The sequence below is a fragment of the Mus caroli genome, unplaced genomic scaffold, assembly GCF_978045245.1.
Source record: "Mus caroli unplaced genomic scaffold, Mus_caroli_1 scaffold_5, whole genome shotgun sequence".
NCBI classification, from domain to species: Eukaryota; Metazoa; Chordata; class Mammalia; order Rodentia; family Muridae; genus Mus; species Mus caroli.
Genome location: NW_028227260.1, coordinates 136,654,108 through 136,726,196, shown reverse-complemented (window position 1 = coordinate 136,726,196; position 72,089 = coordinate 136,654,108). Strand labels below are relative to the sequence as shown.

Here is a 72,089-nt window from a genome sequence, read left to right as displayed (position 1 = left end):
GTAATTTCAACTACTCAGAAGGTTGTAGCAGGAGTAAACTACTTCATGTTTAACCTTTATTACATAATCAAATATTTAAACAAGATCAAAACTTTCCTAGAATTATCAGGTTTAGAACATAACACACACACACACACACACAAGAATTAAAAAAAAATAACTGATAAGAAAAAACTGAAATCAATACTAAATGGAATCCAAACCAAAATATTACATGTTTGTTTAACAAAAAAAATTACAAGGAATCAAATTTTTAAAATTCATGCCTAGGATTCAGAAGTGAACTCAGAAAGATCATAGGATATAGGTTAATAAAAACGAATCACATTTTTATTTCTAACAATATGGTAAAACAAAATTTAAAATACAGTATCATTTTCAATTATTCAAACCTGGAAATAAACTACATTTCCTTGATCAGTCCTTCACTGATCGAGCCATTGCCAAAGACTCCTACATCATGATTACATGAATGTAATATGAAATTACATTCTCTATCATCACCTGATTTCTTGAAAGAAAATACTTTTTGTTTGCTGCTGTCATCCCAGAACCTAGAGTAGTGTCTAGCACATAGTCATGATAAATAGAAGGTGGTTGAATAGATGAATTTAAGAATGTAATTGATTTTCAATAAATAGAATTCACTATCTCTACTTTGCCTGTAATTCACTTAAGTAATGAACAAAAACTTGCATATTTAAAGGAACTAACACCATTTTAAGCACACATAGATAACCTAAAGTAATAGTAGTTAGCTTATACTTGCAAATTGAAGTGTTTTGAGGAGAATTTCACTGAGAATATATCAATAAAACAATGAATATGTGTCTTCAACTCAGGGCGCAATATGAACCCATTGGTTGAATTACACTTGTTAGCCATTTGAACCCAGCACATAGTGTCTGGTTCCAAATTAAAAGTATAGGATTGAAACCTTGTTATTTAGGTGCATATAAAAGATACCAGAGCACTAGAGGCATTCTCATTGCCAGAAACTGATTCTCTTTCTATGGGTCAGCAAACATGTCTCCTCTCAACTATGTATAATGCTGAAGGGAGCCACATCAATCAGAGGAGTTTTTCAAAGCCTGTGAAGATTTCCCAATATTATGGTCATTTTTATACACTCTACTGATTCTCATGGCCAAAGTCATGACTTATAATAGGTAATTTATTATGTTAGTTAATATAGGTTGGCACTTTACTGCCACACCCTTCTCCACTTAGAAGATGTGCTGTTGGGTCTAGAAAAGATAAATCATGTCTCAATATATACTGCGAAGTAGAAAGAAGGAAATTTACATTGTACATTAAGTCAGCTGCTGGTTGTTCTTGAAAATAAATCAAATCCAGCTAGTTGCCTCAAGAAATTCTTAGTGTGTTCTATTGATCAAATTTGAGGTAAAACTCCCAAATACTTAGAACCTTTTTTGAGGAAAAAACTGGAAGTAACTTTCTAATTATCAGTTTATGTTTTCACTGGCAGAATGGTATATTTTCAATAGACTGTTCACATTAATGTAATGAATGGAGAAGTTGACAGTAAATACTGAATGGGGGGGGCTGAATCTCAGATGATAAAGAAAAGAGAAACAGGATTATATTAGAAGTGCTAGTTACCTTAATACACCATAAGCCAGCACTATTTTAAATATATAGCATCTTCAGTATTGGTCAAGGATCACCAGGACCTAGGGATCAATCCAAGACCTTTTCTCTTCAATTCTTCAGGAGTGAAACTTAAGGGCTCCTTTTATAATTGATCTCTGTTGAGTTTGCATTGCTCAGTCACATTTGCTAAACACTGGGCTACATTTCTATAGTTCATTCTCTTCTCTAGTTCTGATTCTCTAGTATAAAAAGTCACTGATTTATCATATATTCCCTAGATTCCCTAGTGAATCTCTGGCAATTTTTTTTATGATAGAGTAGCATTTATGCACCCGACTTCAACTCAGAAATCTCTCTTACTACGTGCCCTTGATTATTATAAAGCTCAAGACACACTTCGTAGAAGAGAGAGAAGTCCCAAGTAAGTCTCCCCATATAGAAGAGACTTTGGTAAGTAGCTGAAGCAGTGAACTGCTCAAGGATGGCTCCAAAAAGCAGGAGTCAGGCAAATCCAGTGATCCTCTCAAGACTCACTGAGTTCAGACTTTACAGAAAAGCATTTTATCCAATCTCCTGTTTTCTTCACATAGACAACATGAAAATGCCTGACATTAGACCAGATAAAAAAGAGGCTGGGGAAATGGCTGTGTGCATTTAAAAAATACTATCTCTTCAGATCCTCAGCATCCATCAAAAAGCCAATTGTGCTACCAAAGTGACTGGCAGAGACAGGGGGATTATTGGGGTGTTGTGATTTGCAGACAAGTTCCAGGTTCAGTGAAACACCTGTTACAGGAAGACAGCCATGCTACTCCTTTGCGGTACACATGGTATACTCTATGTGAACACATGGGTGCACACATAAACAAAGACATGCATCTACAATATATCCAAATGTGTGCCTGTACACACACACACACACACACACACACACACACACAAACACACACACACAATGCTGGATGCCGAAACCTAGGATCTAAATATAAAGGTTGACTATCACACTGGAAAAAAAATAAGAATTATACATAAAGCTGAATTTCAGATAATGAATAATTTTCGTTTAAATATACCCTCAGATAATACAAGGGACAATTTTTTTAAGTACTAAAATGCATATTTTCTAAACTTGACAAAATTATCTCACTGAATGACCAAAAGAATGAAGGAAGAAGTGGCTCTAATTTGTCCATGCAGTAATCTTACCATTGGGCCTAAAAAAGGAAAATTAAAACAATGGATAAATAAAGGCCTTCAGGCATGGGGTTGCAGCAGACACTGAAGGAACAGCCAAGCAATAACTGACCCCACATGAGTCCCATCCCATGGGCAAGCACCAATCCATGACACTATTAATTAAATTCTGTTGTGCTTGTGTACAGGAGTCTATCCTGGCTATCCTCTGAAAGGCTCCACCCAGCAAATCACTCAGACAGATACAGACACCCACAGCCAAACGATGGTGGAGAAAGCTTGTGGACTCTTATGGTAGAATAGGAGGAAGGATTGAAAGCCCTCAAAAGGATAGGAACTTCACAGGAAGAATAACAGTCAACTGACCTGGGTAATTGCTGCTTTCAGAGTCTGAAACACCAATCAAAGAACATACATGGGATGTATCTAGAACCCTCTGCACATGTGTAGCAGATGTGCAGCTTGGTCTTCATGTGGGTCACGAACAACTGAAGCAGTCGCTATCCTAAAAGCTGTTGCCTGTCTGTGGGATATGTTCTTCTAGCTGGGCTGCCTTGTCTGGCCTCAGGAGGGTCAGAAGCACCTAGATGTGCAGAGACTTTAAGTGCAAGGGTAGGGTGATACCCAGGAGGGGCCCACCTGCTCAGAGGAAAAGGGGAGGGGAAATGAGGAAGAATTGTGGGTGGGGGTGACCAGGAGGGGGCAGTGAGCCATATATAAAACGAATAAGTTTTAAAAATTTTAAAAAGAATGCTTGACTTCAGTTTCTTCATCTGTGAAATAAAAGAACTAAATTTGAAACATTCATCTTAGAGTATGGCATTTTTTTTTGTACTTTTGGCAAATGATCTATCCATACTTCCCAGACATGTTCAAGATGTTTGTGTCTTGTACTATATGTCTCAGTGTGGATGCTGTCTATTCTTGCATCCCTGATGGCTTCTCCAGGTTTGGTAGTATTATGGCACTGGATGCCTCACAGCACCTATCTCTGCCACTCTGGATTTAGGTGTCTGAACATGACTCTCTTATGACTGGCAAGAGAGATGTTTGCCTGTCCCTTGAATATTTCTTATGGTAATAGGGAGAAAAAAACTATGCATAATACCAGTAACACTTTAAAGTAAGATATGAATTGAGACCTTTCTTCATCAAATTTTCAGGGTATATGTGGCCTAAGAAAGGACCACACAAAAATATTTGAGCCTTTTTTTTTCTTTATAAGTGTTAACTATTGCAGTTTCTTTGTTCTTTTTTTTTTTTTAATAAAAACACCCTAGCCTTGTGATGGATTATTAGACTGTGCTCTTTTTCTCTCACCTTTGTTCTAAAACAGGTTTTAGCTGAATTTTCTTATTATCATCTGGGTGTGAAAATTACATATCAGTCCCCATCCTATTAGGAAGCTAAGTTAATGAGGAAAGAAAGGTGTCACGTTGTCTGGACTCATTATCACTCCATCCTTAGAGAAAAGGATCCTAGATCTATCATTCTTGGTCTCATGTTCATTTGCATTTCCTTCACTAAAACAATTTAATAATAAACAATCTAATAAGCCACAAAATTCACAATTCCAGGATAGACTAATTGATTTTTCCTATAGTTCTGATGAAACTGGGAGAGCTTTTCTTCAAATAGGATAGATTTCATTGTCAAGTCTTCATTGTAGGCAGAGTGCTCCATGCTGTCAGCCAGCTCCTCCACTCGACATGAAGAGCTCTGTTCCCTAACTTCTTCCTATTAATTAATCACTATCTTTATACATGTAATAAATATCATGACTGCCAACTAAAAGACAAGAATTTTAGTCCTAAAATACAGGGGTTTTCCCCACTGAAAACCAATTCAGACAGCATAAATATCAGCCTCACTGTGATGTTTTGCCATATAAATAACAGAAATTGCCTTAACTGGTTATTTTCACTCACTGGTATTTTTTTAAGGCTGAGAAACTAAAACCTTTTGACAAGAATCTATGGCAAGATTGTATGCAAAATGTCATAATTGTAAGCATCTGTTAATTACCATCTTATCTACATTTGTCATGAATTACAGTTGTTCAGCTCAAATGAGGATATTTTATATATCTAAGAGGGGGCAAATTTTACTGATCATCTCAAGTTTGACAAGATGTAAGATGCTTTCATTTTATTATATTTTTGATATATCTCATTTTTATTAGTTCTTTAGAAATTTCATACATTTATAATCCTATTCACCCCATGCCCTCACTTCTCCCAGTCCCATTGCCCCTCTCCTACCCACTCAAATTTGTGTCCACCTTAAAAAAAAATAACCCAGCAAGTTTAGTTGGTTCTGCCAATATGTGGCCTTCCACTGGAGTGCGGAACCCCTTCCTGGAGTATTCCTGGTCTGGGAATTTTTTCCTAGAGATAAATGCAGATAAGATGTTGCTAGGATACAAAAGGTAATTACATGATGGGGAGCTGTGTGCATGAAATTGGTTCTTCCCTTCTTGTGGTTTATTTTTCTTAACTCAGCTCTATCCTGCCTATGCTCCATGGCTTTTTCTCACCACCATCTCCTTTCTTGTTAGTGTTTCAAAACAGTTGTCACTCCTATTGTTAAAATGGCAAGTTCACTGGCCACATTTTTATCAAATGAATTATTTCCTGTAGCCTGAAATTAGACAGACAAAAATCAGTCTTCACAAAAATTACTTTTTTAAAAATTTTATTGAGGATAAGTAAAGAAATTAAAGTATTTCCTCTTTTTAAAAAAAAGTCTTTTCCAGTGTCTGACAAAGAAGTGGATGCTCACAGACATCCATTGGACTGAGCAGAGGGTCCCAAATGAAGAAGCTAGAGAAAGGACCAAAGGAGCTGAAGGGGTTTGCAGCTCCATAGGAGGAACAACAATATGAACTAATCAGTACTCCCAGAGATCCCAGGGACTAAACCACCAACCAAAGAACACACATGGTGGGACTCATGGCTCTAGCTGCATATGTAGCAGAGGATGGCCTAGTCAGTCATCAATGAGAGGAGAGGCCCTTGGTCCTGTGAAGGTTCTATGCCCCAGTATAGGGGAATGCCAGGGCCAGGAAGCAGGAGTGGGTGGGTTGGTGAGCAGGAGGAGTATGGAGGCGATAGGGGGTTTTCGGAGGGGAAACCAGGAAAGTGGATATAACATTTGAAATGTAAATAAAGAAAATATCTAATTAAAAATCAACCCTTTTGCTCCAAGTATCTGTATTGTTTTGTCTAGGTGGCCTTCTTTACAGCAGCGAACTAACATAGCAGCAACTTCCTCTTCTTAAAGATCATTTGCTCATGCAGCCTACTTTTTTATAAGGAGAATTTACAAATTTGGAATATTTACTGGGTAATTATGTAATTGTGTGCATTTTTTTATATGTTGACAGACAGTAACATGAGATCAGCCAGTCATGGGAATGTGTATGCTAAAAGAACATGATGTACTTGTATAGAAATGTAATAATGAAACCCACTATTTTGGACAATGAATATACACTAATTAAAATTTTATAAAAAGTAATTTAAAAGGTATGCATTTATCATGTACAGTGTGTTTTGAAATGTATATATATTGTAGGAGGGTTAAATCAAGCTAATTAATTATATTAAGTACATGTTTTTCTCTATGTGGTAAAATATATTCTTTTAGCAAATTTGAATGTAATATATCATAATTAACTATAGTCATTAAAATATGAAAAATCCTTGAATGCATTCCTTCTATTGAGTCAAAACTAGATTCTGTCTATTTTTTCTATAATATATATATATATATATATATATATATATATATATATATATATTTAGTATGTGTGTGTTTCTGTGTCTGTACAAGGCCACAAGGACGTGTGTGTGTGTGTGTGTGTGTGTGTGTGTATAGACATGTGCAAATGTGTGCATATCAGTAGAAGCCTAAGGTCGATATAGGAACTACTTTGGATGGATCTTCCATCTTATTTATAGAAGCAGAGTCTTTCAATCAAATCTAGAAGTCATGGATGGGTATATATTTGTCTTGCTAGCAAACCTGATTCAGAAATCCATCATTTTCATATTTGGATGATAGAAATATACATACTAAATATGATGCTATGAACACCTGAAATTTATTTTTATTAGATATTTTCTCCAATTACATTTCAAATGGTATCACAAAAATCCCCTATACACTCCCCCCGCCCAGCTCCCCTATCCATTCACTCCCACTTCTTGGCCCTGGCATTCCCCTGTACTGGGGAAAGTAAAGTTTGCTAAACCAAAGGGCCTCCCTTCCCAATAATGGCCAACTAGGCCATCTTCTGCTACATATGCAACTAGAGACACGAGCTCTGGGAGTACAGATTAGTTGATATTGTTGTTCTACCTGTATGGTTGCAGACCCCTTCAGCTCCTTGGGTATTTTCTCTAGCTATTCCACTGGGGATCTTGTGTTCCACCCTATAGATGACTGTGAGCATCCACTTCTGTATTTGCCAGGCACTGATTTTAGTAGGATTGTGTCCAGCTTCTCTCCATTTATTTTGATGTTGACTACTGGTTTGCTGTATATTGCTTTTATTATGTTTAGGTATGGGCCTCAAATTCCTGATCTTTCCATGACTTTTATCATAAAGGGATGTTGGATTTTGTCAAATGCTTTCTCAGCATCTAATAAGATGATCATGTGATTTTTGTCTTTGAGTTTGTTTATATAGTGGATTACATTGATGGATTTCCATATATTAAACCATGCCTGCATCCTGGGATGAAGCCTGCTTGGTCATCATGAATGATCCTTTTGATGTGCTCTTGGATTCAGTTTGTGAGAATTTTATTGAGTATTTTTGCATTGATATTCATAAGGGAAATTGGTCTGAAGTTCTCTTTGTTGGTTGGATCTTTGTGTGGTTTAGGTATCAGAGTAATTGTGGCTTCATAGAATGAATTGGGTAGCGTACCTTCTGTTTCTATTTTGTGGAATAGTTTGAGAAGAATTGGAATTAGCTCTTTGAAGGTCTGATAGAACTAAACCCATCTGGTCCTAGGCTTTTTTTGGTTGGGAGACTATTAATGACTGCTTCTATTTCTTTAGGGGAAATGGGATTGTTAAGATCATTAATCTGATCCTGATTTAACTTTGGCACCTGGTATCTGTCTAGGAAGTTGTCTATTTTCTCCAGGTTTTCCACTTTTGTTGAGTATAGCCTTTTGTAGTAGGATCTGATGACGTTTTGGATTTCCTCAGGATCTCTTGTTATGTCTCCTTTTTCATTTCTAATTTTGTTAATTAGGATACTGTCCCTGTGCCGTCTAGTTAGTCTGGGTAAGGTGTTATCTATCTTGTTGATTTTTCTCAAAGAACCACCTCCTGGTTTGGTTGATTCTTTGAATATCTCTTTTTGTTTCAACTTAGTTGATTTCAGCCCTAAGTTTGATTATTTCCTGCCTTCTACTCCTCTTGGGTAAATTTGCTTCCTTACATTCTAGAGCTTTTCGGTGTGCTGTCACACTGCTAGTGTATGCTCTTTCTAGTTTCATTTTTTAAGCACTCAGGGCTATGATTTTTCCTTTTAAGACTGCTTTCATTGTGTTCCACAAGTTTTGGAATATTGTGGCTTCATTTTCATTAAACTCTAAAAAGTCTTTAATTTCTTTCTGTATTTCTGCCTTGACCAAGGTATAATTGAGCAGACTGTTGTTCAGTTTCCATGTGAATGTTGGCTTTCTATTATTTATGCTGTTATTAAAGATCAGCCTTAGTCTATGGTGATCTGATAGGATGCATGGGATAATTTCAATATTTTTTTATCTGTTGAGGCCTGTTTTGTGACCAATTCTATGGTCAATTTTGGAGGAGGTACCATGAGGTGCTGAGAAGAAGTTATATCCTTTTGTTTTAGAATAAAATGTTCTGTAGATATCTGTTAAATCCATTTGTTTCATAACTTCTGTTATTGTCCATGTGTCTCTGTTTAGTTTCTGTTTCCAGGATCTGTCAATTGGTGAGAGAGGGGTGTTAAAGTCTCCCACTATTATTGTGTGAGATACAATGTGTGCTTTGAGCTTTATTAAAGTTTCTTTAATGCATGTGGCTTCCCTTGCATTTGGAGCATAGATATTTAGAATTGAGAGTTTATCTTGGTAGATTTTACCTTTGATGAGTATGAAGTACCCCTCCTTGCTTTTTTTAAATAAGGTTGGGTTAGAGGTAATTTTTTATTTGATATTAAAATGGCTACTCAAGCTTGTTTCTCCGGACCATTTGCTTGGAAAATTGTTTTCCAGCCTTTTACTCTGAGGTAGTGTCTGTTTTTATCCCTGAGGTGGGTTTCCTGTAACCAGCAAAATGTTGGGTCCTGTTTGTGTAGCCAGTCTGTTAGTCTATGTCTTTTTATTGGGAAATTACTCCATTGATGCTAAGAGAAATCAAAGAAAAGTAATTGTTGCTTCCTGTCATTTTTGTTGTTAAAGTTGCGAATTAGTTCTTGTGGATGACTTCCTATAGTTTTGTTAAAGGATTCCTTTCTTGCTTTTTCTAGGGTGTAGTTTCCATCTTTGTGTTGGTGTTTTCCCTTTATTATCCTTTGAAAGGCTGGATTCGTGGAAAGATATTGTGTGAATTTGGTTTTGTCATGGAATACTTTGGTTTATTTTATCTATGGTAATTGAGAGTTTTGCTGGGTATAGTAGCCTGGGATGGCATTTGTGTTCTCTTAGGGTCTGTACAACATCTGTCTAGGATCTTATAGCTTTCATAGTCTCTGGTGAGAAGTCTGGAGTAATTCCAATAGGCCTGTCTTTATAAGTTACTTAACCTTTTCCCCTTACTCCTTTAATATTCTGTCTTTATTTAGTGCATTTGTTGTTCTGATTAGTATGCGTCGGGAGGAATTTCTTTTCTGGTCCAGTCTATTTGGAGTTCTGTAGGCTTCTTGTATGTTGATGGGCATCTCTTTCTTTAGGTATGGGAAGTTTTCTTCTATAATTTTGTTGAAGATATTTGCTGGTCCTTTAAGTTGAAAATCTTCCTTCTCATCTACTCCTATTATCCATAGGTTTGGTCTTCTCATTGTGTCCTGGATTTCATGGATGTTTTGAGTTAGGATCATTTTGCATTTTGCATTTTCTTGATTGTCCTGTCCATGTTCCCTATGGAATCTTCTTCACCTAAGATTCTCTCTTCCATCTCTTGTATTCTGTTCCTGATGCTCACATCTATATGGTTCCTGATTTCTTTCCCAGGGTTTCTATCTCCAGAGTTGTCTACCTTTGGGTTTTCTTCATTGTTTCTACTTCCATATTTAGATCTGGATGGTTTTGTTCACTTCCATCCCCTTTTTGGTTGTGTTTTCCTGTAATTCTTTAAGAGATTTTTGTGTTTCTTCTGTTTAGCATGGTTTGCCTGTATTTCTTTAAGGAGTTCTACCTCTTTAGCAGTGTTCTCTTGTAATTCCTTGAGGGGTTTTTGTGCTTCCTATTTAAGGTCTTCTACCTGTTTAGCAGTGTTTGCCTGTATTTCTTTAAGTGAGTTAATATTGCCCTTCTTAAAATCTTCTACCACCATCATGAGATATGATTTTAAATCCACATATTGCTTTTCGGGTGTGGTGGGGTATCCAGGACTCATTGTGGTGGGCGTACTTCTTTCTGATGATGCCCAGTGTTCTTGGTTTCTGTTAGTAAGATTCTTACATTTGCCTTTTACCATCTGGAAATCCAGAAATTCAGAGAATCCAGCTGTCTCTGGCTGAAGCTTGATCCTCCTCTGATTCAGTTAGCCTCTGTAGCACTCCTGAGAGTCGAACTCTCACCTGAGTTCCAGTGGTCAGAGCACTCTCTGCAGACAAGCTCTCCTCTTGCGGGGCAGGTGTCCAGCAGTCTGGAGCTCTGATCCACGTCCTGAGTCCTGGGGTCAGAGCCCTCCCTGTAGGCCGACTCTCTTCTGGTCAGGAAGGTGCCCGGCAGTTTGGGTCTCAGCTCAGCCTCCTGACTGAGGATGAAGGCCTGTCGGGACCCTGATCAAGAAGCTTTGTTGCTTCTATTGCCCATGTGCTCTTAGGTGATCAGGAGGTCCTGGGTGTGCTAGGGCTCCTGCGACGTGGGGAGTCCTCTGGTGCCCTAGACGCCTTTGGACGGATTCATGCAGATGATGGTGGGGCTGGCCCCAACCTGAAGGGATTCCAGCCTCTGCTCAGGAGGGGTTCCTTTGTCCCTGTTCCTGCTGTCACCGTACCCTCAGCAATTCCTTGGAGGTGATGTTGCTTTCCACTCACCCGTGATCCTGTGGTGATCCCAAGGTCCTGCTTCATGGAGAATACTCTGGAGCCCTTGTCAGCCTCCGCTGGGCTCAGAAGGAAGATGGCAGGGGTGGCTGAACACCTGAAATTTATATGAGATCCAGTGTACTGTTTTCTTGCTTATCTGATAAGTGCTTTAGTGGTTGAACCATCTCCTCAGATCTAAATTTGTGAACTTTTGACCAATATCTTCTGACTATGGTTAATGCCCTTGAATTACCTGCTCCTATAGGGTTAAACATTTTAGACTACAAACATTAAGATTGTATAGTATCTATTTTTTCTGTGCTCCTTATTGAATTCATGGTCTATTTTTTCTTTAATCACATGTGTGTGTTTGTGTGTGTGTGTGTGTGTGTTCCTAAATAAGTAAATACAATCTGCTTAATCTATATAGTGTTTTGTGCAAATGCATTCAGGACTGACCACTTGATATAGGCTAACACATGGGAGTACTTACCTGGGAAATACTATTTTTTCTGATCTCAGCATTCATGATTTGCCCATGGTTCTTTGTCTAGGATTGAAGTCCTTGAGAGTTCATCTTCTATGTTAGCATGTTTATTGGCATTGTCTTTTTTTGGTCTATTAGATTCATGAGAATGAATGGGTGTAATTTCTCTGACATTTCTAGAATGTCATTTCTAGAATCTCAAGTAAAGCTGCCTGTTCCTCTAGTTCCTATAATCATTCCACACCATCTTAATTCCTTTATTTTACACCTACACTAACCTTGGGCCTTATTTGTTTGGACTATATTATAACTGTGCCACTTACAGCTAGAAAACAAATGATCACTTGCTCTCTCTATCTTGGTCAGTTGTGATTTTCTGTAATGGTCTCTGCTGCAAAAAGAACTCAGTTATTGGAGTGAATAAGGGATGAGTATTTAGAATGTACTTAGAGATTAGGAAATTTAATAAAAGTATTCTCCTCCAAGATTGATGACATGACTAGACCCAAGGTACTGGCTAGGTTTCTAATACTAGATATGATTTCTTTCTTGTTGACTCTGCCCTAAGATCAAATGGAAAATTTGGTGGTCTGTTTTACCAGTACTGTACACTTTGTTTTATTCTGCAATGCTTGTTATTGCTCATAGGCATCAGAGCTGGGTAGGACTATTGGTTGTTTCCCTCTTTTGGAAGCCTGCATGGACGTTCTAGTACTGTGAAAATTAGTCTTGGAAGGAGGCTCTCAGGTCAGTTCTATCACAGGTCCTCTGTCTAAAGTGAATGGTACACTCAACAATAGGGACTTGTCTTACACCCTTGGAGGGGTGGCAATCAAGAGCAATAGCAGCATTAACCAACAACTCAGCCTTATGTTTCATTTTTTAGGGTTGTCTATGGTTCTTGAGGGGATCTAAGTCTTAGATATAGTAATAATACCAAAAAAAGAGTTAAAGAGCCAGTGACATGATTCTATACTTAAAAGACCCTAAATAATTTGCCATAAAATTCTTCAATCTAAAATGCTAATATATAAAATCAATATATAAAAATCAATATCTTTAATATATACCAACAATTATCTTACAAAGAAAGAAATTATGAACAACTTCCTATTGATAAAAACTCAGAAGAAATGTACAAAAATAAACTTACCAAAGAAATGATCAATTCTATAATACAAACTGGAAGACAATTAAAAGGGAAAAAAAAAAGAAACAAAATAATGAAAAGAACTTTAATTCTCCTGAATTGACAAAACAAAAATATCATGAAAATGGGTATATTACCAAAAGTAATGCACATATTTGGTACAATTCCCATTAAATTTATAATGTTCATCTTCACAGAACTAGAAAACTATCTAAGAATACACATTGAACCTCAAAAGACCACAAATGCACAAAGCTATCTTAATGAGTAGAATATAGGTAGAAATTTTATAATACCTAACCTAAAATTACAAAGCTGCTGGCATAAAAACAAATAGATATGCAAACAGAATACAGGACCTTCAAATAAATTAACAAAGATACAGCTACTTGGGGTATGTAGCACTTACCTTTTTGTCCTAGCACTCAGGAGGCAGAGGCAGGCAGATCTCCATGAGTTTGAGGCCAGGCTCTTCTACAGAGTCAGTTCCAAGACAGCCAGGGATACCAAGATAAACTCTGTGTCACCAAACTGAAGAGGAAGGAGGAGGAGGGGGAAGAGGAGGAGGAGAGGGAGGAGGAGGAAGAGGAAGAAACGGAGGAAGAGGAGGAAGAGGAGGTGAAAAAGAAAGGGAGGAAGGAAGGAAGGAAGGAAAAAAGGAAACTTCAAGGCATGTTTAATTACAATTAATATAAAACAGATAAGCCTCCTAGTTACTGATAAGCCTGTCAAAAACACATAACTTATTCAACAAAGGATTCTCCCAAAGCTGGATATACATCTGCAGAATGAAAATAAGTCCATTTCATTTACCCAATAGAAAAATCAACTTGAAGTAAGTTGAAGAAATAGAAAGCTATTTTAAAACATGAATTCTGAAACTGTTAGAAAAAAAAACAGAGATGGATATTGAATGAACTTCAAGATCTAGATATATGGAAGCATTTTTGAAGCAAACTCCAATAGCAAAAAATGGCCCTCAAGAAATATGAAATGAGAATATATAAAATTGAAAAGTTTTGCACAGAAAAATAAACTATTAACATAGCAAAGTTCCTACTAAATGGAAGAAAATATTTCCCAACTATGCTTCAGGCAGACGGATACTATATTAAATTTACAAATATATTTTAAGAAATTAAATACCCAAATCCCTAAACTGCTAATCAACAAGTTGTCTAATGAAATATTTGTCGCCTTGCACAGAGCCCAAGTCCAAGTGGATGAAGGACCCCAACATAAAACCAGATACACTGAATCTAATAGTAGAGAAAGTGAGAAAGCCTTGAACTCATTGGCTCAGGGGAAATTTCCTAAACAGAACTCTAATGGCTCATGCTCTAAGATCAAGAATTGATAAATGGGACCTCATGAAACTAGACACCTTCAGTAAGGCAAAGGACATAGCCAATAGGACAAATCAGTAACCTAAAAATTAGGAAAAAATCTTCAGTAACCTTACATCCAATAAAGGGCTAATATATGAAATATATAAAGAATTCAAGAAGCTAACTACCAAAATCCAAACAACCCAATCCAAAAAATTGGAGTACAGAACTAAACAGACAATTCACAACAGAGGAATCTCAAATGGCTGAGAAACACTTAAAGAAATGGTCAAAGTCCTTAGAGATCAAGGAATTCTAAATCAAAATGACCCTGAGATTCTACCTTACATCAATAAGAATGACTAAGATCAAAAACTCAGGCAACAGTACATGTTGGGGAGGATGTACAGAAAGAGGAACACTCATCCATTGTTGGTGGGATTGCAAACTGGTACAACCACTCTGGAAATCAATCTGGAGTTTCCTCAGAGAATTGGAATTAGATCTACCTAAAGACCCAGCAATACCGCTCTTGGGAGTATACCCAAAAGATGCCCTACCATGGCACAGGGGCATATGTTCCACTATGTTCATAGTGGCCTTATTTGTGATAGGCAGAAGCTGGAAACTACCCAGATGTCCCACGACACAAGAATGGATATAGAAACTGTGGTTCATTTATACATTGGAATACTACTCAGCTATTAATCCTGAGTTTTGCAGGCAAATGGATGGAACTAGAAATTATCATCCTGAGTGAGGTAACTTAGACCTAAAAGGACATTCATAGAATGGTATATACTCACTAATAAGTGGATATTAGACGAAAAAGTAGAGAATATCCAGTATACAATCCACAGAACTCAGGAAAGTAAACAAGCCAACAGCCTAAGTAAGGATGCCTCAATCCCACTTGGGAGGGAGGAGAAAGCAATCACAGGAGGTGGGAGGGAGAGATCTAGGTGGGAAGGGAGATGTGGAGGGAAAGAGGGGAAACATGATCAGGTATTGGGTGGGGTGGGAAGAACAAGACTGAAGCTCTGAGGGCCAACACAAAGAATAAAAACAGTCAACCTCGGGAGGGGGAACTCTAGAGTCAGAGACCTGGGAGGTAAGAAACTTTAAGAACCCAAAGGGAGGGATCTATGATGAAATGCCCAAGAGTGGGGAGAGGGAACTTGTAGAGTCCACCTTCAGTAGAAAGACAGGGCATCAAGTGGAGGGATGGGTTTGCCATCCCACAGTCAAACACTCTGAAGCAGAATTTTGCCTGTCTAAAAGAACTCCAGGGACAAAAATGGAGAAGAGACTGATAGAATGAAGGTCCAGTTGTAGCCCCAAATTGGGATCCAGCTCAGGCAGAGGAACTGTTACTGATGCTTTGGTGTGCTTACAAACAAGGGCCTAACATGGCCGCCCTCTGAGAGGCCCAACAAGCAGCTGAACGAATCAGATGCTGAAACTTAACACCCAACCAATGTACAGAAGCTGGGGACCCCTGTGGTTGAATTAGGGAAAACCTGGAAGAAGCTGAAGAGGGCAACCCTTTAGTAGGACCAGCAGTCTCAATTATCCTGGACCCCCAGCAACTCGCAGATCCTATGCCACCAACCAGGCAGCATACACTAGCTGATATGAGGCCCACAAAACATATACAGCAGAGGACTGCTTGGTCTGGACTCAGTCAGAGAAGATACACCTAACCCCCAAGAGACTTGGAGCCCCAGGGAGTGGGGAGGTCTTGTGGAGTGGGGGAGGACATCCTCTTAGAGATGAGGGAGGAGGTATGGGATGTAGAACTGTCAGAGGGTAGACTAGGAGGGGTATAAAGCCTAGACTGTTACAAAAATAATTAAAGAATAAATTTAAAAAAGAAAAAAGGAAGTAAAAAAATTCTCAAAAGAAGAAACAGAAATTATTAACCATTTTTTAAAATATTCAATAGCCCTAGTAATAAGAGAAATGCAAAGTCAACGTGGATATTGTAGACAAACTTAAAAATAGAATTACCATATTACCTAGCTATGTCATTCCTAGATACCTACCCAAAGAAGTCCATATCCTAGCCCATTCTGATTTATTGCAGGTCTACTAATGATATTAAGTCCAGAGAAACAGCCTAAATATCCATTAACAGATAAATGAATAAGGTAAATTTGGTACATAAACACAATAGAAAGACATTGAGTTAAAATGTAATTCATGAAGATATTTAAAATACAATATGAAGCAAAGTATTCCAAACTCAGAGATGTGAAAAACATATCTCTTCTCTCTTATGAATAAATTGTAAAATAGGTATATAAATATGTAATTGTATGTAAATATGGCAAAGCCTAAACATCTAGAAAGAAGATAAAGTGAAGGTAAGAATGAGTGTCCAAGAAGAACAGCAGATGTTGTTAGGTGAACGGAACAGGCATGATAAGAAGAAAAGAAATTGGGGTATATTATAAGAGAATGGACACAGTGCAGGCAGTTAATGGGGGAGGAGGATCTACAAAAACACACATTATTCAAAATGCCTTAATGATATGACATATGTTTTATGATAATTAAACAAAAGATTACTTTTAAAAAGTAGATTAAATTTAATGTCAGATTAGGCCAACATTAGAACAGTGTCTCTGTACTAGTTATACTTAAGTCAGTATTTCTGTCTCATTTTCTACTTCTATAAATTGGAGCTGGTATATAGTATTGGGTGTAACTGTTATAATTGTTTTAAAGATGAAACAAAGTTTTCATAACCATAAGAGAATATATCTTGCTGTAACTCACAAGACCCAGGTCCTAGAACCCTGACTAGGGACAGTGAAGGGATGAACAAAGGAAAGAGACATGGACTTGAAAGTTAAAGTCAATAAGGGACGTGCTCTGATGGAAAGTACCTATTACTGCCAACAACCTGGAACCTCAGCATGCTTATTTGATATAGCACAGGGGAGAGGTAAAATAGCCTAGGTAGAAAATTTATGTATATGAGCCATCTCTGGCTATAAAGGTATGGTGGAAGAAGGAAGCTGCAGTTCCCAGTTTTTGTAGACACAGTTCGATCATCCATAAACACTCATCCTTGGATAAGAAGATGGTGGGCTTCAACAATTTCTCGCCTAGCCCACATTGGAAAATGGCTTTTGAGGTCTTGGTTTTTGCTACTGATGTTCCTATATCATCAATCAGAATTTTGCTCACTCCAGGTTTCCTCTGCTCCCTTATCTATCTATCTATCTATCTATCTATCTATCTATCTATCTATCTATCTGTCTGTCTGTCTGTCTGTCTGTCTGTCTGTCTGTCTGTCTATCTATCTATCTACCTATCTATCATCTATCTATTTATCTATTTATCTATCTATCTATCATCAATCATCTATCTAACTGTCACCTATCTGTCATCTATCTATATCATACATGATTTGTATCATTTATATGATATAGTAGATAAATTTTATATAGATGAAAATATTATGAAAAGATTGATAGAGTTTATAAAAGAATGAGGTCAAACCAGGACATGAATATTATTTTATAAAAATTAAAAGATTTTAGTGTGCATAGCATAGTTGATTATATTTGTAATCTAACAAGGTAAAGCTACTAGCAGTTATGTGGTAGTGATTTTTAGCATAGTCCATTTCCATATAAGTCATTTTTAGCCCATTCTAAATTATATGTGTTAAAAGGATGCATGAATTCATTAAATTATTTTTAACTCAGCTCATTATTACACTCAGCTTGACATCTCAGACAGTTGCTAATTTTTAACCAATTTAACAAAATGTCCTTTGTTAGGAATTAAGTAGCAATGTTTCTAACTTATTACAGCTGAAATAAAAGTATTTCAGAAAAGAAGGTATACCACATATAGAAACTTAGAAAATTAGAAAGACCCCTCATTAGACAAATGTAGAAACAGAATAATTCCTTAATATCATAATTAAATGATCAAATATAGTGAATGGACAATGAACCAATTATCTATAAAGAATTAGAAAACTACCACAAGGAATTGTGCTACAAGTTAAAAAATGAGGAACGATAGACTTATTGTTGGACTTTAAAAATCTTATGGTACAGCCCACAGACTAAGCATGTGCTCATGGAACAATTATATTAGATAGCTTATTAGAAGCCATGAAAATCCTACAGAAATTAAGTAGGAAAGCTCTCTGAGAATGACTGTTTTGCACTGAGAGGAATTTCTTAGATAATATGACATTTCATTTTTTTGCTTTTCTCCCACTGCAATTTTTATATCAGTTCATTTATTAATAATGTTTGTGAAATTAGAAAAAAGCAAAGCTCATAATACTAATAGGAATGAAGAGAATATTTTCTTTAAAATATAGTCCATATGCATTCTTTGTTATGCTTATAAATATAGATATTCATCTATTTAAGCAGTGATGGTTAATAAATGGTGATTATGGGCTATGAACAGTGCGTGAAAGAATGAATATATAGGAGAGAATAATGTCAGAATACATCTCTAAATCTCTTTTCTCTGCAGCAACACAATTCAAATAATGAAGAAAATGAGAAAGATTACACCTTTTATTTTGACACACAAAAAAGGGAAACTTACTGAAGAAGGTATAGGTATTTTTATCCCTTCTTCCTCTGAGGCCAGGCAGTATATCATGGGAAAGATTACCTTCCTGAAGGAAAAAGAGAGGGAATTCATTATGGAATTTTGCATCAGAACTAAAATTTAGTCCTGTCCCAATTAACTCCAGATAGGACAGGCTCATGACCTCAGACATCATCAGGCTTACAAGATTGACTTCATCTCTAGATTATACAACTCCCATACCCACATCAGCTACTTCATTTTCTAGACAAGTGGTCCTCAACCTTTCTTTTTTTTTATTTTTTAATTTTTTATTGGGTATGTTCCTCATTTACATTTCCAATGCTATCCCAAAAGTCCCCCAACCCCCCCCCACTTCCCTACCCACCCATTCCCATTTTTGGCCCTGGTGTTCCCTGGTACTGGGGCATATAAAGTTTGTGTGTCCAATGGGCCTCTCTTTCCAGTGATGGCCTACTAGGCCATCTTTTGATACATATGCAACTATAGTCAAGAGCTCCGGGGTACTGGTCAGTTCAGAATGTTGTTCCACCTAAAGGGTTGCAGTTCCCTTTAGCTCCTTGGGTACTTTCTCTAGCTCCTCCATTGGGAGCCCTGTGATCCATCCAATAGCTGACTGTGAGCATCCACTTCTGTGTTTGCTAGGCCCTGGCATAGTCTCACAAGAGACAGCTATATCTGGGACCTTTCAGCAAAATCTTGCTAGTGTATGCAATGGTGTCAGCGTTTGGAAGCTGATTATGGGATGGATCCCTGGATATGGCCATCTCTAGATGGTCCATCCTTTTGTCTCAGCTCCAAACTTTGTCTCTGTAACTCCTTCCATGGGTGTTTTGTTCCCAATTCTAAGAAGGGGCACAGTGTCCCCACTTTGGTCTTCATTCTTCATGGTCCTCAACCTTTCTAATACTTCATGCCTTTTAATATAGTTCCTCATCTTCTGGTGAACCCTAACCAGAAAATTATTTTTGTTGCTTCTTCATAACTATACATTTTACTACTGTTATGAATCATAATGTAAATATCTGATATATAGTACATCTTATATGCAACCCATATAAAAGAGTTCATCAGTCCCCAAAGAGTTCACCATCAACAAGTTGAGATCCACTATTCTAGACTGTTTTCAATAGTAGACTTGCTTCTATAGTGTAAGTAGACAGCTGGTAGTGAAACAAGCACTCTTGGACCAAGCACTATGGCTTGTGCCTGCAGAAAACATAAACTTTCAAACCTATCATGGCACTATGTACAATCCTGTAGGTTCAGGTCCTATATCTCTCAGTCAAGAAGAGTTTACAAGACTGTGTCAGGTCCCAATTAACTCCCAAAGCCCCCAACATCTAATTGGCCCTGGAACCAGGCTGGAACCAATGAAATCAAATTCAGGTAAACACTACTGGAAATGAGATTCAGACCTGTCTCAACATCAGGAAGGCCCCAAATTCCATGGTTCCAGGAGACTTAAATTCCAGGAGTACTCTAACTAACCCAGGTTATATCCTTCTCCAAATAGATCCTAGCAGTAGATTAAGTCCAGACAAGCCTATAACTTGTACTTTATATTCTATATTTGAGTACCATACTAGCCCTTGAAGACCTAGTGTCTCACATCTGGGCAAACACAAGAATATCTTAACTCTAGACTTTAGACTCCATGGTGGTCCTAGAACCAAAAAAGCCCTAGTCTCAAGGCAAGTCCCTATGGACACAACATCACTTGACTCTGGGACCAGGTTTTACTTGAATAGACTCTAGTGTCAGGCTATACCTTGTTCACTGATGTTAATAAGTTCCATAAGTCCACAAATGCACATCTACTCTTATGAAACCAAGACTCAAACCCTACAGCCTTCAAGGCCACCATCAAGCTACAACTGCCCAAGGACTATACCCTGTGATTGTATATACTAAGTATAATCAAACACAAGAAGATAAAAATTCTAGGACCATTCTATTACACCTACATTCTAGGCCTGTCTAAGAGCAAATATTATAGATACTCAATATTAGATATTATTTTCCTACTCAAAATGCCAGTTTTAGACACACAGAGAAACAAATCAATCAATAAAATAAATAAATTTCTCTGGGCATTGTGACAATTACATTTAATTCCAGCACTTTGGAGAAAGAGATAGTTCAAGACCAGTCTGGTCTACAAAGTAAGCGCCAGGAGAGCCAATGCTGCAGATTGAAACCCTCTCTCTTAAAAAAAAAAATGAAAAACTGAGATTTCATCAAAGTATGAGTTTTAATTACAAAAAGAATAAATCAAGTAAATATTCAACCTTTCAAAGTGAAATTTTATTTTTAGAAATGTAATAGTGTTAATGGCTGAAAATGTTAAAATATATGGGGACCTCTAACAGCACTATGAAAGAAAAAAGATCAAAAATATTCATAAGCAATTGTCTAGAGGACTTGAAGAGACACATTTCCAAATAAGCTATCATATATAAATATGTGCAGAATTATCATTAATAATAGGGAATATGTGACTCAATGCATAAAAATTATGAGTTTTAAAATACATATAATATAGAAAATGTAGATGTTAATGTGTTGGTGAAGCTTTATAGAAAGAAAACACGTGGAAAATGCTATCTTAGATTTAAATTAGTACAGTAATTATAAAACATGGCATAGAAATTCCTGGTCCCAGAAAACTTCTTGCGGTTCCGAAATCCCATTTAGTGATACTTATAATAGAGAAGTAAAAATAAGTGTTTGGAAGACATCATCATTACCAGGCTCATTAAAACATTATACACACTAGCAAAGATCTGCAAGTGAATGTTTAGAGAAGTACATGTTCTGATAGCACATCTGATAGACTGCTATTTAGTGTTTACAAAGGAAGAAAATATCGTCACATCTTGGTTCAGTATAATTGAAAACAGAGAACATTATGTTAAAAGAAGGAAGCTAACAGCAAAGGAACTAGTGCTACAGTACTATAAAGAATTGGAATGTAGAAATTCCATATTTATAGAGGTGAAAATAAACTAGTGGCTATAAGAGAATGAACAAATGTTGGTCAAAGAATACTAAATTTCCAAGTGATGAGAGGAAGAAGTTTAAGAAATATATAGGGTAACATGCTTACTATAATTGATAATGTAATATATTTTTAAGTTATAATAGTAGAATTTTTGTTTATAGTTTCAGAAAATGTATGTAAATTAATCACTTTGCCTCCCAAACTCCAGCAGAGAACTCCTAAACCTGATAAACAATTTCATCAAAATGGCTGGGTATAAAATTAATGCAAACAAATCAGTAGCCTTCCTCTACTGGAAGGATAAATAGGATGATAAAGAAATGAGGAAAATGACACCCTGCACAAGAGTCACAAATACTATAAAATACCTTGGTGTGACTTTAACCAAGCAATGGATGATCTGTATGAGAATGACTGTAAGTCTCTGAAGAAAGAAATGGAAGATCTCAGAAGGTGCAAAGATCTCCCATGCTTATGGATTAGCAGGATTAATATAGTAAAAATGTCCATCTTGACGAAAACAATCTACAGATTCAATGCAATCCCCATCAAAATTCCAACTAATTCTTCATGGAGAAATTTTCAAATTGATTGGAAATAATGAAAATCCCAGGAGAGCAAAAACTATTCTCAATGATAAAAGAACTTCTGGAGGAATCACCATCCTTGACCTCAAGCTGTATTACAGATCAATAATGATTAAAACTATATGGTATTGGTACAGAGACAGATAGTTAGGTCAATGGTATAGAATTGAAGACCCAGAAATGAACCCACACACCTATGATCACTTGATCTTTGACAAGGGAGCTAAAACCATCCAGTGGAAAAAAGACAACATTTTCAACAAATGGTGCTGGCACAACTGGTGGTTATCATGTAGAAGAATGCGAATTGATCCATTCCTATCTCCTTGTACTAAAGTCAAATCTAAGTGGACCAAGGAACTCCACATAAAACGAGAGACAGTGAAACTTATAGAGGAGAAATTGGGGAAAAGCCTCGAATATATGGGCACAGGGGGAAAATTCCTGAATAAAACAGCAATGGCTTGTGCTGTAAGATTGAGAATTGACAAATGGGACCTCATAAAACTGCAAAGCTTCTGTAAGGCAAAGGACACTGTCAATAGGACAAAACAGCAACCAACAGATTGGGAAAAGCTCTTTACCAACTCTACATCCAGTGAAGGGCTAATATCCAACATATACAAAGAACTCAAGAAGTTAGACTCCAGATAACCAAACAACTCTATTAAAAAATTGGGTACAAAGGATAAACAAAGAAGTCTCAACTGAGGAATCCCAAATGGCTGAGAAGTGGGAGTAGTGGGTAGGTGGGGAAACACCCTCATAGAAGCTGGGGAGGAGGGATGAGAAAGGGAATTTCAGGGGAAATCGAGAAAGGGAATAATGTTTGAAATGTAAGCAAAGAAAATGTTCAATAAATAAAGAAACCTCAAAAAATAAGAAAGAAGTGTTCAACACCCATAGTCATCAGGGAAATGCAAATCAAAACATCTCTAAGATTCCACCTTACACCAATCAGAATAGCTAAGATCAAAAACTCAGGTGACAGCAGATGCTGTTGAGCATATAAAGAGGAACACTCCTCCATTGTTGGTGGGATTGCAAGTTTGGACAACCACTGTGGAAATTAGTCTGTCTGTTCCTCAGAAAACTGGATATAGCACTACCTGAGGACAGCTATATCACTCCTGGACATATACTCAGAAGATGTTCCAACATGTAACAAGGACACATGCTTCACTATGCTCCTATCAGCCTTATTTATAATAGCCAGAAGCAGGAAAGAACACAGATATCCATTACCAGAAGAATGGATACAGAAAATATGGTATACTTACACAATGGAATACTACTCAGCTTTTAAAAACTATGACTTCATGAAATTCACAAACAAATGGATGGTACTAGAAAATATACTTCTGTGTGAGGTAACCCAATCCCCCCAAAAAAATATGGTATTCCCTCACTGATAAGTGGATATTAGTCCAAAAGCTCAGAATAACTATAATATAGTTCACAGACCACATGAAGCTCAAGAAGAAAGAAGAGCAATGTGTGGATGCTTTAGTCCTTCTTAGAAGGGGGAACAAAATGCTCATGGGAAGAAATACAGAGACAAAGTGTGGAGCAGAGACTGAAGGAAAGGCCATTCAGAGACTGTCCCACCTGGAGATCCATCCTGTATACAGTCACCAAACTCAGACACTATTGTAAAAGCCAAGAAGTGCATGCTGTCAGGAGCCTGATATAGCTGTCTCCTGAGAGGCTCTGCCAGAGCCTGAAATACAGACAAAATGCTCACAGTCAGCCATGGGACTGAGCAGGGGTCTCCAATGGAGGAGTTTGAGAAAGGACTGAAGGTGCTGACAAGGTTTGCAACCCCATAGGAAAAAACAATATCAACCAACCAGACCCCTGCCAGAATATCCAGAGACTAATCCACCAACCAAAGAGTTCACTTGAAGAGACCCATGGCTCCAGCTGCATATGTAGCAGAGGGTGGTCTTGTAGGGCATCAGTGAGAAGAGAGGATCTTTTATTTTTCTTTTTTAATATTTTTATTAGGTATTTTCCTCATTTACATTTCCAATGCTATCCCAAAAGTCCCCCATATCCCCACCAATTCCCTACACATCCACTTCGACTTTTTGGCTCTGACATACCCCTTGTAATGGGGCACATAAAGTTTGTATGACAAATGGGCCTCTCTTTCCAGTGATGGTCGACTAGGCCATCTTTTGATACATATGCAGCTAGAGACAAGAGCTCCAGGGTACTGGTTAGTTCATATTGTTCTTCCACCTATAGGGATGCAGATCCCCCCAGCCCATTGGGGACCCTGTGATCCGTCCAATAGCTGACTGTGAGCATCCACTTCTGTGTTTGCTAGGCCCCGGCATAGTCTCACAAGAGACAGCTATATCTGGGTCCTTTCAGCAAAATCTTGCTAGTGTATGCAATGGTGTCAGCGTTTGGAAGCTGATCATGGGATGGATCCCTCTATATGGCAATCACTAGATGGTCCATCCTTTCGTCACAGCTCCAAATTTTGTCTCTGTAACTCCTTCCATGGGTGTTTTGTTCCCAATTCTAAGAAGGGGCAAAGTGTCCACACTTTGGTCTTCTTTCTTCTTGAGTTTCATGCGTTTAGCAAATTGTATCTTATATCTTGGGTATCCTAAGTTTCTGGGCTAATATCCACTTATCATTCAGTACATATTGTGTGAGTTCCTTTGTGATTGTGTTACCTCACTCAGGATGATGCCCTCCAGGTTCATCCATTTGCCTAGGAATTTCATAAATTCATTCTTTTTAATAGCTGAGTAGTACTCCATTGTGTAAATGTACCACATTTTCTATATCCATTCCTCTGTTGAGGGGCATCTGGGTTCTTTCCAGCTTCTGGCTATTATAAATAAGGCTGCTATGAACATAGTGGAGCATGTGTCCTTCTTACCAGTTGGGACATATTCTGGATATATGCCCAGGAGAGGTGTTGCTGGATCCTCCAGTAGTACTATGTCCAATTTTCTGAGGAACCGCCAGACTGATTTCCAGAGTGGTTGTACAAGCTTGCAATCCCACCAACAATGGAGAAGTGTTCCACTTTCGACACATCCTCACCAGCATCTGCTGTCACCTGAATTTTTCATCTTAGCCATTCTGACTGGTGTGAGGTGGAATCTCAGGGTTGTTTTGATTTGCATTTCCCCGATGATTAAGGATGTTGAACATTTTTTTCAGGTGCTTCTCTGCCATTCGGTATTCCTCAGGTGAGAATTCTTTGTTCAGATCTGAGCACCATTTTTAATGGGGTTATTTGATTTTCTGGAGTCTATCTTCTTGAGTTCTTTATATATATTGGATATTAGTCTCATATCCGATTTGGGATAGGTAAAGATCCTTTCCCAATCTGTTGGTGTTCTTTTTGTCTTATTGACGGAGACTTTTGCCTTGCAGAAGCTTTGCAATTTTATGAGGTCCCATTTATCGATTCTTGATCTTACAGCACAAGCCATTGCTGTTCTATTCAGGAATTTTCCCCCTGTACCCATATCTTCGAGGCTTTTCCCTACTTTATCCTCTATAAGTTTCAGTGTCTCTGGTTTTATGTGGAGTTCCTTAATCCACTTAGATTTGACCTTAGTACAAGGAGATAGAAATGGATCAATTCACATTCTTCTACCTGATAACAGCCAGTTTTGCCAGCACCATTTGTTGAAAATGCTCTCTTTTTTTCCACTGGATAATTTTAGCTCCCTTGTCAAAGATCAAGTGACCATAGGTGTGTGGGTTCATCTCTGGGTCTTCAGTTCTGTTCCATTGGTCTACTTGTCTGTCACTATACCAGTACCATGCAGTTTTTTTTATCACAATTGCTCTGTAGTACAGCTTTAGGTCAGGCATGGTGATTCCACCAGAGGTTCTTTTATCCTTTTTGCTATCCTAGGTTTTTTGTTATTCCAGATGAATTTGCTCATTGCCCTTTCTAATTCGTTGAAGAATTGAGTTGGAATTTTGATGAGGATTTCATTGAATCTGTAGATTGATTTTGGCAAGATAGCCATTTTTACTATATTGATCCTGCCAATCCATGAGCATGGGAGATCTTTCCATCTTCTGAGTTCTTCTTTAATTTCTTTCTTCAGAGACATGAAGTTCTTATCATAAAGATCTGTCACTTCCTTAGAGTCAAGCCAAGGTATTTTATATTATTTGTGATTGTTGAGAAGGGTGTTTTTTCCCTAATTTCTTTCTCAGCCTGTTTATCCTTTGTGTACAGAAAGGCCATTGACTTCTTTGAGTTAATTTTATATCCAGCTATTTCACTGAAGCTGTTTATCAGGCTTAGGAGTTCTCTGGTGGAATTCTTAGGGTCACTTTTATATACTATCATATCATCTGCAAAAAGTGATATTTTGACTTCTTCCTTTCCAATTTGTATCCCCTTGATCTCCTTTTATTGTCTAATTGTTCTGGCTAGGACTTCAAGTACAATGTGGAATAGGTAGGGAGAGAGTGGACAGCCTTGTCTAGTCCCTGATTTTAGTGGGATTGCTTCCAGCTTCTCACCATTTACTTTGATGTTGGCTACTGGTTTGCTGTAGATTGCTTTTATCATGTTTAGGTATGGGCCTTGAATTCCTGATCTTTCCAAGACTTTTATCATGAGTGGGTGTTGGATTTTGTTAAATGCTTTCTCAGCATCTAACGAGATGATCATGTGATTTTTGTCTTTGAGTTTGTTTATATACTGGATTACGTTGATGAATTTCCATATATTGAATCATTCCTGCATCCCTGGGGTGAAACCTACTTGGTCAGGATGGATGATTGTTTTGATGTGTTCTTGGATTCGGTTAGCAAGAACTTTATTGAGAATTTTTGCATCAATATTCATAAGAGATATTGGTCTGAAGTTCTCTATATTTGTTGGGTCTTTTTGTGGTTTAGGTATCAGTGTAATTGTGGCTTCATAGAATAAGTTGGGTAGAGTACCTTCTGTTTCTATTTTGTGGAATAGTTTGTGAAGAACTGGGATTAGATCTTCTTTGAAGGTCTGATAGAACTCTGCACTAAACCCATCTGGTCCTGGGCTTTTTTTGGTTGGGAGACTATTAATGACTGCTTCTATTTCTTTGGGGGATATAGGGCTGTTTAGATCATTAACCTGATCTTGATTCAACTTTGGTATCTGGTATCTGTCAAGAAACTTCTCCATTTCATCCAGGTTCTCCAGTTTTGTTGAGTATAGCCTTTTGTAGAAGGATCTGATGTTGTTTTGGATTTCTTCAGGATCTGTTGTTATGTCTCCCTTTTTTTAATTCTTAAATTACATATTATTGTTTGCATGTTGGGGGTTGCATTTAACCATGGATTGGTGTAGATCAGAGAACAATTTGTGGTTTTCCTGCTTTCCCTACACTCTATATGTCTCTGGCCTTAAATGCAGGTCCCCAGGCTTAGAAGCAATTGTCTTTATCATCTAGCTATCTCACTATGCCATACATGCTTTCTTTTTTGAAAGAAAAAATATCTTAATTTGTATGTATGTGTGTTATATTTTCCTTTTATATATATGTTACAAATGCATTTGTGTATCAACAGGGGCCCCGAATAGGACATCAGATCCAATATACTTGGAGTTAGAGGCAGTTGTGAACCTCCATGAGAGTGCTGGGAACCAACCAAAGGCCTTCTGCTCAAACAGTAAGTGCTTTTTACTGCCTTTGTATACTTGACATTATAAATTCAGAAAGGGCTCTGGAGAGATGACTTAGTAGTTTGGAGTACTGCTCTAGCAGTGGATCTGGGTTTGGTTACCATCAACCATATAGTTTCTCACAATAGAATAACCCTTTCTTCTTGCATCCAAGGATAACAGGTAAATGCATGCTGAACAACATACATAGAAACAAAACACCCATAAACATAAAATACTGTATTTAAAACCATTTTAAAGAGATTATAAAGGATATCAACTCAAGTAATGGAATGCTAAAAAATGCCAAGCAATCTTGACACTTGAAAAGCTGAGGTAAAATATTGTGATTTCAATTCAGGTTGTATATACATCACAAATTTGAGATGAAGGCCTTCAGAATGTTCATAGTGATCCTCTTTAGAGTTTGGATAAATGTCTTTAAGATGGTATCCTTTAAAATGTCTATTATTTCATTGCCTATGATTTATAAGTAGAAAACCTAATAAAGTTGTTTTCCTATTACATTATTCACATTCCAGCAGAATCCTAATCTAGTCTTCAGTATTTTAGGATAGCTTTTAATTGCAGGTACACATATACCCATTTGTATATAAAGAGAGTTGTGACATATTGTTATATGCCTCCCTACAGGGCCATTTTGCATTATATCTGATCATACCCATGGCTTCAAACATTGTGAAATACTTATTGTGAATCAAATAAGTAATGCCTTTAGAGGCAATCTGATTTTACCATGTGATTTAGAAGACAAGGAACTGAATGTATATGCATTTTCTTACAATGTCAACTGCTCCTGAATATGGTAACTACTGATAGAAAACAAAATCCCATTATAACCAGTCCAAATAAAAATAGTATTTATCTTTTACAGATATACGAAGCATATATTTAGACTCACAAGGACTTGTTTTACGATGACTCCATTATGTGATTATATATTAGAGCTGATTACATGTACTTACACTAATTATGCAATAATGCATGATTACAATGATTATATAAACAGACTTACTGAACATAAGAGTATTTTCAGATAACAAAGGTAAGAATCTACTGTTATAAGACAGCCAAATCAAAATAATTTCAAATGTCTTCTCATTGATAATATTTCTGGAATCTAATTTGTTCGTTATTCTAGACTTTACAAATTTCCTAATTCTATTCTATGATCTACAAATTCAAGCCTTTTGGTAACAGCCAAGAAGGTGTTCTATAGTTCTATATTTAGATATGTGTTTTAAATATAACTTGATATAGTGAAAAATGTGTACAAGTAAGTAAAAAAAAAATGCCGGATTTCTTTTTAGGTTTATGAGGTAGATACATTTCTGATAAGTAATGGAGAAATAGTTTTTTTTTTTCTCATGGGAAAATTTATTTGAAATAATATTACTTAGTTGATGTTCAAGTAACAGTAAATCCCCTTCTCTAACTATTTCATGGGATTAAAATAAAGAGCATATAGGAAGGTGTGCTGGCTAGTTATGCCAACTTGAGAAAGTCATCTGAAAGGAGAGTACTGCAATCAAGAAAATGACTCCTAAGACCTGGCTGTAGGGATTATTCTTAATAATGATTGATGGAAAGCACAAGGCCATTGTGAGTGGTGCTATTCTTGGACTGGTGGTCTTAAGCTCAATAAAAGAGCGGGTTGATGAAACCATGATGATCAAGCCGTTGCGCAGCACCCCTTCATGGCCTCTGCATAAGCTCCTGCTTCCAGGTTCCAGTCCTGCCTGAGTCTCTCCTGACTTCTTTCATACTCAGCTATAATATGGAAGTGTATGCCAGATAAATCCTCTCCTCCCCAGATTGCTTTTGGTCATATGTTTCATCACAGCAATAAAACCCCAAACTCATCCTAGTTGCTAATCAGTCATGTAGTTTTCATTTTAGTATTTCTCTGTAAGGAAGTAAAGAGTCTTTGGTGTTTAAGAAAGTATGTAGCACTCTCTCTCTCTCTCTCTCTCTCTCTCTCTCTCTCTCTCTCTCTCTCTCTCTCTCTGTGTGTGTGTGTGTGTGTGTGTGTGTGTGTGTATTTAAGAAAGGTTTTATTTATCATGTATACAGCAGTCTGCCTGCATGTTTGCCTGCAGGCCAGAAGAGGGCACTAGATCTCATTATAGATGGTTATAAGTCACCATGTGATTGCTGGGTATTGAACTCAAGACCTCTGGCTGAAGAGCAGCCAGTGCTCTTAACCACAGAGGAATTTCTCCAGCCCCCCCCCCCCCCCCGCCAAATGATTCTTGAGTTCCTCCTCCTCACCTTCTCTTTCTTTGGTTCCTCTATCCATTCAGTTCTTTTTCTTTTTCTTTTTTTGTTATTGTTTATTCTCATGTGGCACAGTGTAGCCACAAAATCCTAAAATTACTATGTAGTCCAATCTGGCCTCAACTTATCATTTGCCATATATAAGGCTGGCCTTGTGCTCCTCCTTACCCTCTGGCTTCCACATCCTAGGTTGATTACACTCTTGCCAAATTTGTTCACACATGGGCTCTCTATGCATGTTACTCTGTATGAGAGCACTGAAGTAGAATTAGTTCCAAGGCCAGTCTGGGCTAAAACATAAATCTGAGCTCAACCTGGGTCAGCTCAAAAAACATAAAGGATGATGCCAGGCTTGGGATATACCCCAATATATCAAATGTTCAAGTTGCCTACAGAATACCTTAGGATCATTCCATAAAAGTGGAAATATTGGTACATACCCATGCCAGTACTAAGTAGGTGGAAAAGGGGTTCAGAAGTTTCAAGTTATCCTCAGCTTCAAGGAAAGTTTGAAGCTATCCAGACCTATGGAAGACTCGGTTTAATATTAGCAATATATCACTGCTACATGCCTGCAATGATGTATGGCACACCTTTAAATCTGAGGATATGAGAAGCAGAGGCAAGATCAAGAGCTTGGCATCAAACTAGGTTATGAAATGAGTTCCTAAAGACAAGCACAAGATGCAACTGTCTCAAACCTGTGTGCAACACTGAGCAGACGCTGAGGCATATTTGTGAATTTGGGGGACCAGCCTGTGCTCTGCAGAGTGTCTCTATCCTTACCATCAATTTACAGCTGGAAATGTAGCTTTGTAAAGTACGTGACTTGCTAGTATACACACAGCCCTGTGTTGAAATACGTGCTAGTATACATACAGCATTGTATGTGGTGGTACACTTTAGCACTTAGGATCAATCAAGCCCATTAACATTCAGCCAAGGAGAGATGAGGGGTTTGTGGGAGTCATGTTCTTCCTGGAGAGCTACTTGCAGTCAATGATTGCTGGAGCATGGGGAGCCATCAGCAGTTAGTTTAGTTGCTGGTGAGCTGCCTGTACACTGGGAAATACACTGTATTCATGTCTATGTGAGTGGCCCTGAAGGCAAAATTTGTGGAGCTACATGTGCAATAAGAGAAAACAGATGATGAGTGTGATCAGAGTGGGAAATGTCAAGTAATACATTTTAAAAGAAATTAAAATATTCAAGGCCAGCCTGTGCTGCAAGACACCCCGCCTTGAATATATAAAACTAGCTAGCTATCCACCAGTAATAGCATCAAGTCATAGGGCACATCTTGGACAATGGAATGTCAGCATTAAAAAGAAAAATCAAGCGAGGACATGGAGATTTCTCACATGCATATTGCTAGGTAAAAGCCAATCTGGAAGGTAGCATACTATATGATTACAAATGTACTTGTCAACACCCACAGATTGTTTAGCACAGGCAATGAACTCTATACTACAGTCAATGGGATATCAGTACTGGCTAGGCAGTGTGGTACAGGCATGTAAATCCCAACACTTAGAAAGACCACCACAAGTTTCTGGTCTACCTAGAATTTCCAGGCCAGCTAGAGTTACTACATGATAAAGTCTTACTCAAAAATCTATAAAAAAAGTACTTTCTGTTTGCTAATTTGAAATTGCTCCCCGATCCCCCCCCCCAAAGAAAATCTGTGAAAAAAAGTACAGCAAAACAAAGCCACTAAAACAAAATCATTTCACAGATAGCTAAGCATTTAGCAAATTCATCATAAGACCATGAGGAGATGGCACAGATGTTAGGATTTAGCAGGGTGGTATTAGATAGATGTATGCTGATTTGTCTGCAGAGTGTCCACTCTGCTGAAAGAGACAGGAGGAAGGGCTTCTGAAGACTGATGTCTGTGGGAACTAAAAAGTGTGCCCTTGAGAAAGAGGGGGGAGGAATTTCTAGTATACCATTCTCCTGCTTCCTACTTTGACAGCTGCTTGGAAGTCCGACTCCTCTAAAGACTATGTTGTGTTTCTTGAGACCCAGCTTCATTCTGCCCTCCTGAGATATGTTGGACATATAACATTCTTATTTAGAATATGGATGTCTCTGAAGACTCAAATAAACCTCAACTTTCTTGCCATCTGTACTCAAGTTATGATAATGACACTACTCTCAAAGAGTGTTCTGGGACACATCATTAATAGGAGGCAAGGTGGCTGGAGGAGAGGTGTTACTATGGGTCTTGTTGGGTGTTTGATTCCCTCATACCTCACCAGAGAATAAACTGGTGCTTTGTGGTCTAAGGTTGAAGAAACGTTTGATTCCACAGGATGTTTTGTGGTTGGTTCTTCAGTAAATGGTAATGGCATTAAAACCACACTTTTTCATCCAATTCTTCCTCAGATTGGTTCTTGTTGTATGGCTTCTGGCCAAAGGATGATGTTTTCAGGCAGGCTTAGGAGAAGACAAAGGCTGTAGCCAAGTGTTTTATGAAGTAATTAATCCTTCAGAGTGAGGACATGTGGGAAAAGTTGAAACAGAGGGTCATGTTCCTGTTACACAGAAAAGTTGTGAAATCCCTTCCAGACTAGATCTCTGTTTCAACATAACAACTAGAATCTTAACAGAAAAAATATTTTCAAGCCCTATAGCTATCAGTCATACTATTATGGTTGCCAAATGTGTCATGGGTCTTTTGTAAAAAATAAAACTTTTAGCAAGACAAAATCCCAGCATGGAAGAACTAAGGTGGGCACGAAGTCCTACCAGTCCTACCTCTAGCTGAGGTATTTGTATTAGCATTTGATTGCTGCTGTGATCAGGAGAGTCAGTTTACTGCAACAGAGTGACACTGGGCACATTGACCACCCTGCAGAGCAGAAACCACACACAGGAATTGTTGGTCAACTCAATTTAGTCTTCATGGGTTATTTTTGTTTGTTTGTTGTTTGTGAGTGTGTATAGGGGTTGGTGAGCTTGCATGTGGGCTTTTATATTTGTCTGAGTCTCTTAAGGAGAGAGAAATTACATGAAGTTGGGTGGGTAAGGAGGTTAGACAGGATGTGAAAGTGTTTGGGAGAGAAGAAAGAATATAAGCAATATAAGCTTCATGAAATTCTCAGAAAATAAGGAAAACACATTTCAAGAGAATAAAACTTTTTGGTATTTAATATTATCTCCCTACAACAGATTTTATGGCATAATATTATAGGGTCATAGAGTGTGACAATTTTAGGGTTTTGTAATTATATTGGAGAATTGTTCTCCATGGAGTTGTTTCAATTTTCACAGTTGCTACTAATGGTGAAGCTATCAGGGAAGCTCTTGTTCATTCATCAATATTTCTCCCCAACACATCTTTCTTTCTAGTCTCTCAAAAACAATGCATTTTCTTTTCTTTTCAGAATAATTGTGGCCCTGCTCCTATGTGTTCCTTCCTTTCAGTCTATGCTAAATTCTTTGTTCTTTGAGAATTTCATAATTTTTTATCATATTTAATTTCCCTCCAAAACTCTTCCCAGATTCACCTTCCCTTTCCATCCATTCAACTTTGTTTCTTTTTGTGTTGCTCAGATATTTTAGGATGTGTGACTTTCTACTAGAGTATGGTAAATGCACATATGTGTGACTATTCCCTTAGAGAAAACTGACTATCCCTCTCTGTGAAGCTCGTACACTATTTCTGGTCTCTCTTTCACAATGGTCCCTGAGCCTTAGGATGAATGGCTGGGATATGGATATTTCATCCATATTGACCAGGTGTGGTTCTCTGGTTAATCACTAGCTACTGCAAATTGATGCTTCTTTGATTAGCATTGAAAGATTCATTACTGTATGGGTATAAATAAGAAATCACTTGGAGTCAGTTTTAGGGAATATTATTCCCCTTTTATAAAAAGTAACAGCAAATCTTTTAAACAAGTACAGAACTATTAATAGCAGAAGTATTGTTTGAACTTGTGAACAATTTGTTCTTCAATTTGATTTGACCAATAGACTGCTTATATTTGAGATACCTGCTTATAGATTTGTTGTCTTCTGGCTTACTTAGTAGCCTCTGAATTTATACACAAGCTAATCTTTAAAGATAACCATTTAGTTTGCCTTCCTGTCCTGCCATCTAATTTTGGACTTATAATTTTGACCTCGGCATGGTTAGTTTTATATGTCTGTATTTATCCAAATGCATTCTTATAAAATTAATAGTGGGTATACTTCCATTCACTACTCCCCTTCCTGTCATTATGCCCAGACCATAATTATTTCTAATGTTCTGCATTTTTAAATTCTGGATGAAGTGCTACCTACTTTGTTTTATGTTTTGAATACTCATTTACTTTTCTGAAAGTAGATGCAATACTATATTCATGATGATTGGATGATTGATAAATACAGTGTGGTCAAGAAAATAATATAATTATGATATATTGTAATTCTATATGTCATGCTTTCACTATATTACTACATGCAAATTATAATTCATATAAACTCAGAAGTTAGGTGACTCATTTAAGATTACAAAGACACAATTTTAACTTCAGAGTCCTTGCTATTATTAGTTGTTATGGTTCAAATGTATAATGTTCCCCAAAGGTAATTTGCTGGAATCTTAGTTCCCATCTATTTATACTATTGATTTGATCATGAGAACATTAACTTCATTAGTGATAGGGAATTAATGCTCTGATTAAGTCATATTGAATGGTCTATCTGGAGGAGGTCTGACTGGAAGAACTCCTTGGAGGGCATTTTTAAATTTAAAACAACATGCCCCCATACAACACTTCCCTACCATGGTTTCCCCTTCCTTCACTGGTCCCAGCTTCCCCCATGTCCTCACTCACTCAAATTCACTCATCCTCTATTTCCCTTCAGAAAGGATCAGAGTTTCAAGAAAAAAACAACCACACATGCCAGAACAAGATACAGTAAGCAAAAGACCTCATATTAAGGATGGATAAGGCAATCCAGTGAGAAAAGAGTCTCAAAACCAGGCAAAAGAGCCAGAGACACTGCCTCTACAACTCTTAGGAGTACCACAAAAACAGCAGGTTACCAGTCAGCCATAGCATATATACGGAGGACCTGGTGCAGACCCAAGTGGGCCAGATGGTTACTGCTTCAAACTCTGTGAGTCCATATAAGCCCTGCTTAATTGATTCAGTGGGCCATGTTCTCTGGTGTCCTCCATTCACTCTGACAATCTTTCCTCTCCCTTTTCTGTGGGGTTCCCCAATCTCCAATGGGAGGGCCCCAATGGGGACCTTCAATTTAGACTGTCTCTTCATAATATCTGACTGTGGGTCTCTATATCTGTTCCCAATTACTGCCTGCCAAAGGAAGCCTCTCTGGTGATGACTGGGCAAGGCACTGATTTATGAGTATAGCAGAATAGCATTAGGAATCATTTGACTGATTTGGGGGGGTGGGTGAGTAGTTATAATTTTTTCTATTCTATATCACATGTCTATCCAGTTCTGGTTTCTAGCCATTCAAGCAGTGTAGGCTCACTCTCATGTCATGGGCCTAAGTTAAATCAGACATTGGTTGGCTACTCCCACAGGTTCTGCACTATTTTGAAGGCAGAAAATGTTGTAGGTGAAGCATTTTGTGGCTTGATTGGTGTCCAGGTTTCTCTTTTTGCATCCTGCAGAGTATATCCCCACATCAGAGAGACTGGAAGGTAGGCATGAGGGTTCCACTTTGACTTCTCTATATTCAACTTAATTTTATGGTAACTCTTATCCCTATTCCTGTTTGACTCTCTCTACTTCTTAGCTGTCATGAGGTAAGCAGCTTTGTTCTATTTTGGAAGTCATCCATGATGTTTCTGCCTGTCATATGCCTAAAATGATGGTGCCTTATAGTCCCACACTAAAACCCTTGAAGTTGAGCTAGCATTAATGTTTCTGTCATTTGAGTTTTTAGTTACTCAAGTAACCTAAATAAATGAAAATGCTTCCAAATGACCACAATATGAAATGGAAACAATTCTGCCATATGTATATATGTGATAAGTTTATAAACCCGGGAGAAATTTCCTCATGCCAATCAGCCAAGAGCCTGCTCTTTATATTGGGCCCTAAGAACTTAAGGTAATGGGAAAGAGATAGGAGAAAAGAGCAGTGAAAGCCAGTATGGCCTTGTGGAGATGAGGTTAGTGGCATGGTTAGGAATGCAGCCATCGAGGAGCACCATGATTACTAGGCTAGGCTCAAGTAGAAAAGAAAGTTTTAATAATAATAATTCTACTTAGTACATTCTTAACATGAAGCAGGAACTGGGATGAAATCTTGGTAAGTATCAGTTCTCAGATTTCAGTGAGCATGTGCATCTCATATTGCCTCTGTTGTTTAAGCTGAAGATGGCCATCATCTAGATGTTGATGAGGGTCTGTATTTCTAGCATTCTAACAAGTGCTGTGGATAGTGTTGCTTCTTGGACTAAATTTTCAATAGAAATGGCATGTATTGCCAAATTATTATATTGTGAAGATTATGAAATGGCCTAGGGACAGTCAGTTTACTTCACTGCTATAGTGAGTATGTAAGCCCCACCTTATCATCAGGGCACTCTACTGTGTCTCAATTATATTTTGAAGAATAATATGCTTCTAATCTCCCTTGGTGCTTATCTCTACATTCCTGGGTCATTTGCTTTACAGCTCCAATTGTATGAGTTTTCTATTTGAAGTCACTATGAATGTCTGTGCCACATTTGTCTCTTCTTTCTGTTAGCCTTTAACTGATATGCACAGTTGGAAATCTCTTATTAATTGACTGTATGTGAGGCTATAAAAGCAGTAGAAGCATATTTTCCTCTAGGCTTGGGTTATGGCCTCTGGCAGAAGCCTTATTTGGCATTGCAGTCTTAGACAAATATGCAGTCAGCAATTTACTGCTAACTGTATGGAAAATTGGCATGGTTTAGTTATCCACATTCAAGGAAGTCTGTATTTTCCTTCAGCCTAAAGGAATTATGGCATCCCTTATATTTTTAGTGACTTGGAAAGAAGGGAGGAATTATCTGCATTTGCCATTTTTTTTCTTTAAAAGGGCAAAGAAAAAAAATGTGTTACAGCTACAAGTAGCCATGAACCTCCATTATTGCAAATTCTTTCTTTTGTACTAAAGTAATTGGATGCCATGGTGCTGCCAAAGGGCTTACTCACCTTTTCAGCTAACACAGAGCCTATGCTATAACTCAAAGATTTCTGTCAACACATCCAGTGTTCTTTTACTATTATGTTAAATCCATCTGGTTGTTATACCTCTAGGATATTTTCATATATTTCTCAGATTTTGAATTGTGTGAATCCATTTTGCACAATATAATATTATTTATACATGTAGTGGCTTTCTATCATTCCATTTATCTATGTCTTTGCTAATCCCAGAAATGAGTTAAGATAATGTGAATCCTCAATACAGTAAAATAAAAGAGAAAAAAACTAAAAAAAATCACATGTTATGGTAAAGCCCAATATAGAACATGTATCCACTCACTTTTGCACTACTGACATAAGAACACGAGTCTTATTCATGCATGTAGATGGTTAGTCCCCTGCCCAGAGCTCCAACTTGCAATGTACATTTTTATTTTGTATCAGTTTTATTGATGTGTATGAATATCCATGTGTCTAAGTGAATTGTTTTCAGGTATCCACAAAGGCCAAAAGAGAGTGAGCTGGAGAATGAGCTGGAGGGTATTCCTTCTGTGGGCTACTGAATTTGTGTGCTAGAACTGAACAACTTTCCAGCCTCTTTTTTTTTAATTATTTTTTTTATGTATATTAATACACTGTAGCTGTACAGATGGTTATGAGCCATCATGTGGTTGCTAGGAATTAAACTCAGGACCTCTGCTCACTCCAGCCCCGCTCACTCAGGCCCAAAGTTTTATTCATTATTATATGTAAGTACACTGTAGCTGTCTTTAGATCTACTAGAAGAGGGCATCAGAACCCATTATGGATGTTTGTGAGCCACCATGTGGTTGCTGCGATTTGAACTTGGGACCTTCAGAAGAGTAGCCAGTGCTCTTAAGCACTGAGCCATCTCACCGGCCCCTTTCCAGCCTCTTGAATCTAGAGTTTGATAAGTTCTCTCAAGCAAAAGTTTGAAAAGGACAGATATATGGCATAGTGTGTGGATTAGAGTATATCTAAATTTTCTGTGGCACATATATGGTGCTACTTTCAGGTTTCCCATTATATAAGCTCCTTTGACAGGTTCTGACATAGGTCAAGAAACATTTTGTACATGCCATATTTTAAAAACCTTTTCATATCTAAAGAACTAAAGTGCCTTAACTACTATAGTTAAATGCCAATGAGGATAATTGACACTTAAAATTTTGAGTCATTATTTAAGTGATAAATCATTTTTAAAACTGCAAAGTTACAAAGCAACCTCGTTGCCAAGTAATTACAAAGGCAATATTCCCTCATGCCCATAGAAACTAGAATAATATGCCAGTTTGTTCCTTTTAAGGGCTATCTGTCAAATGAGTGATCCTAAATTGTATGTAGCTCTTTGATGTGAACCCTCAGATTTTCAATTGTCAATTATTTGATATATGGATTTGCTTTTCCTTTTTCACCAAAGTATTATTAGAATGTAACCATGGAAACAAAACACCAGAGTTTGCTCAAGTATTTCTTTGGGGACTGAAACCATTCCTGAATGAAGTTTTTGTTGTTGCTGTTGCTGCTGCTGCTGTTGTTGTTGTTGTTGATATTGATGTTCTTTTGTTTTCACACTACATCCTTGCAGGAGTAACATTCAGTGTTAGTATAGTTAGGTGAATTATACTGGTCCTCATTCCTGACAGCTGTGTGCTATGCATTATCAAAGGTCAGGGTATATGTATATGCATATGCATATATGTATATATGTAGATGCATATATATCACTTATGAGTGTTACTATATTAACAAGCTTTGTTGATAATCTCAATGGCAATAAAATTTCAGTATAGATGTGAATATACTGAAAATGTGTTTATAGGAATGGAGATATAAGATAGAGACAGAGGGAAGGGAAGATAAGAAAGGGAGACTTTCTTGCACTTTGCCCCATCTACTGCGAGAATAAAGACCATTCTCATCAATCATACTGCCGACATTCCAGAAAATGTTGACATCAATCTGAAGGGGCACACAGTCATTGTGAAGCTACTGAGGGGAACTCTGTGGAGGGACTTCAATCACAGCAATGTAGAGCTGAGACTTCTTGGAAATTGAAAGAAAAGGCTCTGGGTTAAGGAACTGGCCACTGTCAGAACCATCTGTAGTCAGGTTCAGAACATGTTCAAGGGTGTTACACTGGCCTTCCGTTACAAGATGAGGTCTGTGTATGCTCCCTTCCCCATCAATATTGTTATTCAGGAGAATGTGTCTTTGCTTGAAATCTGAAATTTCTTGGGTGAGAAATAAATTCATAGGGTTCAGATGAGGACAGGTGTTGCTTGTTCTGTCTCTCAAGCCCAGAAGGATGAATTAACCCTTGAAGGAAATGATATTGAACTTGTTTCAAATTCAGTGGCTCTTATTCAGCAAGCTACAACAGTTAAAAACGAGGATATCAGAAAGTTTTTGGATGGCATCTATGTGTCTTAGAAGGGAACCTTGCACTAGGCTGATGAGTGTTGCCTCAGTTTCCTAGCTCCAGAAACAAGATCCTGATCACAAGTACAATTTAGATTCTTTGAGGAAATTAAAGGACTAATATATTGAAAAAAATAAAAAAAGGAGTCATTCTTGTGTGTCTCCTATTCTCTACTATTCTGTTTCTTGGATTATATTTCATATTTAATTAAATTAGCTTTTTTAGTGTGGTATTTAATAACAGAGTTGTCTTATTAGCAAGGTTGCAAATTTTCAACCCATACAAGAACTCTTATCTAATATTCTAAACATCACAGAACAGGTTGGTAAAATTATCTTTATAATTATGCTTTTCCATAAAATCAACAAAAACACTAGAAAGTAATCTGAGCTCTAGAATGTCCACAAGTAAATAACCATATGCAGAAAGTTTATGAAGACAAGCAAATCTTGGGCAAGAAAATCATGTTTTATGAAGAGTTGCTTACCCTTTGACTCAGCTCCTTCTTTACAGCTGCTTTACAATAACCTTAAAACCCAGAAACCTCACAAATATCATTGGTAAGAGAATCAGCATGCTTTCAATCATTGAGCTCTTCCAAAGTCCCCCCAAAAAAAGAGTATCCCCATTATCACCATACTGAAAATACTTGCCTTGCCTTTCATCATCATGGAGAACAATCAATTATTTTTTTAAGAGAAAATACTTCACTTCATTTTTTATTAGATATGTTCTTTTAATACATTTCAAATTTCAAATGCTATCCTGAAAGTTCCCTATACCCCCCTCCCTGCCCTGCTCCCCTACCCACCCATTCCTGCTTCTTGTCCCTGGCATTCCCCTGTACTAGGGCATACAAAGTTTACAAGACCAAGGGGCCTCTCTTCCCAATGAGAGCTGACCAGGCCATCTTCTGCTACATATGCAGCTAGAGACATGGGCTCTGGGGTTACTGGTTAGTTCATATTGTTGTTCCACCTATAGGGTTGCAGACCCCTTCAGCTCCTTGGGTGCTTTCTCTAACTTCTCCATTGGGGGTCCTGTGTTCCATCTTATAGATGACTGTGAGCATCCACTTATGTATTTACCAGGCACTGGCATAGCCTCATACTATACAGCTATAACAGGGTCCCTTCATCAAAATCTTGCATATGCAATAGTGCTGGGTATGGTGGCTGATTATAAGATGGATCCCCGGGTGGGGTAATCTCTGGATAGTCCATCCTTTCCTCTTAGCTCCAAACTTTGTCTCTGTAATAACTCCTTTCATGGGTATTTTGTTCCCTATTCAAAGGAGGAACGATATATCCACCCATTGGTCTTCCCTCTTCTTGATTTTCTTGTGTTTGGTAAATTGTATCTTGGGTATTCTATATTTCTGGGATAATATCCACTTATCAGTGAGTGCATATCTAATGACTTCATTTGTGATTGGGTTACTCCACTAAGGATGATATACTCCAAATACATCCATTTGTCCAAGAATTTCATAAATTCATTGGTTTTAATAGCTGAGTAGTACTCCATTGTGTAAATGTACCACATTTTCTGTATCCATTGTTCTGTCGAGGGACATCTGGGTTCTTTCCAGCTACTGGCTATTAAAAATAAGGCTGCTGTGAACATAATGGAGCATGTGTTCTTATTACCAGTTGGAACATCTTCTGGGTATATGCCCAGGAGAGGTATTGCTGGATATTCCAGTAGTATTATGTCCAATTTTCTGAGGATCCTTCAGACTGACTTCCAGAGAGGTTGTAAAAGCTTGTAATCCCACCAACAATGAAGGAGTGTTCCTCTTTCTCCACATCCTCACCAGCAACTACTGTCACCTGAATTTTTGATCTTAGCTATTCTGACTGGTGTGATATGGAATCTCAAGGTTGTTTTAATTTGTATTTCCCTTATGATTAAGGATGTTGAACATTTTTTCAGGTGCTTCTCAGCCATTCAGTATTCCTCAGTTGAGAATTCTTTGTTTAGCTCTGTACCCCATTTATTAATGGGGTTATTTGAATTTCTAGAGTCCAGCGTCTTGGGATCTTTGTATATATTGGATATTAGTCCCCTATCAGATTTAGGATTGGAAAAAATCCTTTTCCAATCTGTTGGTGGCCTTTTTGTCTTATTGACAGTGTCTTTTGTCTTACAGAAGCTTTGCAATTTTATGAGGTCCCATTTGTCGATTCTTGATCTTACAGCACAAGCCATTGCTGTTCTGTTTAATAATTTTTCTCCTGTGCCCATATCTTCACAGCTTTTCCCCACTTTCTCCTCGAATAATTTCAGTGTCTCTGGTTTTATGTGGAGGTCTTTGATCCACTTAGACTTGAGCTTTGTACAAGGAGATAAGAATGGATCAATTTGCATTCTTCTGCATGATAACCGCCAGTTGTGCCAGCACCATTTGTTGAAAATGCTGTCTTTTTTCCACTGGATGATTTTAGCTCCCTTGTCAAAGATCAAGTGACCATAGCTGTGTGGATTCATTTCTGGGCCTTCAATTCTATTCCATTGATCTACCTGTCTGTCACTGTGCTAGTTCCATGCAGTTTTTATCACAATTTCTCTCTAGTACAGCTCAATGTCAGGCATGGTGATACCACCAGAGGTTCTTTTATTGTTGAGAATAGTTTTTGCTATCCTAGATATTTTATTATTCCAGATGAATTTGCAAATTGCCCTTTCTATCTCAGTGAATAATTAAGTTGGAATTTTGATGGGGATTGCATTGAATTTGTAGATTGCTTTCTGCAGGATAGCCATTTTTACTATGTTAAACCTGCCAATCCATGAGCATGGGAGATCTTTCCATCTTCTGAGATCTTCTTCAATTCATTTCTTCAGAGACTTGAAGTTCTTATCATACAGATCTTTCACTTCCTTATTTAGAGTCACGCCAAGGTATTTAATATTATTTGTGACTATTGAGAAGGGTGTTGTTTCCCTAATTTCTTTCTCATTCCATTTATCCTTTGTGTAGAGAAAAAGCATTGATTTGTTTGAGTTAATTTTATATCCAGCTACTGCACTGAAGCTGTTTATCAGGTTTAGGAGTTCTCTGGTGGAATTTTTGGCATCACTTATATATACTATCTGCAAATAGTGATATTTTGACTTCTTCCTTTCCAATTTTTATTCCTTGCACAGGGGCCATGCTAATCTTCTCTGTATCATTCCACTTTTATTATATGTGCTGCCGAAGCGAGCACAAGAACAATCAATTCTTGCATGGTATAATTATTACAGCTAACTCTGAATAGACTGCAGAAAAATCTGGCCCCTTGTTTATTTGCCAAAAAGATGATACTGAAAAATTTTAACCTTACATTTTATGAGATGGCAATACTAATTTACAAATAAGCAACTGAGAAGAAATTTGAGAGAATTGTTTGGGAGATAAGGTATTTTCCCTTATTAAAAATATATACAAAAGTTACAAATAATTATTTTATTTTATGTTTTTAAATGTTCAGTATACATCTATATGGGCATCATGTAAATGTCTAGCATCCAATGATGCCACAAGACTGTATCAGATCCTCTAAATCTGATGTAACAGTTATGAACCATGATGCAGTGCTGGGTGCTCTTAATAGTAACAAGTGCAGCTTGGTCTGCCTACAAATGCCTTTAATCCCAGGACTCAAGGGGCGTAGGAAGGTGGTTCTCTGAGTCTGGGGCTAGCCTGGTCTGCAAAGGGAGTTCTAAGACAGTCAGCACTACACAGAGAAACCCTGGCTTGAAAAACAAAAACAAAACAAAAAGAGTAACAAGTGCTCTTAAGCAGTGAACCATCTATCCCACTCTTCAGCTCTTCAAATTTTTATTTCATATCTATTCATTTAGTGTTTATTTACTTAGTTATTTATGTATGTGTTGGCATGTGGTAGATGACCCCCAATCCAATAGTCTATGTGTCACAAATTGGACTTGATAAGACTTTACAAAAATAATGAGACATAATTGGGTGGGTAAGAAAGGAGGTGAATCTTGGAAAGATTGTAGTTGGGTTGAAGATGACCAAAATATGTCATCTGAAATTCTTAAATTAATAAAAAGGTTCTTAAAACTCACAAACAAAATAAATGATAGTGGTGGGTTAAAAGTTATAGAGTTTTAAACTCACCGATTCAGAAATCTAAAGCTTACATCAATTTCTCAAAAGTGCTTTTTACCTAATAGAACTAGAACCCCCAAATGATGTTTATTATCTACAGTTATAGCTAATAAATATGATATTTGGTTTTGTTTTCACAGATGATTTAGAAGTATTCATAGTCCATAATTACTTTAATCTATAAAGTGACTACACAAAACTATTAATGAGTATTTATAAAGAAAAAATATGTTATATCCTTGGTAGCTTTGTACATTTATAGTAATTCCTTCCTAACTGCCCAGCTACCATATGACTGCTGAGACTAAGACACCACAGGGCCTTTACAGTTTCAAATATAGTATATATATGTATTCTGGTAGACAGTGATAAAATAAATTACTGATGCAGTAACCAAATGTCCAATGGAAGAAAATTTGAGTGGATACAGAAAATGTGGTTTATTTACACAATGGAATACTACTCAGCTATTGAGAACCAGGACATCCTGAGTTTTGCAAGCAAATGGTTGGAACTGGAAAATATCATCCTGAGTGAGGTAACTGAGACCCAAAATACAAGTATGGAATGTACTCACTAATTAGTACAGAATACCCAAGATACAGTCAACAGAGCTCAAAAAGATCAACACGATGAGGGCTCAAGTGAGGATGCCTCAGTTCCACTTGGGAGGGAGAAGAAAGCAATCACAATGGCGGAGGGAGGGACCTGCGGGGGAAGTGGACAAGGAGTGGAGAGGGAGAGAGGAAGCTGATCTGGTATTGGGTGAGGGAAAAGGACTGAAGCCCCGAGGGCTAGCAGAAAGATTGGGAACAATTTCAGAAGGTAGGAGATTGGGGGGGGGTAGGGAGGACCCTCCAGAATGCATCAGAGACCTCAGAGGTAAGAGACTTTTAGGAATCAAAGGGAGGGACCTTAGATGAAATGCCTGACAGTAGGGAGAGGGAACTTATAGAGCCCAACTCTATAGACAGGGCATCAAATGAGGGAGGGGTTTGCCATCCCACAGTTACATCTCTGACCCATAATTGTTCCTGTCTGAAAGAATTACAGGAGAGGAACCTGAGGAAAAGAAGGTCCATAGACAGGCTCAAAGTGGGATTCAGCTCAAGAGGGGGCCTCAAGGCCTGACACTATTACTGAGGTGATAGAAGAAGCATTCACAAGAAGAGCTTATATGAAGCCCCCAACACATGTACAGCAGAGTACTGCCAGGTCTGTGTTCATTCAGAGATGATGCACCTAACCCTCAGGAAACTGGAGGCCTCGGGGAGTATAGCAGTCGGGTTCACATGGAGACAGGGGGATTGGGAGGAGGTATGGGATATGGAACAGTCTGAGGGTGGACAGGGATGGGGGAAATAAAATCTGCAGTATAAATAAATAAATAAATAAATGAAATTTTTTAAAAAAGCTTTGCCTAAGAAGTCCAAGTCAAGGAGTGAACATGGAATAAAATGACTTCACCTGTTTCCTGCTTTACTGCCTATTACATCAAAGGCTGGTTACCCTTTGTACTGGCTATTTTTGTGTCAACTTGACACAGCTGGAGTTATCACAGAGCAAGGAGCTTCAGTTGAGGAAATGCCTCCATGAGATCCAACTGTAAGGCATTTTCTCAATTAGTGATCAAGGGGGAAAGGCCCCTTGTGGGTGGGACCATCCCTGGGCTGGTAGTCTTGGGTTCTATAAGAGAGTAGGCTGAGCAAGCCAGGGGAGGCAAGCCAATAAAGAACATGCCTCCATGGCCTCTGCATCAGCTCCTGCTTTCTGACCTGCTTGAGTTCCAGTCCTGGCTTCCTTTGGTGATGAACAGCAGCATGGAAGTGTAAGCCGAATAAACCCTTTCCTCCCCAACTTGTTTCTTGGTCATGATGTTTGTGCAGGAATAGAAACCCTGACTAAGACACCCTTTCACTAGAGAACTTTTTAAAGATCATTTTATGTATTCATATATTTATTTGTTCTCTCTCTCTCACTCACTCTGTGTATGTGTGTGTGTGTGTGAGAGAGAGAGAGAGAGAGAGAGAGAGAGAGAGAGAGAGCGAGCACATGTGCCAAGTGCACTAATAAAGGTTAGAGAAAAAAAATGTGGATGTCTTCTCCATCCACCTATGGGTTTCAGGAATCAACTTCAGATAATAAGACGTATTGCTAAGTGTCTTTACCTGCTGAAAAATTCTGTAGGCACACCACCTAGAGAATTTTTTAATTAAGCAGAACAAATTCACATGACATAAAGAATCATTCTAAAGTGGAGTACAATTCAACAGTACATAGTACACACTCTGAGGCTTGATAAAATGTATTACCCCAATAGAAAACTTTGGTTATTAAGCATTTATATCCCATTACATTTTCCATGTAAACTCTGGAAATCTCCAATCCATTTGCTGTCTTTATGGAGCTACATGTCCTAAGTGTTTCATATACACTAATCCATGTACTATTTCATATTTCAATATGTATTTCAGTACAAGATTCATGTATTATTTCATTATACATAATAACATTAAACCATGTAACTTGTGACCATGTCTATTTGGCTTCTTTGAGTTAGTATTATGTATTTGGTGCCCATCCACATTTTTATTTTTCTTTCTACCAAATTCCATACTCTGTGAGTGTTGGGCATTGAATCTGTATCCTCTAGAAGAGCATCAGATCTTCTTAACTGCTGAGTCATCCTAAATTTTTTCTCTTTTTATTAGATTTTTTTTCATTTAAATTTCAAATGTTATCCCCTTTCCTAGTTTCCTCTCTGAAAATCCCCTATACCCTCCTCCTCCCCCTGTTCCTCAACCCACCCACTCCCACTTCCTAGCCCTGGTATTCCCCTATACTGGGGCATATAATCATTGCAAGAAGATTTTAATGTTAAGATTATAATCTTAGACAAGTATGGGCCTCTCCTCCCATTGATGGCTGACTAGGCCATCCTTTGCTATGTATGCAGCTAGAGACACAAGCTCTGGGGGTACTGGTTTGTTCATATTGTTGTTCCTCCTATAGGGTTGCAGACCCCTTCAGCTCCTTGGGTACTTTCTCTAGCTCCTTCATTTCATCCTAGCTTTTTAATACATATTATTATTAATACATCCTAGCTTTAAATAATTCATATTCTAGCCAGAATGTAGAAACAATCCAGATGTCCCTTGATGGAAGAATGGATACTGAATATGTGGTTCATTTATACAATGGTTCTTTTTTATTAACAATTCATGAAATTCTTAGGTAAGTGGATGGAACTAGAAAATATCATCCTGAGTAAGGTAACCCAATAACCAAAGAACACACCTGGTATACACTCACTCATAAGTGGATATTAGCCCAAAAGCTCAGAATACCAATGATACAACTCACAGGCCATAGGAAGATTAACAAGAAGGAAAACCAGAGTTTGGATGCTTCACACTTTTAGAAAGGGAAACAAAATAATCATAGGAGGCTAGAGGAGGGGGGATCTTGGTGGAAGAGGGGAGGGTAGAAAAAAGTGGGGCAGGACCAAATATGGGAAGGGACAGTAGAGTAGTCCAGAGGGTCAGGAGAATGAATAGAAATAAGTAGCAGTGTGGAAACCATTAGAAAGTAGCAGACACAAGGGATGTCAAAGGCTCCCAGGAACCAGTGGGAATGACATTAGCTGAAATACCCAACAGCAAGGAGATAGAACTTGAAGATACCTCCTCCAGTAGATAGACATGAGCCCCAGTAGAGGAATTAGGATACCCACCCATCTAAAAATTTTTAACTGGGAATTGTCCCTGTCTAAAAGGAAATGCAGGGACAAAAATGGAGCAGAGGCTGAAGGAAGGGAAGGTCATCCAGAGACTGTCTCACCTAGGGATCCATCTTATCTGCAGACACCAAACCCAGACACTCTTGCTGATGCCAAGATGTGCTTGCAGACAGGAACCTGGCTTGCTGTCCTCTGTGAGGCCCTGCCAGCACATGACTAAGACAGATGCAGATACAGCCAACCATTGGACTGAGCCTGGAGATCCCAAAGGAGTTAAGGGAAGGACTGAATAAGCTGAAGGGGTTTGCAACCCCATAGGACGAACAACAGTATCAACTAATTGGACTTCTCAGATCTCCCAGGGACTAAACAACCAACCAAAGAGCATACATGGCAGGGATGGGGGGGGGGGGATCCATGGCTCTAGCTACATATGTAGGAGAGGAATGTCTCATCTGGCATCAGTGGAAGGGAAGGCACTTGGTCCTGTGGAAGATTGATGCCCCTGAGAAAGGGCATGCTAGACAGGTGAAGTGGAGTTGGTGGGTAGGTGGGAGAGCACCCTCTTAGGGGCAAAGGAGGGGTGATGGTGTTGGGGGTTTATGGAGGGGATAACGGGAAGGGGGATAACGTTTGAAATGTAAACAAATAAAATGATAAATAAGAGAGGAAACAATATATATTGAAGCAATATTTATACATATCTCTTTGCCTACATGATTTGTTCATAATATATGATAGTGATGGTAACTAGAAATAGAGGTACAATGATACACTTGGCCATAAAATACTTTTTATTTGGTATAAATTTCCCTAAGAATCACACGATTACCTTTTAAGTAGCACATACACTTCTCTTAATCAGACAGACCGGCCTTTGAATAAGTTTCACTCCCACAGGCACATGCTTACTGTAGTTGGTTTTACTGCCTTTGAAAGAATTCTTATAGTGTCCTAAATCAGGGATGGCTGTTTTTACTAAAAACTTTATATGTTATGCTATGTCATTGATCAGAGTATCTTCAAGTCATTCTCATACTGCAGGTTTTCCAGTGTGATAAACATTCAAACTTTTCACACATTCTAACTTGGAACTATTTAGATGGTCTAGTTATGTATACAATCTGTATTATTTATTCAACCTAAATCCTATTTGCACAATTGTTCCAATTTTTATATAGGAAAAAAAGTTTCTCAACTTCTGGGACTCTGCTTCTATTTGAAGTGGAGATTATAGTGTCATTCACAGGACAGAACTTTTATACTTAGCCTATAGAGAACTCATAAAGGACTCTCCTTGGAGCTTCCAGTAGGTGATAAAAATTACATTTTTATTTAGCCCTTAATTTATTCAACATTTGTTATTCAATATTTTTAATTTTGAGAGAATGCCAAAGGTTTTTCTCCCAGCTCTTGAGTTGACCATAGTCTAAAGAGAAAAATTCTTCGACTTTCTTTATAAACAGTGCATGAGTCAAAGAAAAGGATGAAGAGCTGTCATCCTGGCAGTGTGAAGAAGAAACACTTTTGACATTTCCCATAACTGTGAGATGCAAGAATGTCTAGACTGTTCTTTTAGGAAATGGGAAATCGCACGTCTTGGGTCAGCTTTGCATTGTGTGCCTTGTTGGCTGTGCTGTGTAAAGAAGTGAGATAAGAAGCCAACAAGGTAGGAAATAATAACCAGGCCATAATATGAGGGACATCAGCAGGTATGACCTCAATAATTCAAACTAAAAAGAAAGATGTGAAATAAATACTCTTAAAAATAGAATAATCAGGATTTATTTGGGGACAGTTGGGACATATCCCTACAATTCCTTCAAGTTGAACAGTAAATATACAGAGAAGATTTATTTTTAGCTCATTAGTTTGGGAGAATTATTTTCACCAGCTAGAAATTGATAAGCCCTTTCAAAAGCACTCAGCTTTAATGTGTTAGGGACCAATTAATTAAAATTAGATATTCTCAGCCCTATCTATATCTATGGTTGCTTTCATATTTTCTCCAAGTGGCTTTTGGTTCAATTCCACAGCAGAACTGTTCTTGGAAACTTGTTTCTGAACTATAGATGCCCTTTGCCTACTTGTGTTACTTACTGGATTTATAAGAAGTTTCTTGGCTGTTTGGGTAAAATTTTTGAAGTTCCTAAGAGGTAAATTTTATGACTAAAATGAATTTCCAACTTGTTTTTGAGTAACATGGTATTTAAGTTGCCAAGGTCTAAGATTCTTTATTACAAGTGGTCCTGGAAATCTCTTAAGATTCATGGAATCAATCCTAAATTTTGTGATCCACACAGTGTAAGTAATGTATGAAAAGCACACCTAGGATATTTAATGAATATGATTAAGAAATAGTCCCTTAGGCTTGCAGATGTCTTACCTTAGTTGTGATTCTAGAGAAGTTTTTTTACAAGGCTGAGTAGTCCAGTGGTGTGTGTGAGAGTGTGCACACACACGTGCATACATTTGAGAGTGTCTGTGTGTTTGTGAAAGAATGTGTGTGCGTGCATGTGTATATATTTGAGTGTGTGTGTGTGTGTGTGTGTGAGAGAGAGAGAGAGAGAGAGAGAGAGAGAGAGAGAGAGAGAGAGAGAGAGAGAGAAAGAGAGAAAGAATATGGGTGTGTGCATGTGTGCAACAAATACCAAGAGGTTTGTTTATCTCTTGAAATGAGCCCTAGTTTTAGGTTGCTCTTAGAAGCATTAGGGTATTATAATTGTGCAGGATTCAAACATCATACAAAACAAGGTGAACACAATGTAAGAGCCTGGGTACAATACTGTCTACAGAAAAATGATAAGGTCATTGCCCTTTTGAACGCTCCCCAGCTGTGATTATATGCACAAGATCTTTATCAGTTGAGTCACTTTCCATTCTGTCATGGATGGTGCAGGGGACCATTAGGCCATACCATTTCCTGGGTAGGTACAGATTGCTAGTTAATGGTTGCTGGAGGAGACATTGCCTTTAGTGGTAACCCTTCAACCATGCTTCTGTGAGCAATCTTAATTCATCTAGTTGGAGCAACAAAAAGAAACAGGTAGAGACTAGTTTGAAAGCAACAGGAGAAAAGTGAGAGTGGGGAGAAAGTCACAAGACAGGCTAATGATCAGAATGTATGCTGGAATATATAATGAACAATTAAGATAAGCTTATAAATATTTAACAACCAGATATTTAAAATTTTTCAAATGTCAAAGACAGAATTGTTATTTGACTTTTCATCTGTGTTTTCATCACCTTAAAATTATATCATATATAGATATGTATATGTATATATACACGCATATATAGAAATATATAATAAATCATTATGTATATGCATGTACATACACATTTACACACATACATATATACAGTCAAAAGTTTCATGCAATACTATGTGTGGGGGTCAGAGTATTTACATTTGCTACATGAAATGAAATTCAGTAAGTATGAACTTTTTTCTTCTAACTTTCCTGATGACAGAATTAGAAACTGTTATCAAAAGAGATATAAGAGAGTCATTTGGTAACCTTGGAAGGTACTTTAGAGATACCATTTTAAAAACAAATGCCATATGGTTTTTGTATTCAATCTGGAGGAGGTGGGAGCTTTTCCCACCATTTTGGAAAGGTGTATGACATGTCTTTTCAGTGCTGACAGCACTCTGGCTGCAACCTATGGTGACACCTGCCAGGGAAGCCCACACTAGACAAACATCTGGGAATTAGTTCTCAAATGTAAGAAAAATTGTGATTTTTTTCCCTCAGAATTTCTTGTTATAATCTGTTACTAAGCACCATCCCAGGATGATTAATATATGTCTAGAATGGATAACTACATCTCTTTACTTCAAGAGATTGAACTGTTGCATCAGAATTCTAAGTAATTTTGAAATACACTGAAAGGTACAGGTAGGTCTATAATATATTGAGCACCTTCGATTATTCTCAAGCTAATGTAGTATCTATGCTTGGGTCCATTCTATTTTCCTCATATAGAAACAAGTACTTATCTGTCTTTTAATTTATGAGGTAGAAACATTGATGATAAACTGAAGCTTCAAATACCTTTGCTAGTTTCATTCATTAAAGGACCCTTGATGCAGTTTGGAATGCATTATAGAAAACATCTCTTGTTCTGACACTTTTCAGAAATTTGTCACTGAATCATACAAACTGACCATACATATTTTCCTGTATTGACAAAGCATTATGAAAAACTGGATTGAATAGAGCAAATTTTCTATATTTTGGTTAGAAAAATTAAATTGGAGTGCTAGATAGTGGCACATGCCTGGGATTCTGGTACTTAGGAGGGGGAGGTAGGAGAAGTGGTATTTGAAGGCTAGCCTTGGCTATGTATTGAAGAACAGTTTGGGGTGTTCAAGATTCTATCACAGAAAATGAAAAACATACAATAAATGTAATTTAAAAACATCTTTTCATTCCTGAAATATGAATGATGTAATGAAATATGTATAATCACATATGTATATAAGGATACTAACCAAAGTTTTGATGCTCCTTTTTCTGTATTTGACAGACAAATGACCTCTTCCTTAGAGTTTTGAAAGTATCCTGCTATATGGTTGGGCATAAGTAGTGAAATTACTGAGGAGGCAGCTTCCTCAATGAGTACATGAGGTTTTTGTTTCTTGCTTTTGTTTTTTGTTTTTTGTTTTTTGTTTTTTTTTGTAGTGTTCTGATGCTGAAGATCAAAATTCTTGCCCAGAATTTTACTTTTCAAGCAAAGTGCTAGCAGTTCTTTTGTATTTTCCGTATTTTGTCAAACCACCCACAGCTTCAATTATGTCTTATTGTTAACTGTGGCTCTGTTCTCTGTCATTTTTCAAAGCAGAGCAATTTCTCAGAGACTCTGTATAAAGGATATTATAAGTCTAAAATCTCCTAACAGGTAAATTAATCTCAACTTATTTATTGTATAAGAAGTATCAAAACCAGAAAATTTTCTTTATAAAACATCATTTTGATGAGCTTGGAGAGAAATATAAAATGCCATAGTTCAAAAGGATTAAATGTACAGAGCAAAGAAAAAGTTGTTTTTCGAGTATGAATATTGTTACATAGTACTTATTCTCCTTCAAATTTGCATACTAATGGTGAATACATTTCCAGAAAATACAGAATATGCATATAATGAATATGAATAGTGTGGTATGGAATATCAAAACAACATGCAATTGTTGTCATTCTCTACATACGGTTACAAAGGTGATTTTCAGAGACCAACAATTTTATCTGCATTCTTTGCAGATCCTTAAAATGAAGCATAAGGGGAAAATGTCATGGCCTATTCAAAGAAACAAGAGAAAATAAGCCTATTAGAAAGAGCTTTGGAGACCTTTTCAAGTAGTAGATCAATAACCTTAAGTTTTGATGGAAATTAGAATTTTTAAATAGCATTAAACCTTGGAGACTGACATGTGAGCCTTGTAGCAAACATTATAATTAGAATATGCAGCTGTGATGTAAACTTGACTGCATTATATTCCTGGTACTATGGGGGTATGTGTGTGTTTGAGTGTTTAAAAAGAAAAACAAAGAATCTTGATCTTACAGGTTTCAAGAGAAGTTTGCCAATGATGGGCAAAATAAAAGTCTTTACAAGTAAGGATTACTTATCTTGTCCCAGATCACTGCTTAGTCTTGAACATATGTGAGTAAAAGCTAGGGGAACTACATACTTGTTTAAGTTCACAGTGTCTAGAAGCTCAGTGAAGAGCAATGGTGTTCTTGTAAGTACTATGGAATGAACTGTATTGCTACATTCCCATGAAGACACCCCAATAAATAGCCAGAGCTGGAATCCTTGGAAGAAAATTTGATTTCTATAAGGTCACAAATATGAAATTATCACAATAGGAAGCAGTGCTATTTTGAGAAGAAAGCAGAAACAGGGAACTTCCTTCCCTTATTAGAGAAGAGAGAGAGAGAGAGAGAGAGAGAGAGAGAGAGAGAGAGAGAGAGAGAGAGAGAGAGAGAGATCTTTCTGGGAAGCTAACCAGCCTGTGGTACTTGGTTACAGCAGCACCAAGATTAGATGGACACATCTAACCATAAACCAAAACATCTAAAGATTGGATAAGGAAGCAGATTTTGCCTCTGGCCCACGTTTGTACATGATTTTAGGTTTATACTTATAAAGTAGAGCTTTTGATAAAAAAATTTTTCTTCACAAAATTTATTTGAATTGGAGAGTATGTAAGCATTGGAAAAAATTAGCTTGGTGTTTTTGTGGGATTCTAGGTATTCCAATGTGGATTGCATGTTTAGGTCCTCATCTAATGGACTGGTTTAGTCTCTTTCTTCCAGTTGTCTGTAAGGTTCCAGACTCTCAGTTTGCACACTGTAGGCTTTTTCATCACCCCATCCTTTATTGTCTGTCTCAACATGGCAAAACCTTTTGTGGCTGAAGCACCTTTGACATTCACTCCCTGTTGCTTCATGACAGTTCTTTGCCATGTGTGGAAGTACTCTTGTTTGGTCCCCATGAAAAACTTTTTTGTTTTTAAATAAGAGATAGTTAGGCCAGCAAAGAGTTACAGTTCCTAAATCTTCCTTTTCCAGAGATTAGTAAATCTGTGTAAAACCTCCCTGTTACACATATTAGTAAATCACATCAAATTGTGAAGTTGAGATCCCTTCAGTGGGATGAGAAGAGAAAATTTCCACTTATGTTAGGGATAAAACATGAGAGCCATGTTGACTCTGATGTGTTGCTATCCTATTTGAGGTTCTAGAACAAGCTTTTTGTAAGAACAACTGCCACATCAAAATACTTTTGCTCTGTGTATGTTCCTTTATGTGACACTGAGCTTCTGTTTAGCATATGTTTAAATTGAGAACATAAGGCTTAGCATATGTTTTAAGAACATTTCTTGACTTACTCATAGTCTCTACCTTCTGTAGCAAAAACAACAACAAAAAAAAAAGAAAAAGAAAAAAAAAACAAAAAGCAAAAAACAAAAAACAAAAAAGCAACTAAACAAAAACCCACCCAACATAGTCATAAGTTGACTATAGCTTCTGAAATCTCCCTCCAGGACCATCATCCCCTGATAGCTCATATTATTTAATGTATTTCTCATGATGAGAGGGATATGGGCTCCATTTATAATGTGTATCTCCTGAAGGGCAAATATGACAGCTAAACTGAGTGTGAATTTAAGAGAATGGAAAGAAATTGAAGTGAAACTAAAACAAAAGCTAGCTTTGGACACATGCTCCTTTAACACAGTAGTAAATGTGTGATCTCTCTTTGGTTATACAACAACTATGGAAAAGAAGCATATTAAGTCAGAGCATTGGTTCTTGGTTAATGATTAATGTGGAAGTCTCCAGCCCACTGTAGGCAATGTCATACCTGGACATGTGGCCTTGGGGTGCATAATAAAGCAGACTGAACAAACTGGGAGGAACAAGTTCCAGCCTTGGCTTACTCCAAAAATGGACTCTAACCTGTGTGCCAAATGAACTCTTTGGTCACTAAATTGCATTTTGTCATGGTGTTTATCACAGCAGTAGAAAGGTACCCCTATATCAGTCATTCCACTGATGTGCAAGTCCACGTATCTGGTGGGTCTGCTCATTATTTTTTTTCTTAGTAAGTTGATTTATTTCATGAAATCACTTCAATAATAGAAAATTAGCTAATACATGTAGAAAGTCCCTTGACCTTTGCAGACATTTCATTTCCCCCTTTTTTGTATTCTGTGATTTTTCTCTTTAATAATTTATTACCTAATGTTAGTGAGTTCCACAATGTGTTACATGAAGATGATACATAGTAGATAAATATTTTTGAGACATCATCTATTCGTTTGTTAGATATAACTTTGCCATAGTAAAATACATTCATTATGAGTGAAGTATACAACAGAAATTTATTGTCTCCTAAGGCTACAAATCCCAGATATAAAACATATTTGGTTATTTCTGAGGGTTGTAAGGGGGATCTGCTCATTATTGAAACTCACACAAGTAACATCTCAATAAGACTATTGGTCACCTTGGCCATGGTGGTCATGCCCCAAATCCCAGCACACAGGAAGCAGAAACAGGAGACTCTCTGACTTAGAGGCAAGAATATAGAAATATCTTTTTTCTGTAACTATGAAAGCCAGCATGGAGAGATGTATTAGGGTTCTCTAGAGAAATACAACTGAGAGAAAACACACACACACATATTCATATGGGGATATATATATATGTATATATATACATACATACATATATATGTATGTATGTATGTATATATATCCATATGGGAATTTCTTGCAGGTTGTGGTTCAGGTAGTCCAACAAAGAATCCAGTAGTTATTTAGTCCCTGGGCCTGGAAATTTCAGCTTGTCTTCAGTATACATTGGAACTGAAAAGTAGGCTCTAATATCTGTGAAGGAATGAATTTGTCAGCAAGTGTAAGGTCAAGCAGTCAGAGGAAAGTCATCCTTCTTCTATAAAGATGCTACTAGAAGGTATGGCCCAAGTTTAAGGTAGATCTTCCCATCTCAGAAGATCTGCATTTAGGATGGGTCTTTTCAAATGGTTCAATCAAGAATAACACCACAGGGGTATCCATCAATTTTGGTTTTGGTTATTGTCAGATATAGTTATGTTGACCCAAGAATAGCCATCACAGGCTGTCTATTATGTAGCTATGATTGTCTAGGAACTTACTTTGTAGACTAGGCTGGCCTTAGATGCTACATCCACTCCAGTGAAGTCTGCTTGACAGGCAGAGGCACCTAGAAGCACTCACGAGGCAAAGAGTTTCAAGGAAACTCAACCTCCTGGAACCTTGGCATTCTCATAACCCTTATACTCATACCCTATCCCCGCGTTAGTCTGGTGTATGGATCCACATGCTCTCTTTCAGTATTTTTTTTATTATAAGTGCCTTTTAAGATTGAATCCTGACATATGTAAGCCTCCACCAGTGTTCCAACGTCTTAGAAAATCCTTGAAGCCGATGAGCTTGGAATTCAGTAAGAATGTTACCTAGTCAGTAACATTGCACACACTAGCAAGATTTTGCTGAAAAGACCCTGATATAGCGGTCTCTTGTGAGGCTATACCGGGGCTTAGCAAACACAGAAGTGGATGCTCACAGTCAGCTATTGGATGGATCACAGGGCCCACAATGCAGGAGCTAGAGAATGTACCCAAGGAGCTAAAGGGGTCTGCAACCCTATAGGTGGAACAAAAATATGAAATAACCAGTACCCCCTGGAGCTCGTGTCTCTAGCTGCATATGTATCAGAAGATGGCCTAGTCAGCCATCAGTGGAAAGAGAGGCCCATTGGTCTTGCAAACTTTATATGTCTCTGTACAGGGGAATGCCAGGGCCAAGAAGTGGGAGTGGGTGGGTAGTGGATTGGGGGGGAGGGTTTGGGGGGACTTTTGGGATAGCATTGGAAATGTAAATGAAGAAAATACTTAATTAAAATAAAATAAAATAAAAAATTTTTAAAAATTCAAATTTACTTCTAGTAGAGATGGTGAAACTAATTAGGCATTACAAACAATGGAGCTAGAATAGCTCAGGGCTAGTCTGCAGAGTGATTACTTAGGACAGTTGCCAGTCTCACCCAAACAAGGGTATACACAATGGCCTAGCTAATAGGTGGGTTTACCAAGTAAGAGTTAGAGAATCCCACTGAGACAGAAATCTTCACTATAGCCAGGTATAGCAAGCTACATTGCATATTAGAAGCAAGTTGGTTAATTCTGACAAATGGAAATTCCCCACAGATACTTTAAAGACAGCCAAGTTACATTCATGAAAAAGTTTACCAAGGCCTAGGAAATATAGGGGTTGTGGTATTGCATTATTCATGAGAAGGTCTGCTAGAGCAGAACCCCTGGTGCTAGCTTTCACAAGGCTCAAAGGAATAGCACAAATTGTGACTAGGGTGTGAAATCCTTACATGTCATTAGCTGACCATAAGCAGAGCTGTTCTATCTTTACTGTTAATATTACCTGGTTCCCTTAAGTTCCTTTGAAGTCATTCCTCTGTTTTGTGTCTGATAACTTCAATGTACTTTGCCTACTGTGACATCCTACCCCTTTGTTTTCTGTATCATATAAGACTGGTGTTCACTTTGTGACAATACACTCAGATTCTACACACTCTCTCCTGTCACTTCTGTTTGTCACTTGCCTACTCCTTCGACCACTTGCCACCAGAGACCCAGATGAGGTAATCTGCGCCACTTAGACTCGCAGAGCTCCACCTGCCTCTACCTCCTGAATGCTGGGACTAAAGGTATGCACCATCGGGTCTGGAGTCTCTTTTTAAACTAGATTACTAAATGACAATTCAGAAGACTGTTGTGTGCATGTGCTTGTGTGCATGTGTGTGTATATTTCTTAAGGAGTAAGCCTCATGAATAGTCTATGTAAGGAAAAACCTACTTGTCTGAAACCTGTATGAGCATCCAAACAGGAATAGAAGCATTGTTCCTTCTATTCAGATTTTAATTAATCTACATTTCTTCTTATTAGTCCCACAACAATAGCACATAACAATATTTTCTGCAATGTTCATATTCAATCTGGTATTATAAATAATCTAGATGTTAATATACACTGGAGGATATGCATAGGTCATATACAAATGATCTAATGATATTTCCTACAAGAACCTTGGCAGGAGTCCTACAAACAACCTCCCATGAACTCTGAGGGACAATCTTACGACACTTCTTTCACCAACCAGGAACACATTGATAGTGTTGATTTGCTGGTACATCCCATGTAGCCCAAGAGAACAGCTTAAAAAATAAAAATAAAAATAAAAATAAATAAAACTGGAAGTCTCAGTTGGCATATATGGCCAAATGTCTATAACCACGTGCAAATCTAAGCCATCTTGACCTTTCTGTATGATAACTAATTATACATGAACCATCCAGTAAGTTTTACATACTTGTCAGCACTATTCAGTAAAATTAAATCAATCAGTCAGCTGAATCAATAGCTGTACTTGGTCTAAACAGAATATTACTATAGAGTGGCCAATCACTGGTAAGATTACAATCTTTCTTCCTTAATATTCTGTAGGCTGCACTGTGTCTACTGTGAGCTGAATTTTCCACTGTTTTGTGAGTGGTTCTTTTGTATTCATAATAAAATTCTATAAATTTTCAATTTGATCTGATTTTGTATTTGACATGTGTTTATACAGTTTTTCATTTTTGTCATTTTAATAGAGTACCTGAAGATAGAAATGATAAATGCATATAGTCAACATGCCTATGAAGTCAGAATATTTTATCTTTAATAAAAAAAAATCTTAGTAAGTACTTTCTGATTAAAGTCTTCAAGGGGGTTAATATACAAAAATAAGACACATAAGCTTATAATTTAGAACAAAACACTGATAGTCTTCCTTTGATTTCCAACCTTTTCAATCTTCTTGTATTCACATAAAATAAACTTATTGTCAGGCTGGTATATCTTCTAAGAATCAGGTTGAATGTAATGGATTTCTCAAGTTAAATTTGCTTTGAAACATGTAGTATGAACAATTTAAGCTTATCCTGACTGGTTTACAAATAAATGAGACTCAGACCATGGTTACTTTATTTGGCTTTGACAATTACTGGGGATCACCCCTAATCTACTCTTCTGTTAGCCTGGCTACCTCCACAGTGGTATGACCTAGATACTTGCTGTTCCTCCTGGCCATGTGCTCATGGCTCCTCTCTCCTCATGGCAACTTCTTCCTCCTTGTCTTCCTCTTTACTATTGTTCCCTCCTCCTCCAACCAGGTCACTCCTCACCTACCTACCTCTAATCCCTCCAATAATTGACTATAGCCAGTTTTATTTAACCACTAGTTTTAAATCAAGGAACAAGATTTGCACAACAAAAGCTTGTAAACATGAGAAGTTCCTCATAGTCCTAGATCTTCAAGGTATAAAATTTAGGATTACAATACATAGCAATAGACCAAACCTCAACTGAAAATGCATTTATATTATGAGAGAGAAAACAATGAGAAGGCAATTATGGAGTCTAGGAAGATCTGAGAGGTGTTGAGGGAAGAGAAAAATGATCAAAATATTGTATATGAAAAATTTAATGAAATTAATTATAATACATAAGTAATTAAATAACTAAATATTCTAACTAGTTTATAATTATCAAAGCTTAAACCATTAGGTTTTAGAAGCTACTCACATTGTCTGACAGGAAACTAAAGCCAAATACCAAAGAGATTAATTTTTTTCCTTTTATTGGATATTTTCTTTTTTCTTTTGGTTTTTCGAGACAGGGTTTCTCTGTGTATCCCTGCCTGTCCTGGAACTCACTCTTTAGACCAGGCTGGTCTTGAACTCAGAAATCTGCCTCCCAAGTGCTGGGATTAAAGGTGTGCACCATCACTGCACAGCAGATATTTTCTTTATTTACATTTCAAATATTACCCCCTTTACCAGTTTCCCAGTTTCCCCTCTGGGAAACCCCCTATCTCATCTACCCCACCCCTGCTTCTATGAAGGTCCTCCCCAACCACCCACACACACCCAACTTCCTGCCCTGTCATTCCCCTACACTGGGGCATTGAGCCTTCACAGGACTAAGATCCTCTCTTCTCATCTCAGAAGATGGAAAGATCTCCCATGCTCATGGATTGGCAGGATCAATATTGTAAAAATGGCTATCTTGCCAAAAGCAATCTACAGATTCAATGCAATCCCCATCAAAATTCCAACACAATTCTTCAATGAATTAGAAAGAGCAATCTGCAAATTCATCTGGAAAAAAAAATAACCTAGGATAGCAAAAACTCTTTTCAAGGATAAAAGAACCTCTGGAGGAATCACCATGCCTGACCTAAAGCTGTACTACAGAGCAATTGTGATAAAAACTGCATGGTACCGGTATAGCGACAGACAAGTAGACCAATGGAATAGATTTGAAGACCCAGAAATGAACCCACACACCTATGGTCACTTAATCTTCGACAAGGGAGCTAAAACCATCTAGTGGAAAAAAGACAGCATTTTAAACAAATGGTGCTGGCACAACTGGTGGTTATCATGTAGAAGAATGTGAATTAATCCATTCCTATCTCCTTGTACTAAGGTCAAATCTAAGTGGACCAAGGAACTCCACATAAAACCAGAGACAGTGAAACTTATAGAGGAGAAATTGGGGGAAAGCCTCGAAGATATGGACACAGGAGAAAAATTCCTGAATAGAACAGCAATGGCTTGTGCTGTAAGATCGAGAATTGACAAATGGGACCTCATAAAACTGCAAAGCTTCTGGAAGGCAAAAGACACTGTCAATAATACAAAAAGGCCACCAACAGATTGGGAAAGGATTTTTACCTATCCTAAATTAGATAAGGGACTAATATCCAATATATATAAAGAACTCAAGAATGTGTACTCCAGAAAATCAAATAACCCCATTAAAAAATGGGGCTCAGAGCTAAACAAAGAATTATCACCTGAGGAATACCCAGTGGCTGAGAAGCACCTGAAAAAATGTTCAGCGTCCTTAACCATCAGGGAAATGCAAATCAAAACAACCCTGAGATTCCACCTCACACCAGGCAGAATGGTTAAAATAAAAAATTCAGGTGACAGCAGATGCTGGCAAGGATGTGGAGAAAGAGGAACACTCCTCCATTGTTTGTGGGATTGCAAGCTTGTACAACCACTCCGGAAATCAGTCTGGCGGTTCCTTATAAAATTGGACATAGTACTACCAGAGGATCCCACAATACCTCTCCTGGGCATATATCCAGAAGATGTCACAACCGATAAGAAGGACACATGCTCCACTATGTTCATAGCAGCCTTATTTATAATAGCCAGAAGCTGGAAAGAACCCAGATACCCCTCAACAGAGGAATGGATACAAAAAAATGTGGAAAATTTACACAATAAGAGTACTACTCAGCTATTAAAAAGAATGAATTTATGAAATTCCTAGGCAAATGGATGAACCTGGAGGGCATCATCCTGAGTGAGGTAACACAATCACAAAAGAACGCAAATGATATGTACTCACTGATAAGTGGATATTAGCCCAGAAACTTAGAATCCCCAAGATATAAGTTAAGCCAGTGTCTCTGTTTTGAGTGTATGTTTTCTGAACTGAACATGCGAACATATGCTTGTTGTGTTGGGTTGTGTGTGTCTTGTCCTATGTTTCTGTAGCACGGCGCAATCTGAGTTTTGGATTCTGATCCATCTGAGTTTATACTGATCAGCCTGAGTTGGATCTGCCTGAGTTTGGTTTCTCTGGTTCTGGTCATCTAGGTGGAAGAATATGATGGTGTTTGTACACAATGGGGTTTTCTGAAATGCGCAGTTTGTATTTGCAGCTGTCCTTTCTGGCCGTAAGGACTGGAGGACTGTGGTCTGCAGACGTGCTAGTGTCCCGAGCTATCGTTCTTGCCAGCAAGAACACACTCAGACAACCGGATTCTTCTGCGGCAAGCTTTATTGATTCTTAAGGAGGGAAGACCCAGACCCCGGAAAATGGTGCTGCTTATAGAGCCCTCAGCGTGGCGTTTCAGCACCTGATGTGGCGTGTCAGTTCCTGATTTGTTGCTCACCCATCACCTCATTACTATGCTCTGAGATGGGCAGTGACTAGGCGTGAGTTCACTCTCGCACTTGTGCACAAGGCTTGTTTACTAGTTAGGCACAGTGGAAGCCAGCACCATCTTATAATGGAGATTGCTCACTGTACGGCTCTCCACATGCTAGGAGGCCCACAGGCTGCAACCCTGGAAGACGTTCCACAGGTAGAAGGGGGTCGATGTGGAATCCGACTCCTGTCAGGAAGGGAGTGGAAGTGGAACCTCACCCCCTCAGAGGTCACATTTTGCTGGCTTGATAAGTCCAGAGGGGGACATGTGTGTTCAGAGGTACTAGTGTCTTGTGTCTTTGTTTTGTTTCTGTTTTTTTCTGATTTTTGTTATGGGATAGACAGTATCAATTGGCCTTTGGAGCCCTGCACCTGTAGTTAGGAGTCTAGTGTGGCTGGAGAAGCCCTTCTAGGAGCTGATTGTAAATGCTGCTCTTAAAGGGACCAGCAGCTTCTCAAGTTCTATGGTAAAGTAACTGATGGCTGTCTTTCCTACAAAAATCTCTGTGCTTGTGATTATTAGATTCATCAGGTGACAAGGTGCTCCTCTCTGGAAATTACAGCTAGAAAAATTAAGAATTTTGTTTGGTTTAAATAAGCAAATGTATGCAGCCATTTCATTTTTGTTTCTGAATAGTTTTAAAGGTATAAATATGTTTTACATATCTTGGTTATAGATTATTGGCTCATAAGTTATTGGTCATGATTAAAAATTTGTACCATTGGTAACAAAAAGTTGACTTAAAACTGGTAACTCTGGGTTAGAGTAATTTAGAACTACAACATGCAGCATGAGACAACTCATGAAAACAGGTCTCTAAAGATACATCTGAATTGGGTAATATTCTATGTAATTCCTATCCTAGAAACCCGATTTATAAAAGATAGGATTTAGGGTAGTGTCTTTTTGAGGTATTGGTGGCTACACCTCCTAGTGTTTGTGTGCAGGAACAGGCAGCCAAACTTTGTAGCAAGTAATGTTTTTGGAGTTCATTTTTAAAGAGAATGGATTGTTTGCACTGTTAAAATTGGGTTTTACTTCTCAAAATTGTGGTTGTACTCTCGTATTACAAGAGAAATTGAAGGCTTCTCCCAAATCGGAGCCACCAGCTAAATCCATCGGCTCCTCCAAAATCTATGAAGCCTCCTGAGTGGCCTAGTCCTGAGTAGCCTAGTCCACAACCTTCCCCTTATCCACAGCCTCAAACCCCCACCTATGGGAAACCCTGAACCCCTCAGGGCAGCGGGAGGAGGACCGCTGCAGGTACATGGAGCTACAGAGTGCAGAGTCCAGGTGGACTCTGGACCCACCCAAACTTTAATCCCTTCAGTACTGGTCATTTTCCTCTGCTGGTATTTATAACTGGAAAACTAACCACCCCCTTTCTCAGAGGATCCCCAATGCCTCACAGGGTTGGTGGAGTTCCTTGTATTCTCTCATCAGCCTACTTGGGATGATTGTCAACAGCTGTTGCAGATGCTCTTCATAACTGAAGAGGAGAGAGAAGTCTGTCAGAAGCTAGAAAAATAGCCCGGGGGCCAATGGGCAGCCTACACAACTACAAAATAAGATCAACATGGGATTCCTTTTGACTCGCATGACTTGCCCCAGTTGTGACGGCAACATGGCCGAAGGTAGGGAGAGCTTGAAAATCTATCGCCAGGCTCTGATCTCCAATGTGCCTCAAGACGGCCCACTAATTTGGCTAAGGTAAGAGGTAATGCAGGAGCCAATCGAACCTCCCTCAGTGTTCCTTGAAAGGCTTATGGAAGCCTTCAGGCGGTTCACTCCCTTTGATCTTAGCTCAGAAGCTCAGAAGGCCTCAGTGGCCATGGCCTTCATAAGGCAGTCAGCTCCAGATATCAGAAAGAAACTTCAGAGATTAGAAGTTGTATTAAAAGAGGGAGACAGTTATGCGATCTAGTGAAAGAGGCAGAGAAAGTGTGTGTGAGAGAGAGAGAAGTGGGAGGCAGAAGAGAGAGAAAACAGGAGAGATCGTAGACAAGAAAGAAATTTGACTAGAATCTTGGCCACAGTGGTAGGAGAGAAAGAAAAGACAAGATCTAGACAGGAAATCTGGGCAACAGAAGACCGAGCCTCAGCTAAAAAGGTTCAGCTGTGTCAGACTCAAGTTATCTATTTGAGATACATCCTTCGAGGTGGGAAACAGTGGATAAAAGAAGCCAGAAAAAGACTGTAACTACACCAAGGCAAGTAAGAGACGCTGGCTTCTACAGACTCTAGATACCTGGGTTGGCGACCTAAGCTGCCCTGTTGTACCCCCTAACCAAGAAGGGGAGGCGTTTGTGTGGACTCCAGATCACCAAAAAGCCTTTGAAGAAATTAAAAAGTCCCTACTGATGGCCAGCCTTGGCCTTTGCCTGACCCAACCAAGCCCTTCACTCTTTATGTGGAAGAGAGAGCAGGGGTCGCCAAAGGAGTCCTTGCTCAGACTTTGGGACCTTAAAAAAGGCCAGTGGCTTACCTATCCAAGAAGTTAGACCCTGTTGCCAGCGGGTGGTTTTCTTGCCTGAAAGCTATTGCTACCATAGCTCTGCTTGTCAAGGATGCTGATAAGCTCACTCTGGGACAGCAAACAACTGTAGTGGCACCCTGCGCTCTTGAAAGCATTATCCAACAGCCCCCTGACCAACGGATGACTGAACGAGTGACCTTCACTCCTCCTGCTGTCCTCACTCCTACTGCCCGAGACTTCACCTACTCATCATTGAGCTGACATTCTGGCAGAAGAAACTGGTACTCGAAATGATCTGAAGGATCAGATTAGCCTTGGCCTGGGAGTTTGAGCTGATACACAGATGGCAGTAGCTTCCTGGTTAAAGGTAAGCGGAAGGTGGGGGCAGCAGTGCAGTGGTGGACAGAAAGCAAGTAATCTAGGCCAGCAGCCTCCCTGAAGGGACTTCAGCCCAGAAAGCTGAACTTGTGGCTTTGATACAAGCTCTATGAATGGCAAAAGGGAAGTCTACCCTGACAGCAGGTATGCTTATGCCACTGTACAGAGCAATATACAGACAAAGAGGGCTGTTGACATTTGCAGAGAAAGACCTAAGATGCTGTGGCTAAAGGAAATCAGATGGCAGATCTAAGTGCCAAACATGTGGCCCAAGGAGCAATAATCCTGGCAATGAAGGAGCTTAAAGATTATTATGATGTCAGAGAGACCAGCTTTAGATACACCCCTGAGCATTATCAAGTTATGGATTACTTGACCCACTTGGGGGCCAAGAAATTAAAAGGTGTGGTTAGGTCCTTTGACTACTATGTTACAGGACTCTCTGACTTGGCAGAAGAAATAGTCAAAAGCTGCAAGGCCTGTGCTATGACTAAAGCAGGATACTCCTGAAAGATCCTGACAGAATGTAAAAGGTCACAGAAGCCCTGAAATTGGCAAGATAGATGTCACTGTTAGCAGAACTAGATTCACTGATTTAGAAAAATAGAGGTGCGCAATGCTCTTGCCACTCCTTGAACCTGTGTGTCTGCCAATGTTTTGACCATTCCTTGAACCCATGTGTGTGCCCTCTGATGAAGCCCATTGCCAGGTGTTTGTGATATTGGTTGCTGAGAAAGAGTCAGAAAATCTCCCCAGCAACCAAGGCTCGGCCAATCCTGAGTTGCTACACCTGCACCAGACTCTTTCCTTGTACCCCTCTCATACCCATTTCTTGAGAATAGACATTGTTTAGATCTGGAAATCCCCTACTCCCCCCTTCTCTTTTTTCTCCTGAGGGCCTATAAAAACTGGGACCTCTTTCCCCTCGAGGTTGACTCCTCTACCCCTGCGTGGGATATGAGTCATCCCCAGAGCTCTGGCTTTCCCCGAATAAAGCCTCATGTGGCTTGCATCAAGCTTGGTCTATCATGAGTTCTTTGGTGTCCACTATTGTCCTGAGGCCTAAGCGATGGGCTCCTCTCAGAGTCTTTCACTCCATGAATATACTCCTTAGAAGAGGCTCAGGGGCGACTGGCCTAGAGCCTACTGGGAAGTAGATTTTACAGAATCTAAGCCAGCTAGATATAGCATCAAGTACTTACTAGTGTTCATAGACACCTTTTCAAGGTGGATAGAAGCTTTTCCTACCAGGACTGAGATGGCCAATGTACTAGCCAAGAAGATCCTAGAAGAAATCTTCCTGAGATTTGGGATACCCAAGGTAATTGGGTCCAATAATGGACCTGCCTTTGTTGCCCAGATAAGTCAGGGACTGGTCAAGATATTGGGAATTGATTAGAAGTTACATTGTGCATACAGGCCCCAAAGCTCAGGACAGGTAGAGAGAATGAATAGAACCATTAAGAGACCCTTACCAAATTGACAGCGGAGACTGGCACTAATGATTGGATAGCTCTCCTACCCTTTGTGCTCATCAGGGTTAGAAACACCCCTGGACAGTTTGGACTGACCCCCTATAAATAACTCTACAGGGGGCCCCCTCCACTGGTAAAAGTAGCCTCTGTACATAGTGCTGACATGCTGCTTTCCCAGCCTTTGTTCTCTAGGCTCAAGGTGCACGAGTGGGTGAGACAGTGAGCCAAGAAGCAGCTCCAAAAGGCCTACTCAAGAGAAGACCTGCAAGCCCCACATCACTTCCAAGTTAGAGATTCGTTCTACACTAGACGTGTCCACGCAGAAAACCTTGAGACTTGGTGGAAAGGCCCTTATCTTGTACTCTTGATCACCCTACTTTCTACCTTTATGGGACCCCTTTTGATTTTGCTTATGCTTTTAATTATAGGTCCATGTGTGTTAAATAAGCAAGTCGCCTTTATTAGAACAAGAATTAGTGCAGTGAGGCTTTTAGTTTTGAGACAACAGTACCATGCCCTACAGGATCAAGTGTGTCAGGGAGAAGATAGTGTCTAGTTCCAAGATTAGAACTACTAACAAGTAGAAGTGGGGAATAAAAAAAATATAACGTAAAAGTAAAATTCTGGGCCTTTTATGCCCAGGCTTGAGAATGTGACCTCTGTGACTCAATGCTCCAAGGTATGCTAATCATAAAACAGATAGTGACATTCCTCCACCCACCTGCTTCCTGGGTTCAAGGAGTGTTCATTTGAAAAAAGTCACCCTGACCCACCCTGACCATTGCTGGAACCCGCTATGCAAATGTACTATTGTTAGGGGCTCTTAGAAACTGTCTTGAGAGATAACCCACACAATTACCAGGTATTCCTTGTGACTCTTGTGACTTTGCACTTCCTTGTGACTCTTAACTGGTATCTTTGGTATTTTCCAACAACGACCTCCCCACCTCCTTGAGTTGAGGTATCTTCCTTTAAATACCCCCTTACCCAGCTACTTGGAGCACCATGGTCCTCTACCCCTGCGTGGTGTATGACTGTGGGCCCGAGAGCACTCTTGAATAAAAATCCTCTTGCAGTTTGCAGAAAAAAAAAATAGAAATACTTCATTACAAGACATAACACATGAGACAATGGGATATAAACATAGTAAAACTTGAAAACATATCCTCTGAGATCAATGATAAGTCATTATATATTCTTTTTTAAGATTTATTTTATGTATATGAGTACACTGTAGCTGTCTCATATACACCAGAAGAGGATATTAGATCCCATTACAGATGGTTGTGAGCTGCCATGTGGCTGCTGGGAATTGAACTCAGGAGCTCTGGAAGAGCAGTTAGTGCTCTTAACCTTTGAGTCCCCTATCATATTTTCTTAGGAGTCATTTCTTCATGTCATCTAACAGGGTATTGGAAATCCTAGCCACAACAATGAGATAAAAGAAGAGGAAAAACACATCTACATATGTCCTTGAATTGCTTACAATGCTAAGCTTTCCTTCAAAATATACAATTTATGCTTTCTATCTGTTGAGTCAGAATAGTCAGCTGCCTGGAGATTTATTAAAAAACATGTAAACAAAGTCCTAAGTTCAGGAAGAACAACAGCACATCATAAGTTATTTTGTTCAGCCATCTCTATTCTATACAGGTAAGCTCTGTATTATAATTTAAATTGCACTGATATTCTCTCAGATGGATGCCCAATGTTTTAAGAGTTGGAGACTTGAGAAGTTATTAGATAATGAGGGTATCATCGTCAACAAATTTACCCGTTGAGGAATGCATAACAAAATGGACTATAAATTGGTGAGGTCCAGTTAAAGGAACTATATCATTCATGGAACATATGCCTTTGAAGGATAAATCTGACCCTGTACTGCCCCATGCTATATTAATTTTCCAATATTCCTTTGAAAATGTCATTATTTGTACAGAGCTGAGAACAACATTCTTCTTTTATAGTGTTATGAAAAGCAGCTACATATTTAAACAACTTGTCAGATGTATTTTTCTAAATGCTTTGATTGTGCAACCAAAGGACCAGTAACTGTTATATGCTGGCCTGCGGCCTACTTGAACCGGGTACACCAGGGAGGCAGGCTGGAGCTGAAAGAAACTTAGAAGGCAAGAGATTAATGGAGACCAAGACATGATTCTGTTCAAGGCCCATCAGTTTACTAAGAGAATCTACTTATAAAAGGGGAAGGCCCATCCCCCGCCAGTCCAATTCTTGGTGTCTGAAGCCAGCCTGTAGGCAACGTGCAGAATAGGATGTTCCTCTGGAATGTCTCAGGGGCTTCTCAGCAGGTAGCCGTGTCTTGGAGAGAGCAGTGGCAGGTGACAGAACAAAAGAACCATATAGGTTGGAAGGTTCCAACCCGAGGTAATCTCCTTCTCAGTGGCAGCAAGGTCAAAGTTTGGATCAGCCTGCTTCAGGGCTGAGGGAGGCTATAAGTAAGTATTCTCAAATGTCGACTGTTTGGATACATTTAATTGTCTGCATTATATACATTCCTAACAACAACCAACAAAATATGCATGTGGTTTACCTTTAGATATTGTTGTGTATTCTTTTGCATAAAATGGTCCAATTTTCATTAGGAATTTGTACATCTTATAAATTCATGAATCTAGTAACCAGAAGCAATTAGAAGATGTGGTGGTCATATCCTGGGATTATGAACCAAACCATTTAATGTTCTTTCAATGCCACATCCTCCCTGAAAGCATACTTGTATCAGTTACCTTAATACTATTCAACTTTAGTGTACATGTTAATCTTTTTACTCTTGCACAAAAGTAGACTAGCTGGAATTCTCTACTTCTAACAATCTCCAAGGTAAAGCAAATGTTGTGGCTCTATGAACTACATAGAGCAAATTTTCTATGAACATTTGTCAGTCTTCAGTACAAAGATAGTCAGACTGATTGGAATCTATGAGGGATGACTTTTTTTTTAATTACTTTTTTTTAAACAATCTAGTCTTTATCTCCTTCCTGGTCACCCTTCAAGAGTTCCTCATCACACCCCTCTTGCCTCTATCTGCAAGAGGATGCCCCACCCCCAAACCAACAACCCCACCAGGCCTCCCTACTTCCTGTGGCCTCAAGTCTCTCAAGGGGTAGATGCATCTTCTCTCACTGAAGCCAGAGCCAGCATACCTCTTCTGTATATATGTCCGGGGCCTTAGAATAGCTAGTGTATGCTGCCTGGTTGGTGGCTCAGTGCCTGAGAGATTCCAGGGTTCCAGGATAGTTGAGACTGCTGGTCTTCCTATGGGGTTGCTCTCCTCCTTAGCTTCTTTCAGCCTTTCCCTAATTCAACCACATGGGTCTCTGACTTCAGTCCATTGGTTGAGTGTTAAGTATCTGCATCTTTCTCAGTCAGCTGCTTATTGGGCCTTTCACAGGGCAGTCATGATAGGTCTCCTGTTTGTAAGCACACCACAGCATAAGTAATCGCGTCAGGCCTTGGGGTCCCCCCAAGATGGATCCCAAGTTGGTCTGGTCACTGGATCTCCTTTCCCTCAGTCTCTTTTTTTCCATTTTTGTCCCTGAAGTTCTTTTACACGGGAACAATTTGGGGTTGATGTACTGTGGGATGGCAACCCCATCCTTCCACTTGATGCTCTATCTTTTTTTTTTTTTTTTTTTTTTTAGATTTGGTAAATGTTTATTGAATGAATGAGTGGGGTCAAATATAGACATTCCTCTTTTTTATTAGATATTTTCTTTATTTACATTTCAAATGCTATCCAGAAAGTTCCCTATGCCCTCCCCTGCCCTGCTCCCCTACCCACCCACTCCCATTTCTTGACCCTGGTGTTCCCCTGTACTGGGGCATTTAAAATTTGCAAGACCTAGGGGGTCTCTCTTCCCAATGATGGCCAACTAGGCTATCTTCTGGTACATATACAGCTAGAGATACGAGCTCTGGGGGTACTGGTTAGTTCATATTGTTGTTCCACCTATGCTCTGTCTTTCTACTAGAGGTGGACTCTACAAGTTCCCTGACCCCATTGTAGGACATTCCACCTAAGGTCTCTCCCTTTGAATCCTAAGAATCTCTCACCTCCCAAATCTCTGGTATATTCTAGAGGGCCCCCACCTCCCACCCACAAGGTTGCATATTTCCATTCATTTTGTTGGCCCTCAGGGCTTTTCTCCTATCTCCCCATGCCCTAATCATGATCCCTTTCACCTTATTCCTCCTCTGTCTCACACAGGAGCATCCTTCCCTCTGCCTCCAGTGATTGTTTTCTTATCCTGTTCAAGTGGGATTGAAGCATCCTCACTTGGACCCTTTGTCTTGATTAACCTTCCTGAGTTCTGTGGATCATATCCTAGACATTCTGTACTTATTTGGCTAATATTCACTTATTAGAAAGTCCATATAATGCATGACATTTTGCGTCTGAGTTACCTTACTCAGGATATTTTCTAGTTCTATCCATTTGCTTGAAAAAAAAATCATAATGCCCTCTTTTTTAATAGCTGAATAATATCCAAAGGTGTAAATTAACCATATTTTCTGTGTCCATTCTTCTGTTGTGGAACATCTGAGTTGTTTCCAGGTTCTGGCTATTATAAATTCGATCACTATGAACATGGTGGAGCACATGTCTTTGTGGTATATTGGGGCATGTTTTGGGTATATGCACAAGAGTGGTATAGCTGGATCTTCAGGTAGATCTACTTCCAATTTTCTAAGGAACCTACAAATTGATTTCCAAAGTGGTTGTACCAGTTTACAATCCAACCAGCAATGCAATGGAGGAGTGTTCCTCTTTATCCCCAATCTCATCAACATGTGTTGTCAAATGAGTTTTTTTCCAATTTTTTAATTAAGTATTTTCTTCATTTATGTTCCAAATGCTATCCTGAAAGTCCCACATACCCTCCCCTCACCCCCTGCTCTCCTAACCACGCACTCCCACTTCTTGGCCCTGGTGTTCCCCTATACTGGAGCATATAAAGTTTGCAAGACCAAGGGGCCTCTCTTCCCAATGATGGCCAACTAGGCCATCTTCTGCTACATATGCAGCTAGAGACACAAGCTCTGGGCATACTGGATAGTTCATATTGTTGTTCCACCTATAGGAATGCAGACACCTTTAGCTCCTTGGGTACTTTTTCTACCTCAACCATTGGGGGCCCTGTGTTCCATCCAATAGCTGACTGTGAGCTTCCACTTTTGTGTTTGCCAGGCACCCACATAGCCTCACAAGAGAGAATGATATCAGGGTTCTTTCAGCAAAATCTTGCTGGCATATGCAATGCTATCTACTTTTGGAGGCTGATTATGGGATGGATCCCCAGATGCGGCAGTCTCTAGATGGCCCATACTTTCGTCTCAGGTGCAAACTTTGTCTGTGTAACTCCTTCCATGGGTGATTTTTCCCAATTCTAAGAAGGGGTGGAGTATCTCCACTTTGGTCTTCATTCTTCTTGAGATTCGTGTGTTTAGCAAATTGTATCTTGGGTATTCTAAGTTTCTGGGTTAATGTCCACTTATCATTGAGTTCATAGCATGTGAGT

At 38.5% G+C, this 72,089-nt stretch overlaps 1 non-coding gene and 2 pseudogenes across 1 annotated transcript; 1 reads left to right on the top strand and 2 right to left on the bottom strand.

Moving 5' to 3' along the window:
• Window positions 1-31,854: 31,854 nt before the first annotated feature.
• On the bottom strand, window positions 31,855-34,958 carry LOC110287099 (developmental pluripotency-associated protein 2 pseudogene; annotated as a pseudogene).
• Window positions 34,959-35,909: 951 nt separating this feature from the next.
• LOC110287100 (large ribosomal subunit protein uL6 pseudogene) lies at window positions 35,910-39,811 on the top strand (annotated as a pseudogene).
• Window positions 39,812-42,840: 3,029 nt separating this feature from the next.
• Window positions 42,841-42,946, bottom strand: LOC115030125 (U6 spliceosomal RNA). The gene has a single exon (XR_003835753.1). It is a non-coding gene; the product is annotated as a U6 spliceosomal RNA (small nuclear RNA).
• Window positions 42,947-72,089: the final 29,143 nt, after the last annotated feature.